At 37.7% G+C, this 72,089-nt stretch overlaps 1 protein-coding gene across 4 annotated transcripts; it reads left to right on the top strand.

Moving 5' to 3' along the window:
• The first annotated feature begins 19,287 nt into the window (after nucleotides 1–19,287).
• SH3GLB1 (SH3 domain containing GRB2 like, endophilin B1) lies at nucleotides 19,288–58,843 on the top strand. Of its 4 annotated transcripts, XM_068963960.1 has the most exons (11): nucleotides 19,288–19,661; nucleotides 29,187–29,328; nucleotides 32,313–32,441; nucleotides 34,814–34,947; nucleotides 36,428–36,520; nucleotides 40,525–40,563; nucleotides 42,402–42,425; nucleotides 46,267–46,356; nucleotides 46,734–46,834; nucleotides 57,651–57,879; nucleotides 58,291–58,843. In XM_068963960.1, exons 1-11 carry the CDS (start codon nucleotides 19,590–19,592, stop codon nucleotides 58,396–58,398), a joined length of 1,161 nt encoding a protein of 386 aa, XP_068820061.1. In that variant the 5' UTR covers nucleotides 19,288–19,589; the 3' UTR covers nucleotides 58,399–58,843. The 4 variants fall into 4 exon arrangements, with proteins under 4 accessions (XP_068820061.1, XP_068820060.1, XP_068820062.1 ...); XM_068963959.1 differs by lacking the exon at nucleotides 42,402–42,425 and having other exon boundaries at nucleotides 40,525–40,611; XM_068963961.1 differs by lacking the exon at nucleotides 42,402–42,425 and having other exon boundaries at nucleotides 58,291–58,842.
• Nucleotides 58,844–72,089: the final 13,246 nt, after the last annotated feature.

The raw sequence follows: 72,089 nt of genomic DNA, 5'->3' as shown, positions 1-72,089 counted from the left end.
ACCTGTTATTTCACTCTTTCTTTTAGTCTTTATCCCAAGTCATGAAATATTATCATTAACTAAAGTATAAAATAAAACTATAATCAATCTTTTATTTTACAGTGGAATGAGTAGTTTTTCCAGTGAAAACATAGGCTTAAAGACCAATATATTTCTAGAAACTCTTTGAAAGAGTAACATTGCTATTAGCCTAGGACTTTCACTCAGGAACAACAACTGTGGTGAATTAAATTATTCCAAGATCCTAAGCATGATAAGAAAGAAATGTTATTTTGAACTGAGGGAGTTTTGACTTTTTGGCTAACATCCATGGCAAGTTACATGGATTGTGTCAGAAGCTAGTTTGTTTTTTTTTTTTCACTTGAAATATAATGCAGATTTACTCATCATATTAATCCTTAAATAGGAAATACTAGACAAAATTAATTAGGTAGCTTACTCTCACATATTAAATATTTGAGAAGAAATGAGTTATTTTCTTTTTTTCCTCCCTCTCTTTTAGACAATGTATACATTTCTCTTGTAAAACACTAAAGCAGTTTAAGTAAATACAATATAGTTTAATGTTAAAGTTCCTCTTTATCTTCCCAGTCCCTTCCTCTGTCTCTGTCTCTGTGTACCAGTCTGTACCAATATAGGTGTATAAATTTCTATGTATATGTATATTATCTTATAATAAATAAGTGGAATCATATGGTAAGTATAATATATGACTTGCTTTTTTCTCTTAATATAATTGAGACTTTTTTCCATTTTAGTACATATTTATCATCATTCTTTCAACAAGCACATAATATTCCAAATTATGAATGTATTATAAGTCATAAAACTATTTTTCCTTCAGTTCCGTCACTCAGTCGTGTCTGACTCTTTGCAGTCCCATGAGCCACAGCCTGCCAGGCCTCCCTGTCCATCAGCAACTCCCAGAGTTCACCCGAACCCATATCCATTGAGTTGGTGATGCCATCCAACTATCTCATCTTCTGTCGTCCCCTTCTCCTCCTGCCCTCAATCTTTCCCAGCATCAGGGTCTTTCCAAATGAGTCAGCTCTTTGCATCAGGTGGCCAAAGTACTGGAGTTTCAGCTGTAGCATCAGTCGTTCCAATGAACACCCAGGACCGATCTCCTTTAGGATGGACTGGTTGGACCTCCTTGAAGTCCAAGGGACTCTCAAGAGTCTTCTCCAACACCACAGTTCAAAAAGCATCAATTCTTCTGTGCTCAGCTTTCTTTATAGTCCAACTCACATCCATACATGACTACTGGAAAAACCACAGCCTTGACTAGATGGATCTTTGTTGGCAAAGTAATGTCTCTGCTTAGGTTGGTCATAACTTTCAAGGAGTAAGCGTCTTTTAATTTCATGGCTGCAATCACCATCTGCAGTGATTTTGGAGCCCCCCAAAATAAAGTCAGCTACTCTTTCCACTGTTTTCCCATCTATTTGCCATGAAGTGATGGGACCGGATGCCATGATCTTCGTTTTCTGAATGTTGAGCTTTAAGCCAACTTTTTCACTCTCTTTCACTTTCATCAAGAGGCTCTTTAGTTCTTCTTCACTTTCTGCTGTAAGGGTGGTGTTATCTGCATATTTTTCCTTACTGATTAATATTTAAATTGTTTCCAGCTTTTTAGTATTAAAAATAGTATTACAAAAAAAAAACTTTGTATATCTATCTCTGTACAAACATGTCTTTGGATAGATCCCTACAGGTAGAATTGCTGAGCCCAAGGGTTTACATATTTTAAATTTTGATAAATATGCAAATGATCATTCCAATGTCTTCATCAATGTATACTTCCTTCAACAGTATGTAAGAGGGCTTGTTTTTCTACATACTACAGTGACACTGAACTGTCCATTAGTGCTGACTTTCCATTTAACCCTCTACTGAAAAGTAGAAATAATAAAAGCAGTATAAATTTGAGGGAGACAAAGAAAAAGTAAAAAAAAAAATGAGTTCTCATTGTCTCATCATTTACATAATTAAGGTAATAGACAATGTCTAAGATTGAAACAGGTGGTCAAAGGAGGGGGAAAAAAACTCATACAAAATGACCCCAGTGACTCCAAGAGGAGTCTTTTAGGATCTAATACCTGTTGTGGAAAAAGAAATGAAGTTTAGCTATTCATTTTTCACTACAGTTTTTTGTTTCCATTAAATTCAAGTAAATTTAATTTATTACCTTTTATAATTCTCTTTTTTTAATTTTTCCTTCAGGGTCTCTCTCAACTGACTCTTCATCTATATTTATATAGAAAGAGATTTTCTCCAAATGTTGACATTGGCTATTTCTGGGTGGTTATTTTGGGTTGGTGGTTGCTTTCTTCTGTCCATTTGAATACTTTAATGAGTATCCATCACATTTTATTAAATCAATAAAATACTACTCTAAAATCAAAAAATTAAAATATAAACAAAATGTTATATATGTGTCTGCATACATACATACACACATGCTGAAAATCCAAGCAGTAAAGAAAGACACAAAATGAAAAGTGAAAACTGTCAATCCTTCCCACTCCTTACTATACTGTACCTTTTCCCCAAAGATAACCACTGTGAAAAGTTTCTTAAAATTGTTATTATTTAAAAACTGTGCACATACAATGTACTTATATATACATAACATTCTTTTTTTATATACAAAGACTCACACACTGCTCCACACCTTGTTCTTTTTAGTATTATATCTTAGAAATCTTTCTTTATCAGCAGTTTGAGATATATGTGTTCACTGCTGGTCCTTGCAGCCACATTCACATAGTATTGACAACACTCCATGGATAAAGAATTCTGGCAGACCAATGGAAGCTTCCAACCGCTGACACTGAAAATGATGAGAGAAGGAAAGGGCAACCTACAGTTCCTCTTACTTTCAGTCCTTCCTTATTCATCATTAACCCATTGGTAGAATGTATACAAATCAAGAAATAAATTTTAAAAATTGAGTTAGATTTGTGCAGCATCTCCATGATTTCAGTAAGAATGAAACAGAAATGAACACACTTAGAAGTACAAATTGTGTAATTTCAACAATTATATGCATGTTAAATGTTCTTATATTTGCATTTTAAAACTGCCATTGTACAATATGAAGATACAAGGTAAAATTCATGCTAACAATCTAAAATTTTATTTATTCCTTGCTTAGAATGACATTAAGTAGCAAATTAAAAATACTATGAAAGTTGAGAAATCACAGAAAGAAAAGCTTAATTTTACTTTAGTACCTTGGGCACTTTTCTCCTATTTCTTGAACACGGGTTATGTTGCTGGCCCTGTTTAATAGTCTAAAAACAGAGAAAGTTGCAGTGTAGCAGAAAGAAAACAGGAGACTTTTAGTTCTTGCCCCACAGAAGCATGGCAGATATTGACAGTTGCTTGTCCTACAAATATTCTCCTCTTTTTTCTTGGTAACAGTACCCCCATCTTGTTCAGCATGACAATGTACCTTGTATTTTTAAAAATGGGTATCTTTCAACAGCACACACTGATTTACCAAATTCTATTGCTTTTACAAGGAATCGAATGATCCATGTCTAGTCAAAGAGATATAAATAAAGTTTACTAGATGGGGCTTATGAAAAAGAAATTTTCTTGATTTAAAAAGAGAGGGACAGAGAGAGAAAGTAGACTCCACTGGCAAGTACCTTTTGACTTCACCTTTCTTCTTTTTTCAGCCATTAGTATGATGCCTAGATATATAGGAACCATCCTGAGACATGGGGCTAAAAGCCACATGCTAAGAATAGCAAAATAGAAACACAAAAAGCTGCCAATCTCTGAATTTCTTATTAGGTGAAAAAATATATCCCTATTTTTTGTATCCAGGTTTCTGTAACTTGAGCTGAACACTCAACCCTTAACTAATACAGGCAGACTAGATAACATGAAAATCCTTCCATTACAAACACCCAGAAATGTTAGGTAAAGTGAAAAAAATATTTTAATATGTATTTGAGTTTACAAAAAAAGACAGAAATATTTAAGTGTCAGATAAAGAAAGAAGTGAGCACTGTAGCTGTGAGCACACAATATGACCCTGTCTTGAGTGGGAAGGGGGTTGAGAAAGGTCCTTGAATCTTTAATTTCATATGGTATCTGGAGAAAAGAATTTGGTACAAGCAGAAACCAGAAACTATGAGCCCCTCCTCATGCTCTCTCCCCATAAAAAGATCTGGGAAGTTCTGTACCCTCAGTGAAAAAGTCAATCCTCAGCACAGCAAGATGACAAGGAAGATTTTCTATCATGGAACGAGCTCTGAAAAGGGGGTTGGGGGAAGGTCTCCCAAGATAATTTATAATCATGATTTGTGTTCCCACTGATAGAGTTTCAAACTTAGGATATCTGAATGATCTTGGAACTTCTAAGTCCAGAAAGAAATTCATATAAAAATTGGTCACTGCAAAATTTTTTGTAAGTTCAAAATGGTTTCATTTTTTTTAATGTTTTCAAAAAGAGGATGGGTTCAAGATGGCAATATAGACTACAGCTGCATACAGAATAATTCCCTTTTAAAAAAAAAAAAAAGAGGAGGCTAGCTGACGATGACTACATATCAGGCAAATGAGAAAAAAAAAACACTGAAATGGATAGGAGAGGCTGGGACACAATCTCACCATAAACCTCACCCCAAGCACACAACCCAGAATCAGGGGGAATTCAAACCCAGAGCTTCTTACTGAGGAGCAAAGGATTTAAATCCCACATCCAGCACCCCAGTTTTTAAGACCTGTACCTGACAGATGAGCTCTCAAACATCTAGATTTGAAAACAAACTGGGCTTGCATCCACTGACACCAAAAGACTCAGAAATGACTTTTTAAAGGCTCGAGTGCTAGGACTCATCCTGCCCAGGGCCCAGATCAGAGATAGTTGGCAACAAAGTGAAAGAGCCTCACCCTACTTATGTTAAAACAACAGTCTGATGGATAGGAATCTAATTTAACTCTCACATATAGAAGGCTGCTGAAATGTTCCCTGGGGACACAGACTGGGGCATGATCTTTGTACTCTCCCCCTTGCTCCAGCCAATGGACACAATCTCTCTTTTTCTTTTTCCAGTGGGTACCATATCTATACTCCCCAACTCTGCCTCACTACAATCAGTGGGCACCACATTCGTGTTTCTATAAAGAAAGCTGAGAGCCAAAGAATTGATGCTTTTGAACTGTGGTATTGGAGAAGACTCTTGAGAGCCCCTTGGACTGCAAGGAGATCAAACCAGTCAATCCTAAAGGAGATCAGTCCTGTATATTATTGGAAGGACTGATGCTGAAGCTGAAACTCTAATATTCTGACCAACTGATGCGAAGAACTGACTCATTAGAAAAGACCCTGATGCTGGAAAGATTGAAGGCAGGAGGAGAAGGGGACGAGGATGAGCTGGTTGGATGGCATCACCGACTTGACAGACATGAAACGAGCAAGCTCCGAGAATTGGTGATGGACAGGGAAGCCTGGCATGCTGCAGTCCATGGGGTTGCAAAGAGTCGGACATAACTGAGTGACTGAATTGAACTGACGTTCATGTTGACCCTCTAGAGTGCTCCAGAGTATCAGTATCTCCAATGAAAGTGAAAGAAAGTGAAGTCGCTTAGTTGTGACCAGCTCTTTGCGACCCCATGGACTATAGTCTACCAGGCTTCTCCATCCATGGGCTTTTCCAGGCAAGAGTACTGGAGTGGGTTGCCATTTCCTTCTCCAGGGGATCTTCCTAACCCAGGGATCGAACCCAGGTTTCCCACATTGAAGGCAGATGCTTTACCCTCTAAGTCACCAGGGAACCCCAGAGGGGAGTGTTTATACAGTCTGTGACCCTAATACTGCCCAGGAGATGCCCCTTGATTGCTGGCTCTGGAGGACAGGGGAGTCTGTGTTCCTGGGCCTGACGGGACTATAACAATTAGAGACAGTTGTAGGAAGGCTACCACCCCAGTGTACTGTTCAGACAGCAGATACTCCCAGTCTGTGAAAGACTATTTGCTAGTCCAGAATCTTTATCCTGAGGGGCAGGCTTCTGGCTTGACACGTATCTAGTGACCTAAGAAAGTGTTCTCAGGGATTACAAACTGCTGGATAGAATCTTTGCATAATCTCTCTTGCCTTACTCCAAATAACCACTATCTCCCAGAATGGAATATCTACTTCTGTCAGGCACCCCAATTTTTGCAGCTTCTACACAGGACATCTCTGCGTGGCCCGGCTCTGGTGGCCAGTGAGGCATATGCTTGCAGGTCCCACAAGTACTGTTATCAACAGAAAACGAGTTCTGAAACAGATACCGCCGCCCAGAGCACAGGAAGAGACAACAGACACAGACGCTTAATCTCTCTGTGAAAGAGGCCTACTAGTGAATCATCACAAACGATGCCTTAGAAGCAGGCTTCCTCTGGTTAAACACACATGACTGCAATCCCTTCCACAGACCTCAGAGGGCAAGTGCTATCTTTGCACTCTCCCTCCGCCGAATGCCAGACTGCTAGTATCTCCTGAAGGGGAACTCTCACACATATCTGCTCCCCTGGTTTTTATGTCTAGTACCCTCGTTTTTAAGGTTGCTGTCCAGGTGACATCCCTTGACTCCTTGCCTCTTACAGTCAGCAGGCTTGTATTCCTAGGTCCCATAGGACTGTGACAATCAGAGACACCGTTCCTGATAGGCTACCACCCTCAAGGCACTACACAGACAACAGGCTGAAAGACATCCCCAGTCTTTGTGAAAGAGTTCTATTTTCTTATCATGGATCTGTGGCCAGATGGGCAAGCTTCAGGTCTGGCACACACCTCAGGGCCTATGGAGCTACTCTCAGAGAACACAGGCCAGAGGATGCCATCTTTATGTCCTGCCTCCGACTCACTGTGTCTCATCAGTATCTCTTAAACAAGAGCGTATCTAGAGCCCTGATTTTTATGACTGCCATCCAGGGGAATGCCTAGTTCTAGTGACCTAGTTCTAGTGACCAGTGGGGCTTATGCTTGTGGTCCCACAGGACTGGATATATTTGCACACTTTAAAAGCTGCTGTCTATGACAGTCTGGCTTCCAATCAGCCTGAATCTACATGCTGACCACAATCCTCCCCTTTGGGACATTGATAAGTGCTGGCATACCCTCTTCTACTGAGAACTATTAAAAATAGGCTCCTTGGATAATTACAAAAGTTTGAGAGAAAACCAAGACTTACAGAGGGAAGCACCCTCGAGCAGAGTTGAATGATCAAGTTCATCTCCTACACAAAGCCACTATTTCTAGAATGGGAGAGGTAGTTGTTTCAGCTGATGCATAGAAGCCAATAAAGAGATTTAATAAAGAAACAAAGAAATGTGTTCCATACCACACAACAAAATAAAACGTCAGAAGAAAATTAAATGAAACTTACCTGATAAGTACCTTTAAGTAAACTTTAAGTAAGTTACCTTTAAGTAAGTTACCTGATAAAGCATTCAAACGATGGTCATAAAGATGCTCACCAAATTTTAGACAAGAATGGATGAACACAGTGAGAACTTCAAAAAAGATTACAAAGTTGACAGCAGAATTGACAGCACTGAAGAATACAATAACTGAACTGAAAAATAAACTGGCATAGTTAAGCAGCAGACTAGATGAAGCAGAAGGAAAGATAAACTTGTGTCAACGTGAACACAAGTCACTCAATCAGAAGAATTCACCCCATCAGAGCACGAAAAAGAAAAAAGAACGAACTAAAAAGGTGAAGAAAACGTAAGAGACTTATGGGACAACATCAAGCAGATTAACACTCACACTATAAGGGTCCTAAAGGAAGGAGAGAGAAAAAAGGGCAGAAAAATTATATGAAGAAATAATGACTAAAAACTTCCCTAACCTGGAGAAAGAACCAGATATCCAGACCTAGGAAACTCAGAGAGTTCCAAATATGATGAACCCAAAGAGACCCACACCAAGGGACATTATTATTGAAACATCAAAAGTTAAAAGACAAGGAGAGAATCTTAAAAGCAGAAAGAAAAAAATAAGTTGTTATACACAAGAGAACCCCCATAAGACTTTGAGCTGATTTTTCAGTACTAAATTTGCAGGCCAAAGGAAGTGGCACAGGATATTCAAAGCATGGAAAGAAAAAAACTAACAACCAAGAATACTCTATTCAGAAAATGTATTATTCAGAATTAAAGGAGAGATAAAGAATTTTTCAGACAAGTAAAAGCTAAAGAAGTTCTTCATCAATAAATCAAATTCACAGAAATGTTAAAGGGACATTCTTAAGCTGGGGAAAAAAGGGTACTAACTAGTAACATGAAAACATGAAAGAATAAATCTCAGTAGAAGAGTAAATACATAGTAAAGGTACTGTATTAACAACATATAAAGCCATTATAAAGGTTTAAAGACAGAAGCAGTAAAAATAACTATAACTAAAATAATTAGTTATGGGAGACACAAGATAAAAAGATGGCAATTTCACATTAAAAACATAAAATGGGGAGAGAGAAGAGTAAAAATGCAGAACATTAGAATGCAATCAAGTTTAAATTACTTACTTAAGAAAGATGGCTATTGATATAAGTTGTTATATGTAAGCCTCCTGATAACTACAAAACAAAATCATATAATAGATACACAAAAGAGATAGAGAAATAAATATCACTAAAGAAACTCATCAAACCACAAAAGAAGAGACCAAGAGAAGAATAAAGGCACAGAGAGGAACTACAAAATAGCTAGAAAACAATTAACTAAATGCAATAAGGACATCCCTATCAATAATTTCTTTAAATGTAAATTACTTAATTCTCCAGTCAAAAGACATAGAGTGGATAAATGGGTTAAAAAAAAATAAAGATCCATATTATGCTGCTTGCAAGAGACTCACTTCAGATGTTAGGACACACAGACTGAAAGTGAAAACATGAAAAAAGATATTCCATGAAAATGAAAACCAAATGAAACCTTCAGTAGTATACTCATAACAAACAAAACAGACTTTAAAACAAAGACTATAATAAGAGGCAAGGTAGGATATCACATAATGATAAAGAAGTCAATCCAAAAAGAAGATATAATATTTGTAAATATTTATGTATTCAACATAGGAGCACCTAAATGTAAATTAAGAGCCCTAAAGGGCTTCCCTGATAGTTCAGTTGGTAAAGAATCCACCTGCAATGCAGGAGACCTGGTTCGATTCCTGGGTGGGGAAGATCCACTAGAGAAGGGATAGGGCTACCCACCCCGGTATTCTTAGGCTTCCCTTCTGGCTCAGCTGGTAGAGAATCTGCCTGCAATGCGGGAGACCTGGGCTGGATCCCTGGGTTCGGAAGATCCTCTGGAAAAGGGAAAGGTTACCCACTCTGGTATTCTGGCCTGAAGAATTCCATGGACTATATAGTCCATGGGGTCACAAAGAGCTGGACACGACTGAGTGACTTTCACTTGTAAAGGAGAAAGAGTCAGCAATACAATGGTGGAGAACTTTAATATAATACTCCATTTACATCATTGGACAGATCATCCACACAGAAAAAATAAAATAAAAAATCAGCCCTTCAGTTCAGTTCAGTCCTCATTTGTGCCCGACTCTTCACGACCCCATGAATTGCAGCATGCCAGGCCTCCCTGTCCATCACCATCTCCCGGGTTTCACCCAAACTCATGTCCATCGAGTTGGTGATGCCATCCAGCCATCTCATCCTCTATCATCCCCTTCTCCTCCTGTCCCCAATCCCTCCCGACATCGGGGTCTTTTCCAATGAGTCAACTCTTAACATCAAGTGGCCAAAGTACTGGAGTTTTAGCTTTAGCATCAGTCTTTCCAAAGAACACCCAGGGCTGATCTCCTTTAGAATGGACAGGTTGGATCTCCTTGCAGTCCAAGGGACTCTCAAGAGTCTTCTCCAACACCACAGTTCAAAAGCATCAATTCTTCGGTGCTCAGCCTTCTTCACAGTCCAACTCTCACATCCATACATGATCACTGGAAAAACCATAGCCTTGACTAGACGGACCTTTGTTGGCAAAGTAATGTCTCTGCTTTTGAATATGCTATCTAGGTTGGTCATAAGTTTTCTTCTAAGGAGTAAGCGACTTTTAATTTCATGGCTGCAATCACCATCTGCAGTGATTTTGGAGCCAAAAAATACCGTCTGACACTGTTTCCACTATTTCCCGATCTATTTCCCATGAAGTGATGGGACTACATGCCATGATCTTCGTTTTCTGAATGTTGAGCTTTAAGCCAACTTTTTCACTCTCCTCTTTCACTTTCATCAAGAGGCTTTTTAGTTCCTCTTCACTTTCTGCCATAAGGGTGGTGTCATCTGCATATCTGAGGTTATTGATATTTCTCCTGGCAATCTTGATTCCAGCTTGTGCTTCTTCCAGCCCAGCATTTCTCATGATGTACTCTGCATAGAAGTTAAATAAGCAGGGTGACAATATACAGCCTTGACGTACTCCTTTTCCTATTTGGAACCAGTCTGTTGTTCCATGTCCAGTTCTAACTGTTGCTTCCTATATCTGCATATAGGTTTCTGAAGAGCCAGGTCACATTGTCTGGTATTCCCATCTCTTTCAGAATTTTCCACAGTTTACTGTGATCCATACAGTCAAAGGCTTTGGCATAGTCAAGAAAGCAGAAATGGATGTTTTTCTGGAACTTTCTTGCTTTTTCCATGATCCAGCGGATGTTGGCAATTTGATATCTGGTTCCTCTGCCTTTTCTAAAACCAGCTTGAACATCTGGAAGTTCACGGTTCACGTATTGCTGAACCCTGGCTTGGAGAATTTTGAGCATTACTTCACTAGCATGTGAGATGAGTGCAATTGTGCAGTAGTTGGAGCATTCTTTGGCATTGCCTTTCTTTGGGATTGGAATGAAAACTGACCTTTTCCAGTCCTGTGGCCACTGCTGAGTTTTCAAATTTGCTGGCATATTGAGTGCAGCACTTTCACAGCATCATCTTCCATGATTTGAAATAGTTCAACTGGAATTCCATCACCTCCACTAGCTTTGTTCGTAGTGATGCTTTCTAAGGCCCACTTGACTTCACATTCCAGGATGTCTGGCTCTAGATGAGTGATCACACCATCATGATTATCTGGGTCGTGAAGATCTTTTTTGTACAGTTCTTCTGTGTATCCTTGCCACCTCTTCTTAATATCTTCTGCTTCTGTTAGGTCTATACCATTTCTGTCCTTTATCAAGCCCATCTTTGCATGAAATGTTCCCTTGGTATCTCCAATTTTCTTGGAAAGATCTCTAGTCTTTCCCATTCTGTTGTTTTCCTCTATTTCTTTGCATTGATCGCTGAAGAAGGCTTTCTTATCTCTTCATGCTATTCTTTGGAACTCTGCATTCAGATGCTTACATCTTTCCTTTTCTCCTTGGCTTTTCACTTCTCTTCTTTTCACAGCTATTTGTAAGGCCTCCCCAGAAAGCCATTTCACTTTTTTGCATTTCTTTTCCATGGGGATGGTCTTGATCCCTGTCTCCTGTACAATGTCACGAACCTCCATCCATAGTTCATCAGGCACTCTATCTATCAGATCTAGTCCCTTAAATCTATTTCTCACTTCCACTGTATAATCATAAGGGATTTGATTTAGGTCATACCTGAATGGTCTAGTGGTGAAGGACACTACCTAATGCAATTTATCCAAGGATGCAAGTATAGTTCAACATCCACAAATCAATCAATGTGATATACCACATTAACAAAATAAAAAATAAAATATGATCATCTCATTAGATGCACAGAAAGCATCTGACAATATCCAATACCCATTTATGATTTAAAAAACAAAGTGGGTTAAAGAAAATATACCTTAACACAACAAAGGTCATATATAAGAAGCCCATAGCTAACTTCATACTCAATAATGAACAGCTGGAAGCATCTCCTCTAAGATCAGGAAAAAAAATAAGAATGCCCACTCTTTCCACTTTATTCAACATAGTATTAGAGGTTCTGGCCAGAGAAATTTGGCAACAAATAGAAATAAAAGGTATGCAAGTTAGAAAGGAGAAAGGAAATTATCACTATTTGCACATCACATGATATAATATGATGTGATATGATACATAAAAAAGCCTAAAGACTCCACCAAAAAACCTGTTAGAACTAAAAAAAAGTAAAATCAGAAAAGTTGCGGAGTACAAAATCACTATACAATAACCTGTTAAGTTTTTATGCAGTAATAAACTAGCAGAAAGAGAAATGAAGAAAGCACTGAAAATAATAAAATTCCTAGGAACAAATTTAATCAAGGAGGTGAAAGACATGTATGTTTAAAACTACAAGACATCAGTGAAATAAATTGAAGGTACCAATAAGTAAAAAGATATATCATGCTCAAGAATTGGATGAATCAATATTATTAAAATGTCCATACTACCCAAAACAAGCTACAGATTTAACATAATCCCTATCAAAATTCCAATCACTAGAGAAGTTCCTTCAGCATTTGTTAAATAGCTGCTTTGGTGGTGCTGAATTCTCTTAATTTTTGCATATCTGTAACACTTTTGATTTCCCGAACAAATCTGAATGTGATCCTTGCTAGGTCGAGTAATCTTGGTTTTTGGTTTTTCACTTTCTTCACTTTAAGTCTATCCTGCCATCCCCTTCTAGCCTGCAGAGTTTCTGCCAAAAGATCAGCTGTTAACCTTATGGGGGTTCCCTTGTACGTTATTTATTGTTTTCCCCTTGCTGCTTTTAGTAATTTTTCTTTGTGTTTTTGTTAGTTTGACTACTATGTCTCTTGGTGTATTTTTTAATGTATGGTATTGGCAGACACATAAATCAGTAAAACAGAACACAGCACCCAGAAATAAATAGATATATATGGTCAAATAATTCATGACAAAGGAAGCAAAAATATACAGTGAAGAAAAGACAGTCTCTTTTAATAAATGGTGTTTGGAAAACTGGACCGTAACATGCAAAAGAATGAAATTGGACCATTATCTTAAACTATATACAAAACTTTACTCAGATGGATTAAAGACTTGAACCTAAGACCTGAAATCATAAAACTCCTGCAAGAAAACATACATGGTAAGTTCCTTGACATAGGTCTTAGAGATTTTTTTGAATCTGTAGCCAAAAGCAAAAGCAACTAAAGCAAAAATAAACAAATGGGACTACACAAAATAATCTTTTGCACAGCAAAGGAAATCACCTCAGCCTACTGGACAAATATTTGCAAATGATATATCTGATAAGTAGTTAATATCTAAAATATATAAAGAATTCAAACTATGAATAGCAAAAAAACAAATAATCCAATTTTTTAAATGAGCTGAAGATATGAATAGACATTTTTTCCCTGAAAAGATGCTCAACATCACTAAACATCAAGGAAATTCAAATCAAAATCACCGTGAAATATTACCTCATACCTTCAAAACGACTATTATTAAAAAAGACAACAAATAGCAGGTATTGGTGAGAATGTGGAGAAAAGGAAACCCTCATGCACAGTTAGTGGGAATGTAAATTGATACAGCACTATGGAAAACAGTAAGGAGATTCTTCAAAACAAATTAAAAATAGAATTACCATATGACCTAACAATTTCACCTCTCAGTATTTATCCAAAGACAACAAAAACTCTAACTCAAAAAGATATCTGCACCCCATGGTCATTAGAGCACTATTTACCATAGCCAAGATACAGAAACAACCTGTGTCCATCAACGGATGAATGGAATAAAGAAAACATGGGGGGCGTGTCTCTGTGTGTGTGTGTGTGTGTGTGTGTGTGTGTGTGTGTGAGATGGAATATTATATAGTCACAAAAGAATGAAATCTTACCATTTGTGACGACATGGATACAATTGAGGATATTATGCTAAACGAAGTGAGACAGAGAAAGACAAATGTTAGTATATGATCTCACTTATGTGTGGAATCTAAACAGAAAAAACAAACAAACAAACAAACTACCTCACAGATACTGAGCACTTATTGGTGGTTGTCAGAGAGGGAAGGAAGCAAGAAGAAATAGGTGATGGGAGTCAGAATATATAAGCTTTCTGTTATAAAATAAACACAACCTGGGAATGTAATTACAGCCTGCTGACTATAGTTACTTAATAATACTGTATTCAATATTTGAAAGTTGCTAAGACAGTAGATCTTTAAAGCTCTCATCCCAAGGAAAAAAAAAATATTTTTCACTACATAAGGTGATGATATTAAGTAGGATAATTATGGTGACCATTTCACAATGTACACAAATAGTAACTCTTTACATTGTACACTTGAAATTAATATTTGCTGCTGTTGTTTAGTGCGCTTGTGCTTGTGCTCAGGCATGACCAACTCTTTCCGGCCCCATGGACTATAGCCCTCTATCCTCTGCCCATGGAATTTTCTAGTCAAGAAGACTAGAGTGGGGTGCACTTCCTACTCCAGAGGGTCTCCCCGACCCAGAGATCTAACACTAGTCTCCTGCATTGGCAGATGGATTCTTTACCACTAGCACCACCTGGGAAGTCCAAAATAATGTTAAATGTCAATTATACCTCAATTTTAAAAGAGAGGATAAAGACCAGAAATAGTTCAGAGGGAAAATACTGCCAGCACTCAATCAATCAGATGTGGGAAATAAGAGGTAATAAATGGGTTCAGATTTCTACCTTAGGTGATTCAGTGCATATAATTCAACTAAAGTTACAGGAAACTCAAGAAGAAAAGTAACTTTAAAAAAAGTAAACTGCAACAGGCTCAGTACTGGAAATACTGAATCTGTAGTTGGAAATTAAGATTGGGGAGAGGAGTCACAAAAGAACTGTATAAATCTTGATTTGATTACTTTATTCATTTCAGAAAGTATTTGGGAATCCACTATGCTTCCAGAAATGTAGACCATAAAAATATAAAACTGATCAAAAAATGGTTGCTGCTCAGAAGAAGAGAAATGAAATCTATCTGTAGGCAGAAGGTACAAACTGCTGGACCAAGTTCTCAAAGGATGATATGTACATTCTCAACTTTGGCCACACATTTAGAATCACCTGGGGAACTTCTGATCATCCCAATGCCCAGTCCACACTCTGGGGTTGTGATGTGGGCATCAGTAGCTGCTTAAATTCTCCAGGTGATACCAATATGCAATCAAAAGTAAGAGAGCTCCACTCAGAAGAGAACACCTAGGATACTTCCTTTGAAATATTTGGCAGTATTTGCCGGAGGAGTGTGAAGAAGGATAAGAGGTAGAAGTAAGAGAATTTTGTTGAAGGAGCTCCCTCCATATAGCTTCATGATATACAAAGTATCAAAGGCTAAAAATAAAGAGTATATGAGAATAAGGCAGGCATGTTAGGAGACTGGCAAAGTTTTGCAGTAGGCTCTGCAGAGTATGTGAAAAGTTACTTAGAAAGAAGTAGAAGCTTTTAAGCAGCTATAAAAGTTCAATGGAAGTAAGCCATGCATTGATATTAGCATCCATCTACAAGGTTGTATAATTCTTCTCCCTAATGATGCTTGGCAGTCTGTGAGCATGTACAGAGAAAACATTCATCCAGGACTGTTGATTGATAGGTTGGAAGAATAAAGGGAACTGAGAAGGCTGGCGAAAGTTAAAAATAGGACAATTAAGAATTAAGCATGTGATTGTAGGATTTGATGATGACGATTACATACTTAAATGAGTAAAGAAGTCAGAGATCAAAGGAGGAAAGGAGGGGGAGTTTTGGTCAAAACAAGATTTCCAAATGCAGGACTTCAAAATAACAGAGTACAGAGCGAGTATGGCAATAGATACCTAATCAGTCTTGCTACTTGTCTTAGCCTCCTCTCCAACCCACTATCTACACTGCCTGAAACCTGGTATTTCTAAGTTGAAAGTCTGATCATCTCTCCCCACCCTCATGCCTCAATCCACCAGATGAACTCAATCAAAAGCCAGTTCAAGAACTCTTATCACCTCTCCTATCCTGATAAGTTAATACCCACTTCCTCTACACTTTCTCCCTTTGCTCAATCTTAAACAAGTTTTTATAGTTTTCCTTCACACACTTTTTTTATTTATAAGTCTGGTTCCCCCACTAGATTCTGAGTTCCATGAAAGCTCCAATCAAGTGTTATCATCTTTTAAGCCAAATTTCAACAATCTTACTGATAAATTCAACAAGTAGAGGTATGCTGCTGCTGCTGCTAGGTCGCTTCAGTCGGGTCCGACTCTGTGCGACCCCACAGACGGAAGCCCACCAGGCTCCCCCAACCCTGGGATTCTCCAGGCAAGAACACTGGAGTGGGTTGCCATTTCCTTCTCCAGTGCATGAAAGTGAAAAGTGAAAGTGAAGTTGCTCAGTCGTGTCCAACCCTTAGCGACCCCATGGACTGCAGCCTACCAAGGCTCCTCCGTCCATGGGATTTTCCAGGCAAGAGTACTGGAGTGGGGTGCCATTGCCTTCTCCAGTAGAGGTATAGATTCTGGCATTTCTTTTTTGCTTATGCTTGTATCAACACTTTTAATGATGATGTATTTGAGGAAACTCTTTAGGCTCCTTGTCCACTACTGTGAAGTTTTATTTAAATAGATAATCTGCAAAGACATGGAACCAGTCACATGTATTATGTGACCATATTAGTAAATAAACTACTAATTACAACTCCTTCAAGTTGTGGAATTCCCACTCTTCCCATAAGATATTTCATTTACAGTTTGTGACATGTGTCTATCTGATAAATGCAAGGTGGGAACACCAGTGTCAACCCATATTTTTAAAAAAGTAATGAAAATTTTCTGTTTATTAGATTAAAATATATACAAACCAAACTTCTAATGTATATTTTTGCACACCAGTGGATCATCTTGCGTACCCCATGAAGTTTGGATATCATTGGTCTAAACATAAGGTAATGAACTATCTGCCAGCCACTACAAAAAAAAAATTAAAATACATATCATACTACCTAAAATGTCATTTTTATAAAGATTTTTTTCATTTTCAAGCTGAAAATTTTGAGGAGAATTTCAGGTATTCAGCACTTTGTATTAACTTTCAAAGATTGCTTTCCTAATACCTTGAATTATTGGAGTAAGAAGTTACTATGGGGGATAGAAAAAGAAAGCATTAAAAGGTGATCTAAAACCCTTACAGAAAAACTAAGCCTCCAAATTAAAATTCAGGTTACTAGATACAGCTGGAAGTGAACATTTAAAAGCACTCTGGACTCCCCTTGGCATTTCAATATACTTATAACTACTTGTTCAATTTCTGTCTCATGGGATTAGTTATAAGCTCCCATGAGAGCAAGGGCTATCCTGCCTTGTTGCCCGTTATATTCCCAGTCATACGAACAATGCCACATGCACACAGTAGACGTTCAAAAAATATTTACTAAATCAGTGAATGAAATGGTACATCTGAAGTTTCAATTAAGAAACTAATCCATGAGAACAATAACAAAAAAATAAGTGCTAAACCTTGAGATTTCAGGTATTCATTCTTATAGCAAATCCATCAGAAGTGTCAGCAAAACAGAATGAGAAAGTCCAGGAGATAGCAGAGAAACCATGAAACAATAAGGTCCTGGAAAGGGGTGTGTTTGTTATTGGGAAGGGGCTGGGTACAGTCACTGTGGAAGTTTGAGAAAAGGCTGTTTGATTTATCAGGAAGATAACTGGCAACTTCAGGAATTCTGTTAAGGAATAGTTACAGAAGTGGAAACCAACTACATGGAATTAGGTAGGAAATTCTAAGATGGTAAGGAAATAGAAACACCACACTAGCCTTATAAATTCACCAGTGAAACTAGAGAAACAGTATTATAGACGGCTCAACAGGAACAAATGAAGATTGTTTTTTCAAGTCAGCATATCTACAAGTTTGAGGAAGAGACTTCAGAGTTTTTTCCTCTCATGGTGAAGGCGGGTGGTGTTGAGATCACTTTGTAGAAATAGAGAATATGACAAAACATATTTACTGGGAAGAAAGACATGTGCAAAAAGATATGGTGTTTTCCATGTAAAAGTCTAAATTGGACAATAAATAACAAAATTCCTGATTATATACTTCCTTTCCCATATTTCTGGCAAGGTAAGTTGAGAAGAAAGATGGAGTAGATTTATTCTTTTGTAGTTATCTTAGTAAGAAGTGTCTGTTTCTGTTATCACCACAAAGAATACAACTATTTGCTTGTTATCTACTCTTCCTTGTAATACTTTGGAACGAATCTTTGTGCCTTTAACACAGCCACTACTGCTCTGACTGCTGTTTCAGTAAAATACTAAGCATGAGTGCGAACTCATTTCATTGCCTGCTGGGCCTGCATTTTTCCAGCTCTAATGTAACACAAGGACACTGCGACACACACAAGAACAGCCTTTTCTTCGAAATACTAACGTCTCTGCCTCCATTCTTGCACCTGTTTCAATCAGTTCAAGCATAGGCTGTATCCTTAAAGCTGCTTTAGAAGATACTTGGAATTGCAGGGTTTTGAACAGATTCCACATCATATTCCCATTAGTTATTAAAATTCACATCATATTCTCATTAGTTATTAACATTCTCCTCGCTAAATCGTTAAGCAGTATTCTATCTCACTCACCATCTTCTTTGCGTCCTCTATCCCGCAGTTGGTGTCTTGGGCGCCGTATTATGCACAGAGTAGGCACCTAGTGTTGATTTTGTAGTCCAGCGTGTCCACGGTCACTCAGTCACAAAGCTCTTGTGGAAGCATATAGAAACAGAACTGGCCCCGGGGATGCGAGGTGTCCCTGAAAGTTGTCGAGTAACCGAACTGAGAGCTTTCTGAGGACAGGGACAATCTTGTTCAGCACGGTGTCTGCAGCACAGGATTCAGTTCTGGTACAAGATGGATAGTCGATAATGCTGAATAAATGAAAAACGGGTTCGGTGGCAACATTTAACTTCAACTCTATGCTGCAAACATTAGCCGCGTGCCATCCAGGCGTCAGGGAACCAGTAGGGCGCGGGTGCTTCAAGATGACAGGGAACTGTTGGTTCTAATTTCACATACTGTAATTCTATGCTACAATTTCCATATTTTCACTTAAAACAAAACGGGGAGTTTGGGTTCTCTCTGCTCGCGGTTCCCAGGGGCTTAAGCACAAACACCGAGCGCCACAGCGCCCGGAGGCGCGCCCCTAGCAACGAACGCGACCCTGCCCCCAGCGGAACTGGCGGAGCTCCGGGCGCGGTCAGCCGCGGCGCTCCTGGAGGGGTCGCTGTTCCCGCGATAACCTCTATAAAGGCCCCGCCCCGAGGCCCGCTCTCGCTTCCTCTGTTGGGGACCCGGCCCAGAAAGGCCCGGACGCTGCTCTGTCTTGCAAGCCCACCGCGAAGCCCGCCGACGTTAGCGGCATCTGTCCAGGCGGCACAGGCCCTGGGTCTCGGCCGCTGCCGCCTGGACTCGCGGCCGGCTTCGAGGCGGTTGTTCTCTCCCCTCGCCCCACCCTCTCTCTCCCCCTTCACGGAAACGACAGCTGCGGCGGCGGGGCTGGCGCCGCCTCCCTCCACCTACCACGTCTGCCCCCGCCACTCTCGCCCGGCGCCCCAGCCCGGCCGCGGCGCCTCCATCTCCCCGCTAGGTCAGCCGGCTGCTCCGCCCGGCTGACGCCCAGGATGAACATCATGGACTTCAACGTGAAGAAGCTGGCGGCCGACGCGGGCACCTTCCTCAGTCGTGCAGTGCAGGTACCGCGGCGGGAAGAAGGGGTGGCGACGCCCGGGAGGGACAGGGAGGGGTCGCCCGAGACAGCCGCGCCCTCTGCACCCGGCTTCGCCGACCGCCCGACTGGCCTGCCGCGGCCGGAGGCCCGGGTGATGGGCGCGGCCTTGTGCCCCTCTGGGCCTGGCGGCCGTTTTCCTCCCCCTTCTTGCCCAACCGCCGGTGCCGGGGAAGCGAGGTGGAGTGGGGACAGGGCCCGGAGCGTCCTTCCTTCTCTGGAGGCCACCTTGAGTTCGGCCTCGGGCCGGGGCACAGCACCGCCGGCCTTTCTGACCTCACGGCGCCGCTGCTCGTGTGCCCTCCCTCCCCGGGCGGGCGGAGGCTTTGCGAGTCCGCGGGGTGGTGGAGACCATTCTTGCACCACCCCCACCTTTTCATTTCGTCTCCCTCTCTCCTCGCCAAGTCCAAGAAGGAAGTTTCCTTTTCCTGCCCATCAACCCAGGGAGCTGCCAACGCAGTTCCCTGCCGTCCTCTCACCCTGAGAGGAAGGTTCCCGGTCTTGGCTGTCCGTGGCAGAAATGGAGATCGCCAGTTGGCGTCCAGACTTTGCCAGAGCCACAGAGCTTGGGGGCTTTCCCACTCACTTTCGAAATGGGAAGCGCTGACCGTAGGGCAGTGAGCGAGAAGATTCATGTTGTGCTTATAGTCACAGGGACATTTTTCAAGTAACACTTTAAAGGGGAAAGTTGACTGTCTCATCGTATTCCAAAATAAAGGAAGTGTCGGTACTAGGGAACTTGGACAGTTTTCTAGTCATCACCCACATTATGCCAACTAAGTTAAATCTACGAACAGATGTAAATTTCACCACAACACGGGATATAAACAGTCTGGTGTTTTAAGTTAATGACAGTCACAGTAGCAACAAGATTCTCTTTTGTAAAGAAAAAACAAAAATAGTTTTCTTATGTAACGTGCCAAGTTGAAATGTAAATCATGTGTATTGCATTATTACTTTCTTTGTCCCCTTTACTCCAGTTTTATTGACATAGTTGATCTTACATTGCACCGTTTTTGGCAAAAAATGGTAGAACTAGAGCAGGGTAATGGCTGCCTATATTGTGAGCTTTTGGTGGTGTTTTAATGCTGATTCCCTGTGATTCTAGGTGCTGAATGCAGATTTGGCACTACCTAATGCCACTCTTTTCAGTACAGCTAGAGGGACTTCCCTTGCTGTCCGGGAGCTGAGACTACATGCTTCCATTGCAGGGGGCACAGGTTAGATTCCTGGTCAGGGAACTAAGATCCCACACGCTCCAGCAGCCATACATACATATTTCTAGATATGTTTTCAGGTACATAATCCGAACTTCTTAAATAGGACATATATATTACAAATTGATTTAAATAATTGATAGACTTGATTTTAAAAATCTGGCAAAGCTCTCAAGATGTACTTTCCAAATAACGAGTTTCAGTTACTTGTTTCAAATTTTCTAGGAAGAAGTTTTAAAATTCTAATCTGTTAGTTATCAAATAATTTTCAGTCTTAAATGCTTAAGTGCTTAGTGCATGCCTGTGTGTCACTACTATTTTGGACACTAGTGTTTCATAATCAACATAATGTCTGTGCTCCTGGAGCTTACTGTCTAACAGGAAAAAACAAACTAGTAAATACATCAGGCGGTGATGTAGAAACAGGCCAACAGGTTTAGTTAGGTTAAGGGCAGGGGTAGTGGTTGTTGCCGAGATGGTAAGGGCAAGCCTTTCTATTTCTAATAGGTTCAAATGCAAAAAGACCTCAAGAAAGTGACAGATCCAATTTTTTTTGGAATAAAAACATTTCAAGCAGAGGTCGCAAGTGTAGAATCTGAGGTTGCAGGGCTGTTAGGGAGACTAGTTAAGGAGCTGTGGCCATAGGACAGGCAAAAGGTGATAGAACTTAAATAAGAATGATAGCAGGGGAGGTTCAAAACCTAACCAGTATTGCATATTATATTGACTCTGAAGTATGAGAGAAAGATGAGTCAAAGATGACTCTGAGGTTTTGGCTTTAGCCATTTACTAAGGGAAAAATTTCAGGAGGAGCAGGCTCCTTTGATACGTCTTTTTATTTTAAGTCTGTGTCTGTTAGAGGTACATTTTTAAATGTTTATAAACTATCATGTCTGAGAATTGCTTTAAAATGTTTCAGAAGAAGGAAGGGTGGGTAGTTGAAACAACAATGGCAAACGGTTCATACTGGGTTATGGGTTCATGAGATGTTACTATACTATTATACTTCCATGTTTGACGTTTTCTGCAGTTTTTTAAAATATGTAGGAAATAAAGATGGTTCCAAAATGTAATGTGCAATTTGGAGTGCTGTGTGTAGTTTTCAACAAAACATGCTTTCTCATTTTGGTAGTTAGTCAATAACTGAGTTCCTACTCTAAATTGAGTTGACATCACTGTAGTGTCAAAGTGCCAGATTTAATGCTAAGAATAGCGTAAGAGCTAGGCCAGTTACTCAGTATAAGCAATAAGAACAGTCGGGATGGAATTTAGCTTTGATATTTCTAAATAATTCTGTTTAAATCAAATTACACCTTAAGGAATAGGCCATTGTCTGGTTAGACAACTGCCATATTCTTTCATTTTATGTACAAATTCTAACTTAACAATTAAACATGTTCCCTATTTTAAAACATAAAATCAGACTATTTAAATATATAAATGAGTCCCATCATTCAACTCTCACTCTTTTAAAATATGTTTATATACATCAGTTCAGTTCAGTCACTCAGTCGTGTCCGACTCTGTGACCCCATGAATCGCAGTACACCAGGCCTCCCTGTCCATCACCAACTCCCAGAGTTTACCCAAACTCGTGTCCATTGAGTTGGTGATGCCATCCAGCCATCTCATCCTGTCGTCCCCTTCTCCTCCTGCCCTGATCCCTCCCAGCATCAAGGTCTTTTCCAGTGAGTCAGCTCTTCACATGAGGTGGCCAAAGTATTGGAGTTTCAGCTTCAGCATCAGTCCTTCCAATGAACACCCAGGACTGATCTTCAGAATGGACTGGTTGGATAAGGTAAATGTATAAATGAATAGGGGTATATCATCCCTAGCAGTCCATTTGGGTGTTTTTGTTGTTCGTAATGCCTTCAGTAGAATATGAAAGGATCAGGTAATTTATCCTTGATAAATTGGTAAAGTGTCTTGAAAGCCATTAAAATCCTATCTTTTCAGTCCAGATTCCTTAATTGAGAATTAAATACTTCCTTCCAGCCTTGCCTTTTCTCTTCTCGTGTAAAACACTGTATTTCCATCAAATTGTTTTTTAATTTCAAAAATATCTTGTACTTTTCTAACTCTAGATTTTTGTTCATACAGTTAAATTCATCTTGAATGCCCTCCACTCCCTTTCTGTAACCTTTCCTTCCCTCAGAATACAACTTCAAGTCCATCTCAGACCGCAAGAACTTGATGTGAATACCTGTGGCAATTCCTATGTCATTCTTAAATTTTGTATGATCGTGTGGCATTTTTCTTCTAATGAATTATTATGTAGGGTCTCTAAGATGTCTAAAATTTTGTTACTCTGGCTTTCATGTCATTAATAAGATCCTATGACCTGAAGAATCAACTCTCCTTATTCCCCTCTCACAGTATTCAGCATGATTTGTTTTGTTTTGTTTTAATTTTTATGCCATTTTAGCCAAGCAAATAGTACCTATATGTGAAGTTTACTCTTTGAATCATTTAACATGTTAAATAATTGTTTTCATTTGTATTTTTCTAACATTATATATGCTGACCTTGGGGTTGATTTAATGCTAATCTAAAATATTAAACTCATTAATTGAGCCTATATTTATTGAGTACCTCCTTGCTAAGTCGCTTCAGTCGTGTCCGACTCTGTGCGGCCCCATAGACGGCAGTCCACCAAGCTCCCCCATCCCTGGGATTCTCCAGGCAAGAACACTGGAGTGGGTTGCCATTTCCTTCTCCAATGCATGAAAGTGAAAAATGAAAGTGAAGACGCTCAGTCGTGTCCGACTCTTAGCAACCCCATGGACTGCAGCCTACCAGGCTCCTCCGTCCATGGGATTTTCCAAGCAAGAGTACTGGAGTGGGGTGCCATTGCCTTCTCCAGAGTACCTCCTTAGTACTTGATACTGAAGAATACAAAGATAAATGACACCCCCTGTTACTGCCCTCAAGGACTTCATAATCTACTCTCAATTTGTCATAATTATTCTTTGTAGTAAATTTCCATTTTGTAAATTATTGTTCTTAATTTGATAAATCTTTCAAATGGGTACATTTTTAATTCAGAATTGATACTGAAGCAAAAAATTTTGCTCACCATCCTTAAATGATATATATTTATATCTGTATAATATTTTCATACTAAATTACTAAAGGAAGAGAGTTCATTTTCTAACTTTTTTTTTAACTGCTAAAGTTACACTATAAAATTCACAAACACCAGCTGTTTTCTGATGAGGAAAAAGTCTCTAAACTTTAGTTGTAACTCTAACCTTTATCTTCCATCTAATTTAGCAAGCACAATAGTGTATCTAAGCTGGAGATATGAAGATAAATTCTGATGCTAGTCTCCACCAACTCCTTTCAAATCCTATGTGGAAGGAATTCCACTCTCTCATTCCATCTCGTTTTTTTAATTAGTTCTGAAATTCCATTTCTTTTTTTTAAATTTATTTTAATTGGAGGCTAATTACAGTATTGTAGTGGTTTTTGCCATACATTTACATGAATCAGCCATGGGTGTACATGTGTTCCCCATCCTGAACTCCCCTCCCACCTCCCTCCCCTCCCCATCCCATCCCTCTAGGTCATCCCAGTACACTGGCCCTGAGCACCCTATCTCATGCATAGAACCTGGACTGGCGATCTGTTTCACATATGATAATATACATGTTTCAATGCTATTCTCTCAAATCATCCCACCTTCGCCTTCTCCCACAGAGTCCAAAAGTCTGTTCTTTACATCTGTGTCTCTTTTGCTCTCTCGCATATATGGTCATCATTACCATCTTTCTGAATTCCATATATATGCATTACATTTCATTTATAGAATTTAAATTACAGTAACTTTATCATGTCTCTGAAATTCTAATAAATACACTGCATTCAAAGGCCATACATTTTCTCATTCTGTAAAAACTGCGTGTTTAGTGTTACCCAAAACTGTGTTCACATGCTTTGGTGCAGTTGTCACTAATTTAGTAAACAACTAGATAGAAGATGGTTTGTTAACCTGATATTAAAATAATTATGTATGAGCTTATGTATCAGCTACACTTAAAATTACCTGAGGAATCTTTAAAGGCTGCTCCTCAGTCCAGTTAAATTAGAATCCTTGGGACTCGATTTGACATCAGTGTTTTTGAGAGCTCCCTTGATTCCAAAGAGCAGCCAAAATTAAGAACCAATTGAGAAGTATCTAGTTTAAAGTTCACCACTACATTCAGAGTTTGTGTTATACACTTGCCTCCAAGAACTTTAGATTTCTTTTAAACAATTACTTTACCCAGAGAATTGATGGTTAGTATTTATGTTAGTAGATGTCTTTGATCACACAGCATTTTTATTTGTCCTTCTTTCTCTCTAAATCGGAGCATAGAATCCAGGCTCCTTATTTCATACTGTAGGCTATTTGTCTGTGCTAGTAAAGGAAGGATTACAGTACCTGGCATAATGTGGCTGACTCAAAGACGATCCTTTTCTTAAAGCAGTGTTTAGAGAAAATATATAAAAAGAGAGGGTTGAACTTTCTCGAGTCATTTTACTGTGTTACTAATGAAATATTATGAAAGAATACTATATCATATTACATTTTAGAGAACATGATGTTTGAATTTCTATGATTCTTTTGCTTTCTGACTTTCACTGTAGCTTGTTTTTCACAGAAGTTTTTGATTATTAAATGGTACTGCTATATACATTGAAATATTAATATGTGCTTAAAATCAAATGTGGTTTGCAATGAACAGCTATCATCACTGACTACAAAGTCAGTAATGATTTTGGACTTAGGGATTTTGAAAACTGAAATTTTTAGGGTAAAATTTAAAATGTTTGATAATTAGGAAAGGGATCTTTCTAAAAAAAAAAAAAAAGTCCTGTCCTTCTGATAAAGATACCATCATAATTTGAATGCTGAAGCTCCAATAATTCAGCCACCTGATGAGAAGAGCTGACTCATTGGAAAAGACCCTGATGCTGGGAAAGATTGAAGGCAAAAGAGGCCAACAGGGGGTGAGATGGTTAAATAGCATCACTAATTCAATGGACATGAATCTGACCAAACTCTGGGAGACAGTGAAGGATAGGGAAGCCCAGCTTGCTATAGTCCATGGGGTTGCAAAGAGTCCAACACGACTTAGCGACTGAACAACAGCAACAACAAGATCATAAAATTCTTCAGGGCAAGAACCATGTTATATGCTAAATATATATTTCACATACAGTCGAAGAAAAAATATGTATCCTCCATAAATATCTTGGATTAATAATTCTTCTTAATTTAGTTGATGTAACTCATCATTTTCTATAGTTAATGTATTCTTTAAAATGTTTTAGAGGAAATTTTATGTACTAAATATTGTACTATTTTGTTATTGTAATGTCATACCTTGTGATTAACAATGGAAAAAAAAAATCCTTAAGTCCCCACAATGATAAAAATTAAGGGAAATATGTCTTTTAACAGTTGTATGTTTAAATAATAAAATTTAAATTTTTGTAATTTCAACTTAAATATGTGATGGCATTAGCAATGCTCTTATGTCCCTTTTCCTCCCCCTTATTTTATTTATTTTAGCTAGAGTTAAACTAATCCTTAATTTGATTATGATTGAATATTATGTAGGAAGGAGAGGTAAGCTATAGGCTACAGCTCACCAGAGCGCTATGAACAAAGAAACAAACAAGGAAGCACAGAATGTGTTTAGGTACTGTGATAGAAAATATCAATTGCTTGAAATCAAGTATTTTACTGAGAGGGTAGCTCATAGTATAATAAGACTATGATTCAAACAGATATGAGATGAAATCCCAGCTCTGACAGTTTAGAGCAAAATTATAAACCATTCTCAATTTCTTCACTTAATTTATGATTCTTCCCTATGTAACAAGAATTTTTTTTTGAGTACTTGATTCAAAATGCAGAGCAACTGTTTTTCACTCTCAGAAAAAAGCAAGAAAACATCAGAATTTATTACTGGTAGTTAAATTCAAGGTCCTTCTCATAGAACTACTGTTTTCTAAACAGGCTTCCTATAATCAAACTGTCTGACTCATACTTAAGGGTTCCATAAATTCACTGAGTCACTGGATCAAGAAACAATAGGACCACCTCTGTTGGTCCTCTGTCTACCATCTTTTTATCTTAGTATCCTTATTGTCAAATTATGTATGTACTTGTTAGTTGTCTTTCTTCTCTGTTAATATTTAAGTTTCTTTAAAGACAAAGCTTGTCTGTTTTCTAGCTGTTGAAACCCATGTGCTTAGAATAATGCCTAGCATATACCTGGGTGTTTAATAAATATTTGTTGAAAGAATGAAAGGAATGAACAAATACAACATTAGATATACCTGCTTACTAAGGAGCTAAGTGGAGAATTTTTTTCTACTGATAGATCATCCTTTATGAATTAATGTTCACTTGGGCGTATTCCTTTCCCTCCTATTGGTTGCTTCATCTGTGAAATAATCTATTTAACCATGGGAGGTAGATTTCTAATATGTAAAATTTTAATGTATACCTTTGGCAGATCTGTTGCTTGGAATCTTCCGGGATCTATAAAAAACACCAGCATCTCTCTTAGATTGCGTCATTACCTAGCTGACCCTGGGGTCAGGGTTTTGATTTTTTCCCAGTGCCTCTCCTATCCTCAGTTACAGTGCCCTGCAACTGTACGAGCCTAGGCAGTTGCTTTGGAATTACGGTCTGCCCTGCTGTTCTCAGTTCCACCCAGGGGCTGGCTACAGGCCAGTCTTTAAAAGACCTAAAGTTTTACAAAAGCTATTGCAGCTATTTCTAGGCCGTGAATAAGACCTTTAGTGAGGGTGTACCAGAAGTCTAAGAATAACATTCTAAAGGACCTTTGAGCTAAAAATGCTGACTGATAATCAGTTGAAATCAGTATTAGACCAAGAAGGATGCTGAAAGAAACAGATAATAAAATTCAGAAAAATGGAACTACAGAAGATATTTTGAGAAGTGAGAGGGGGGAAAAGTGAACATTAAATTTTATTGCACAGAAATGTGTGCAGTGTGCTTAGTCGCTCAGTCATGTCCAGCTCTGCAACACCATAGACTGCAGCCCACCAGGCTTCTCTGTCCATGGGGATTCTCCAGGCAAGAATATTGGAGTGGGTTGCCATGCCCTCCTCCAGGGGATCTTCCCAACCCAGGGATCCAACCCAGACCTCCCGCGTTGCAGGCACATTCTTTACTGTCTGAGCCACCAGAGAAGAGTCATGACTAACGAGTACAGAGTTAGTGATAGTGATATACTTGTGTTTTGATGGAAAACCACATATTCTAGAGAAAAACTATTCATGATAAACAGCCTGAGTCATTGCTTCTAGTATTTAATTAAACGTGTCCAGAAGTCTCCATAAAATCTACACAGAAATACTTTTTACCTCTTTGTTATTGTATGGGCAGTGCTGCCTTTCCTCAGAAACAAATATACTCAAGATAATAAAAATTGATATGTTGAGTCTATTTAACTACATTTTATGATCCTAAAAAAGATGCCTCTGTAGTATGAATTGGGCTTCCCTGATAGCTCAGTTGGTAAAGAATCCACCTGCAATGTAGGATGTTCCAAGCGTTAGTCCATAAGTCAATTGCTGGAACATATCTTAAGGAAACAAGTTAAATGATGGTTTTCCAGAACATCCCATAGAAGCCTGTCTAACTAGATGTGGTTAAAATGCCAGTGATACAAAGCCACATTAAACATAATAGCCCTTTTTAAATTCAAAATAATAATTACCAGGCACTGAACAACGTGATGTTACGTACATAGCCATACTTAAATTCTTAAAGCACTTTAAGATATGTATTGTGTCTCTTTTACAATGAAAGATACCTGAGGAAAAAAATTTTCAAAAGCTTGCTTAGGTCACATAGTTAGCAGTATAGTCAGGATTTGAATTCAGATCCAGCTGGCTCAAAAATGTTTACTCATTATGATTGGTTATTCTACCTTTATATGTAAGAAATATTTATATACTTTATTTATATACAAAATAGTATGGCAAATTTTCTATCATTCACACCATACATTTTAGCAGAACTGAGAATATGTATAAACTATGAGATATGATTATCCTAAGTGCCTTAGGGTATCCTAAGAGGTATGGATATATTACCAGAGGGGCAAAAAACAGCCTTCATATGCAACAGTTTAAGAACATTTGTATGTCCAGTATTGTTTGGATTTGAGTTTTCTTTTTAATTACTGATATAGATTCCTAAAATGTATTTGGGGTATATTTAATTTTTTTTATTATACAATCAATAACAGTTCACAGAAGAAAAGCTTGGCCAGGCAGAGAAGACAGAATTGGATGCTCACTTAGAGAACCTCCTTAGCAAAGCTGAATGTACCAAAATATGGACAGAAAAAATAATGAAACAAACTGAAGTGTTATTGCAGCCAAATCCAAGTAAGAAACTTTTTACCTTTTGCCTACATTATTCACTAATCCTATTAAAAGATACTGTTAATAGGTTTTTTAATGTGTTTTTTAAAAAAGTTTTAATGGCTGTTGGAAAACATTTTCCAGTTATGGCTTTGAGGTCTATGTTATTTTGTATGTGTGTTTTTGGTAAAGAGGGTGATAAACACTTCACTGGGTATCCTCTAAGAAAGTGACAGATGTTTTTAAGGCCTTTGGAGAATCCTCTTGAAATTTCAGGCAGCAGCTTTGAATTTTAAGAGTTATGAAAGCCTGTGAAGATAATCTTCCTTCCTCATTCAGGGGAGAACTGCCCCTATATAATTAAGAAGAAAATGCCCCTATATAATTAAGGGAAAATTACATAGAAACTTAAGCAGTTACCAACTATTTATGTTTAAGTTTTATGTTTTAACACAAATTACTCCATTTGATTTTCAGACAACTCTGTAAGATTTTTCAGATCACCTAACTCAATAACCTGGCAAATAAAATGCACAATGATTGTTTTAACTGAAATTCACAAGGTAGCATTTTGTTCAGTGTAGCATAACTAATTAAAAGTAGAACTTGAACTAGAACCATGTGTATTGACGGGGAGCTTTACAGATCAAAACTAAAGGACAAAATCAACAGCAACAGTTCCTGCTTCCCTTTTCCCTTTCCCCAGTGTTATTGTGACCATGTTGTGAAATTCTATAAACTTTCTTTCAGATACTACCTCCAGGCTTTAAACTTTGTTGCTGTTATATAAACCTCAAGCACTATATTGCTCAGACTCTTTGCGACCCCCATGGACTGCCCACTAGGCTCCTCTATCCATGGAATTTCCCTGCCATCTCCCTCTCTGGGGCGTCTTCCAGACCCAGGGAATGAACCCACATCTCCTGCATTGCAGGTGGATTCTATAATGCTGAGCCACTGGGGAAGCCCAAGCACTATACTAAATACTAATAATACTGTGCCATTTTAATTAAATTGGTGGTGACTTTAATCCTTTTATTCTTTGAGGCCTATTGTCTTTAGACACTGTGTGTTATATCTTCCTCACTTAAGGCTACTTAAATAATATACCATGGCACCTAAAGCAGTAGACATTTTTCCTCTTGTTTTTTGCTCTAGCCATAGTTTCTCCAGTATATAGTCTATCCTACAGCATGTTTTTGTGGTTGGCAAATAATGTCACCAACAATGCTGGAAAGGATGTCAGTAGAAAGAATTACCGTAGCTCACATAATTTATTTCAGTGTTTAGTAACAGTTGTTTTTGTGTTTTATTTTGTGCTCTCATTATAAAGTTACACAGATTTTAAGTGGTTAGACTGAATCTTTTTTCTGTAAGCCCTGTTATTTTTAGTGTATGATTTTCCAGAACCTAGGATTTTTCAGAAGTGTACATTGCATTATAGTGGAATTGCCTACATTTCTTGTTAAGATTTTATTAGGACTTTTTGATACCCAAATGAAATGTTTATTTAAAATACACCAGTTTTTTTTTGAACTGAATGAAATCAACATGGGATTCAGCTTTAAATTTTTGACCAAGTGGGTAAACAGGTGGCAAAGATATGAATCACTCTCACAGTCAGAAAATGAAATTCTGAGATTTAGTTAACATTTTCTAAGGGGTTTTGTTTTCAACTGACTCATTTTGGTTTTAACTAATTTAAAGGTTTTTAAATTCTTACTTAAAAACTCTTCTGATGCTGCACCAGAGTCTACCACAAATCCAAGTATTATTCCAACAGCATATTTTGTATATTAAAATGAACACTTTTGCCAACTTCTGAAGTGTTTCTGTTACTGGTTCAACTCATTTTTGAAATTTTCAGTACACTGTGTGAAACTTGTGGAGGAATTATGTGAGGTGCTTAGAAGGAACCTATTTAACTTCTTTGGGGATCATAATTTTAATTTATATTTAAACATTTTTTTCTGGAAACTTTCACTTTTTTCTGATTTTTCTCTGAAATATCTCACTGTTGGTAGCAATGTAAATGTGAATTTCTTAAATATGATAACCAAGTGTTTACTCAGATTTTAATGATTTTTTTTCCTTTTCCTTTATGCTAACTCCTATTACTGCTCTTAACCTTTTGTGTTTTAAACTTATTTTTAATGATAAAATCTTTTGAATGAATACATGCTCAGATATTTATATACTTTAAACATAATTAAATAAAGTTAAGCCAAAAAATCGTATTGCTGATCTCTGTAGACTAGTCCAAGTGTGGACTATTCTACTCCTTAAACTCCCAATATTTAACCTCTCAGAGGGAGATTGAGCATATAAGCAAACTAAAGCACAGTAACAGTGGCAGAAGTATACAACTCTTCAATTTCTCTAGGTACCTTATATCCATATTTTTATAGCTGGAAATCCCTGATTTTAAAATTGTAAGCACATATTCAAAAATTAAAAGTTAGACACTATATGAATGGGTCTAAGGCAGCTTCACTAGATATTAAGTGAATACCAACCCTTTCTGAAACTTAAAATCCCATAAAATATTTATAATAGCCTTGAAAAATGAAAGCGTTAGTCACTCAGTCATGTTTGACTCTTTGCAACCCTGTGGATTATAGCCCACCAGGCTCCTTGGTCCATGGGATTGTCCAGGCTAGAATACTGGAGTGAGTTGCCGTTTCCTTCTCCTGGGGATCTTCCTGACCTAGGAAGTGAACCCAGGTTTACTGCATTATAAGCAGATTCTGTACTGTCTGAGCTACCAGGGAAACGCACTTCATTTTAAAATGTTTTTGTGCCAAAATATTTTATCATATTTTTAAAATGTAAGTTTCTTAGAGTTATATAATACTCTAACATGCAAATGAAAAATTATATATTAAGATAGGTACTTGAAAGCATACTAATTTCTTACTTATTTTACAAAGTGATAAATGGCTAGTAGGGGAACAACAGTGTTTTAGATAGCTTTTTGAAATCGTTGGTAATTTAAACTTTTTTTCTAGATGCCAGGATAGAAGAATTTGTTTATGAGAAACTGGATAGAAAAGCGCCAAGTCGTATAAACAACCCAGAACTTTTGGGACAATATATGATTGATGCAGGGACTGAGTTTGGTCCTGGAACAGCATATGGTAAGTGAAAGGCAAATGTCTTATGCTAAGAGATATCTTTTCTTTTAGATCTTTACTTACTTAGAGACATCATTAACATTTACCCAGTATTAGTGGAATCAGTTTTAACTTCAAATATTTTGTGTTAAAATTTTAGATGAAGTGATAAACATAACCACCAAATATATACAGTATGACTTAATATATTTAACCATATATTCTGAGAATTCACATTATCTTTTTAGGTCTGAATAGGTATTCCCATTGAATCTCACAACTCCTTTGTTATACTTCTTGTGATATATTGCAGTTTCTGTTTGTGTCTCCTCGAGTTGATCTTTCTTTTTAAAGCTTTCCTGAGGACTTCTTTCTATAATGTGCATAGCACAAACTAAGTGTTTGAACTAGTGCTTTTATTACACAAGTAATGTCAATACCACAAAAATGTTAACAGTGGGTATCTCTGAATGCTTGTCAAGACTTCTGTGAGAAATTGGTCTTTATTTGGATGGTGAACTGCTAGGTAAATTAAGTGATTTTCTACATATATAGTCCTGATTTAGGCATGCATGTGTGCCAGGTCACTTCAGTCATATCTGACTCTGTGTGACCCTGTAGACTGTAGCCCACTAGACTCCTCTGTCCATAGAATTTTCCAGATGAGAATACCCCAGTGGGCCGCCAAACTGCCCTCCAGGGCATCTTCCTGACTCAGGAATCGAACCTGTCTCTTACGTCTCCTGCATTGGCAGGCAGGTTCTTTACCGCTAGCACCTCCTGAGAAAGCCGCCTGATTTATAAGAGCACATAAATTCTGAGACTAAATGAACTTAATTTTAGTAGTCCTTATGTCAGAAGGACCTGAGTACTAAGTAATGAATGCTGGTAATCCATTAACTAGCTTGCAGATGTACAACTTTGAAATTTTTTTACACTATGTTCTTCAAAATACAGTTCTTTCAGAAGTCTGAAAATGCTTTAGATTCTATAGTTTTACTTCTAAATTTTAACTGTAAATTTCAGGAAAACTTTATATATATATATATATAGAGAGAGAGAGAGAGAGAGAGAGAGATCAGATTTGTTAATTGCCTTCTTATGCCAAACTCAGTTAGGTGCAGGGGTCATAAAGGTACATGAAGGACCCAGCTGTTACCTTCACCAAGCTGAAGGTCCAGTAGAGCAAAAACATTCAAAAGCCTTCTAAATTTTTTTTCCCTGCTTAACCTGTTTTTACCTCTAATAATTCCATTGAATGTACCCTGATTATTGGAATTGGGCTTTTTGAATCTATTTATTAGTAATTAATAATAGCTAGCAATTGAATAGGAATTGGGCTAAGCTCTGTATAAATATTATTTTAGTAAATCCTCACTTAAATCCTACTTGTAAATTCTGTTATCTCTGTGAGAGGTTACATAATTCATCTATGATCACACAGAGCTAGTAATTCAAATGTAGATCTGTATCCAGAAATTGAGCTCTTAACTACATGTTATATTATTACCTTCCTTACAAATTAGATCTAATGTCATCCAAACAAAGGAATTAAGATCCACAGAACTAAAGCTTATTAGAGGTAGATTAGTCCTACTTCCAGTTAGAACCTACTTCCAGTTCTAACCTTCCAGTTAGAATCTTGGGGTTCTCTTTTTCTCTATTTTCTACTGAATTTGTCCTATTTAAATACTAGGCGGTGTGTGCTGCTGAACAGATTTTTTTTTAACTTAAGATACAAATGTATACAATTATTTATAGACACTTGAAATAAGTGCATAAATATAGGAACAGAAGAATTTTTACCTGGTCTACTTATTAACATATTTTAAGAATTATACTTTTATAAGCATATCTGTACTATTTGAGCTGTGACCATAGATATTTTTATGTGTATCTGTCCTCTTTTGTCCCATTGGTACAGTTAGTACAATTAACTGTGATATGATAAAAAATTTATCTTTGTCATTTTCACTTACATATTTATAATCTTAAATTTACTTTCAAAATAAAACTACCTTTTATGTGTGTGTGTGTTCAGTCACTCAGTCATGTCTGACTCCCACCAGACTCCTTCTGTCCATGGAGTTTTCCAGGCAAGAATCGTGGAGCAGGTTGCCATTTCCTACTCCGGTGGATCTTCCTGACCCAGAGTTTGAACATGCGTCTCTTACATCTCCTGTACTGGCAGGTGGATGCTTTACCACTGCATCACCTAGGAAGTCCAAAACTATCTTACCTACAGTTAATTTTATTTGATTTTTGCTTAAGTAAACAAGTAACAACTAACTTTAAGGCAGATCAAATAGCTGATTTATCTTAACGTGATTTTCTGACATTACCACACAGTATTTTAAAAAAAAAAAAAAAGAAACAAAACTTTTTTTCCATTGCAGGTAACGCCCTTATTAAATGTGGAGAAACACAAAAACGAATTGGAACAGCAGACAGAGAGCTGATTCAAACTTCAGCCTTAAATTTTCTCACTCCGTTAAGAAACTTTATAGAAGGCGATTACAAAACAATTGCTGTGAGTTGGAAAATGTTCATTTTTTTAGTAAAACAATTTTGGTATATACTTACAGGTAAAAACTTATAGTTTTTAATGAGCAGTTGCACTCTTAATGACTTTGTAGATAATAGCAGATTAGAAGAATTAAATAATCAGAAGAACTAAATAATCTAGCAAGATGTATAGTCCAACAGAATACAAAACTAACCAAAATAGAGGATTATTAATGATACAGACTCCACTTCTTTGTCCCTGTAGTGTTATTGAGATGTCTTCACATCCATTCTTGTTCGTTACCAGCACTGAAATCTATATAGAAGTTCCTGGAATAATTATTAAAATGTGGCACAAATTATTGTCATAGTATAGCCATACATTTAAACTGGGAGCCAGAATCATAATGACTAGAAGCTATATTGCTGGCTATTAGACTTCCTGTCTTTTTGTATCCCTAGAAATCTATTATCTTCTTTTAACACAGGTGTGTTTTATTTCTGAAATATAAGAAAAAAATCACTTCCCAAACCTAATCTATTAGTCTAATTTTTTTTTAGTTTAAGTCGTGTTTTAAATGATGGAGAGTAGTGTTCTAGGTGGATATTTTTTTCCTAAGATTGTTATTGTAAATACTACTTCAAACTTAATTTTCATATTTCTTATTATAGAAACTCAGTATGTTTACAGTGAATCTGTGTATAAAAAGTGTTTGGCCTGAGACAAAGGAAAAATCACAAAGATGAAATATAATTGAAAAGATACTATATTGTCAACAGGATGAAATTTGATATGTGGAATCTAAGAATTAACAAAGCAAACAGCAAATTCTTATAAACTAGTATATTATGAAGAAGCTTGACATTCCCCTGAGGAATTCTAAGATACCAGACTAACACTTGTTCATGACTCATTCTAAATAAATGTGAAATTCTGTTTTCGGAGTAGCAGAGTTGTTTTTGGTGCTACAGCACAGAGTTGCAAGGAGCCTTGCCCTAGGGCTTCTACCTTCTTCATCTTAGGCACTTCCTAGATTATCTGTAACAGGCTGAAACAGTTTCTCAAGCTGAGCACTACTAACATTTTAGTTCAAATAATTCTTTGTTGTAAGAACTGTACTATGTTGTAAGATATGTAGCTGCGTCTCTTGGCTTCTACCCAGTGGATGCCAGTAACATCCGTCCCCAAATTATGACAACCAAGAAGACATTGCCAAACATTCCTCAACGAAGCGCAAAATCACAGAATATTAAAACTAATATTCCTTTGTTTCTACCATCACCTGCCATCTTTCCCAGATATCTAGAATGTCTCTGTCGTTTTTCAATTGCAGATAGTGAGAAAATGGATTCTGACACCTGAAAGGTCATTTAATGGCCCATTTTATAATCATAGATCTTTGTTCATCAGATGATTGTTTAATGGGAGAATAGTCCTTTAAATGTGTGTGCTCTTAGTGGATTTCTAACATCATTAGGCTTTATTTTCTTTCCTATATTTATAGAAAGAGAGGAAACTATTACAAAATAAGAGACTGGATTTGGATGCTGCAAAAACAAGACTAAAAAAAGCAAAAGCTGCCGAAACTAGAGCATCAGTAAGTACTGTTTTGTTTTGTTTTTAAATAAAAAAACATTTTAGGTTAATAACTTTTAAGTCTTGTAAAAGATTTCACTTATATATTATGCAAGCTATAGTCTATCATTAAGACTAGAATAGGACTTTAGGATATTATTTTTGTATTTTTTAAACTTTTCAAGACTTAATACATTAAATCAGTGACAATAACCATATCAAGAGATGTCAGTATTCTTACTTTAGCAATCCACTTGTTGCTAAAAAAAAAATAAAAATTACAAGAGCTCCTAAAAAGCTGTGTCATATTTTGCAAATAACCAGTGGTAATGGAAAATAAGTCTTTTGGAGATAGATTTATTATATTTGAAAGAGAAAAATAGATAGTAATTAAGATGAGAATGTGTCAAGTTTGAGAATGCTTATGTGTACCTTAAAAATTAGATATGACTGCCTTTCCACATGTGATTCAAACTGACTGAAGGAATTGTCACCAAGAATATTCCAAAAACATTCAGACAATGGCAGCATGGACTCCCAGGTGGCTGTTTTGAAGGAGAGGACTCCCATTTAGATAAATAAGTTCTGGTATATTTTTCATAAAACCAACTTCAGAGTGGTCTTTTGGGACTGAATGGATATATGTTAAATAAAGTAGTTCAGTGATTTTATATATATATATGTGAAGATATATAGGTAGCTATATATGTAAAACTTTCTTTAAAGATTTTATTTATAAAGCCTCTAATTTAATATTGTTTATGTCTCTTCCAGAGTTTGGAGAGATTAATCAGACTTGAATTAGAGCACCTTTAGGATAGTACAATATAAACAAGTTTGAATTTATTAGATGAAGCTAACAGGCTCATTCTTAACGAGCAAAGGGATATGTTTTGTTAAGAGACGTGACATTCCCAGCACCTTCTGTTCCCAACTCCTACCACTACTGTCATCAAGAGTCACTGCCTTAGGAGCATATTACCAAGGTGCTGGTGGAAGTCTGTTGTGGCTCTCTCGTTTTGGAAGAGACTTGGTTTAGAGTGAAATTTAAAACTAGTGACTTGGTGTTGGAGAGTGATGTCTTAGAAGATTTACCCCAGCAGTTTGTATGAGCAGAATAAATTATTCTCTTCTAGACAGTTGCCCTTTAAAGATTCTTAATTAGCTACTGCTGAAGAACTATCTTTGACAAGACGTTAATTTCAAAATCACTGGCTAGTTCACCTCAGAATTTACATGACCTCATCATAAAGAATAGCCTAACTTCCCTGAACAAGCATTTTGCAGAATCAGAACTTTAAATACCAGAGATGGCAAGAGACTCTAAAATAGGATATTAATCTCTAAAGTTGCTGATAATAAACTTAGATAGTAAAATATGAATTGGTTTTTAAGATACTAATTTCATAATCAGAAAAAATGTTAAATAAGGATTATTTGGAATTAAATGTTTGAACAGAATATCTTTATTTGAAATGCCTTTATGTGCCTAGTGATAATGGAATAACTATTGTCAAATGTCAGCACAAAACTTTCTTTAACAAGCACCACTACAAGATAACAGTAGTCTACTTTTTACTTGCAAAAGTTCCAGAAAGTTGATTGTTTCAACAGTACACAAGGTCCTATGATTATTCTAAATTATTTTATCACTGTTATTAAACTGTATATTTCCTTTTGATATATCCAGAAAAGATGTTGATAATATCTCTCTGCATTGTATTGTTGAGAACAAAATTTTTTCAGAGAATTTAGATTTAAAAATAAGATTATACAAATGACTTTTTCAACAATTTCATTTGTACACAGCTTTTCTAGAATTTATATAATGCATGAAACAAAATTTAACTGTAGCTAAATATTTAAAATATTAGTCTAGACAAAAATTCCCATTTCCTGATTTTAGTTGTATTCTTTCCCTCTAGATAACTAACTTGCTTTTCTTCAAACTTTATTAGCAGTAAGTCTGAAATACTTTGGAAAGGAAAAGCCCTCTTAGTTTGTTATCACATAAAGCTTTAAGGCATGCCTGTATTTTGTGATCTTTTTTTTTTCCTTTCCCTGTATTTCTCTTCCCTTTACTTGAAGAATAGAGAAAAAATGAAACCACAGGAGTTTGTTTTGCTTTTTTTATTCTTTTCCTTTGACACATTTCATGCTTCCTAGTTGATGGCTGGGAAGGTTACTCTAACCTCAGACTTTCTTTGATTTTACTTCCTTGTATAAATTTGCTCAGATTGTTTTGTGACCAGTTTCTCTATAAGTAAGGTTTGAGACCTGTGCATATCAGCACTTTTTAAAAAATTTGTTTCCTAGTTTCTTGTGACCTGTTTTTAAATTCTAGATTTACTTAATGCTAATTTTGTGCAAGTTGCTTTGCTGAGAAGGAGTTAGTATATAAATAGTGCAGAATCTCTACTACCCTCAGTTTACAATCTAGCATAGTAGATTGAATTTTTTGGTCATTTAGCCTTATCAGTAAATATTTATGCCTGTATTCAATATTGTGACCTTACTAACCTGTTTTATTAGTTAATATGTTGAAGAATGGTAAAGCAATATCAAAGACATTTCTCAAAAATACACCAACAAGCAGAAAAGAGAAAACCTCCCTGAATATTTTACAGTGAACAAAAGTACAGCTTTGAAAATAGTATAAAGAGGAGCAAAAATAAATAACTTCTGCATCTAAGTGATAAGGCACTGACATTATTAATCTAATTTTAGTCTGTATAAGCTTTTAAAAAAATCATTTTAGAGTGTTGTTAATGGAAAGAAAAAAATCATCTGGTTTCAAAGCTCTCTGATACTGAGAGGTTTAGACATCTGTCTGCTACTTTTGGGTATCCAAACATGATGGAAAATACATTATCACTAACATAATATAGCAAATATGTCCCTCTATCCATCTAACCATTTCCACAGCAGTCCAGTTCACTTCATTCGCTTAGTCGTGTCCAACTCTTTGTGACCCCATGGACTGCAGCACACCAGGCTTCCCTGTCCATCACCAACTCCCGGAGCTTGCTCAAACTCATGACCATCAAGTCAGTGATGCCATCCAACCACCTCATCCTTTGTCGTCACCTTCTCCTCCCTCCTTCAGTCTTTCCCAGCATCAGGGTCTTTTCAAATGAGTCAGTTCTTCACATCAGGTGACCAAAGTAGTGGAGCTTCAGCTTCAGCATCAGTCCTTCCCATGAACATTCAGGGCTAATTTCCTTTAGGATTGACTAGTTTGATCTCCTTGAAGTCTAAGAACTCTCTTCTCCAACACCACAGTTGAAAAGCATCAATTCCACAATTTCTACAGCAGTCTGTGCCTTTACTCTAAAAACCAAGTGAATTTATAGAACCATCATATAATCTTAACTTTAATGTACACATATTAGAATTTAAAGTTTATTACAAATACAAGGATTGACTTGCCTTTCATATTTCTTCAGGGTATGCCAAGACCTGGCTGAGGCTGATTGAAAGAGAATGTGATTGAAGGCATCATACACTAATAAAATAGGAATGATCTTTGAATAGGGAAATTGTGGGTAGGCAGAAGGACTTTAATAGGTGAAAATTTGATAAAACTTTAGGTGATTGTGGCAGCTTTTAAAATAATTCATCTTTGCCAAATAATTCCAATTTAAACTCAAGCATCAACCATGTTTTTTTATCTTTGGAAACTTGAATCTTTTGAAAAAAAATTGAATAGGTATCATAATATGAAAGTATGTGTTCTAATTGCCAAATCCAGCTATACCAAATTCAGATTTTTAGAGTCTGAATTTATACATAAATATATAGTACCTTTTATTACACAATAAAAGATGTTAATTTTATGTTAATTGACATAGATATTAAAAGATATTAATTGACAAAGAAAACAAAATTTACTTAGTTGGATATTTGTTTTAAGTAGAAGACCATTTTATCAGCTCTTAATACTTGTTTGTGTGTTGTGCAGAAGTAACTTGTTTCACTTTGTTCATTGGTATAATGTGTTCTTTGTCTCTTACCTATGCACTTAAGCAACTAAACTCAGCACGCCTTGAAGGAGATAACGTTATGGTAAATTTCTCTTACATGCTCAACCTCCTGCATGTAAAATGGCTGAAGGTTTGTTGGCCTACTGTGTTTTCTACATCTTGAATAAAGTGCCTTCTCTTGCTATTGTCTACATGTAAAAGTCTAAAGTAGTTGAAGCAATACATTCATGAGTCTAACAGAAATTACAGAGAATGCTAGCTGAAGTAATACTGGAACTTGAAGAACAGAAGTTATGTGTTCTAGTTGACAAATTCAGCTAGACAAAATTCATGTTCTAGAGTCTGAATTTATACATAAATATATATTGCCTTTTATACACAATAAAAGATGCTAAATTTTTATGTTGACTGACTTAGATATTCAAAGATATTAATTGACAAAATTAACAAAATTTACTTAACTTAGAGAAAAGTATAAGGTATACAAATTTACTTTGCTTCACAGTACCTTCAGTGTTTACTTTAATTTTCCCTCAAACTCAACATAGAATTAATTTCTTCTTTGTAATTCCAGGCCAAAACAAACCCTGGTAGTTCAGGTATTTCTGTAGTGTTGAGGACTGTGCAAGCAGGCTCAGTCACTTCCGTCGTGTCTAGCTCTCTGTGACACCATGGACTGTAGCCTGCTGTCCTTGGGATTCTCTAGGCAAGAGCACTGGAGTGGTGGGTTGCCATTTCCTCCTCCAGGGGATCTTTCTGACCCAGGGGTCAAACACATGTCTCCTGCAGCTCCTGCGTTGCAGGAAGATTCGAAACCGCTGAGCCATGTGTCAATTCACTTAGGAGAGCTGAATAGTGATAGCTTTGAATTAGTATGAGAATTATTCTATAGTATCCTGTATATTTTATTGAGCTTGATTTGAGGAAATTTTTGAGATGTTAAGCATATTTAATTTTTTAGCGAGAGAGAAATTAGTAAAATCTAAACATTGTCCCAAAACTCATAAATGTTAGCCAGTAAAGATTTACAGGTGCAGTGTTTGTCATAATACTCCTGGGTATATTACTGCCATAGAAGTAGATGGAATCCACAGTTAAGTAGTAAGTAATTGGCAGTGTTTATTTGTTAAATCAGTTGACTACTTTTATTTCATTAGCACTGTACTACAAGGAGGGAGGAAAATATGTAATAGAAAAGATTATTATACAGATTTTGTTTTTTAAACTACTGCAATTATTGAAGCCCCAGCTAAATTAGGGCTTTCCTTAGATAGCAAGAGAATGCATTCATTTATTTCCATTGTCCTATTTATATGTAGGTAAATGAGAAGTATGAGACTGTTTCACTCAAAGTCATTTTAAACATTTAAAATCATGCTAAACAGTTATCAAGACTGTTTCATTTATTAGGCATTTGTTTTACTACTTGTGTCATCTACTTATAAGATATGTTTAACTCTGGTAACTTTAAGTTCAGCATACCCCAAGTTTATTTTGTCTCCCCTCATGGCTCTGTCAACATTTTGTGTCCATTTATCCTTGCTTCATTTTAACTTCCTAAAATTGCAGAATTTTGAACCTAAATGAGAAATTAGAAATCATATACTCTAAATGTCTCATTTTACTGATGAGAATACTAGAACTGAGAGGTGTTAAATATTCCCAGTTTTGTAAACCTGTTATTAATTTAGAATTAGTATAAGACTCAAACATCAATACTATTAATACATACGAAGGCATACTTTCACAGTATATTAAGCTTTATTGATTTAACTATTACTGTTTAATCTGTTAATGTGACTCTGGAACAAGTATGCCACGTGAATTAAAATATTTACATTTTTCTATACTAAGCTGTAGAAAATGTTAAATTCCAACTTTCATGCTCTATATTTTTCTCTAATTTTTAATGCTGGCTAGATTTGGGCAGAGGAAGTGACAAAAGTAAGTAAATTATTAAACTACGAAATTATGAAACAGTTTAAATGTCATTCTTTCAGTAAATCTATATTGGGCAACAACTATGGGGATAATCAGTCTTAGTATGTCTTATAAAGTCTGAAAATTATTGTGGAGAGCTCAGATCTGTTTGGCTAGTAGTAGTTCCACAGAGTAGTATAACAGTGCTTCAGAGATGTTGTTTGTACACACTCTGATAAATATCAGGTATCTGTTATATTAAGTGTAATCCTTACAGTGCCTTGCCAGAAGATAGTTCTTAAATACATGGTTTATTCATATGATAATTTTGTGAATTATAGTTTACACTATGTCTGTATCTTCAGAGAAGTGAATATATCATGTCACACAAATGAATTTTCAAGGTAACTGAAGCTTGTTTTCTTCAGCTCCAAAGATAATTTCTCTGTCATTCTAGTTGAAAATATTCATAAAAAATTAAATACAGGATAACATATATTTAACTTTGCTCACAGTTAGGCTTATTATGGACATGCTGTGTGTACTGTGCAACAGTTGGATTCTTTGTTTTTGAAGTCTGTTGTCTCCTCCCTCATTGTCCGACTGTCACTTTGAGACACTGTCCATATTAGCATTATTGCCCGTCTCTCTACTTCTGCTACCATTTCTAGTCTTCTCTTGGTTAGGAAAGCAAATAAGCTAGTTTAAGGAATAAAATTATGACTCATGCAGATTTATTTCAAGTGCTATTTGAGGTCTTCAGAAGCATTTTTCATTTCTCATGTTTAGAATGAGGACAGTCCTGGAGATAGAGCCCAGGTGTTAATTGGGCCCCTGGCTATTAAATAGTTTTATAAACTTAAACTTATTTTCTGACTTTATAGGATTGCTGACTATGCAGTCTTGTTTCAGGCATAGGTTATGGAGCATAACTTGGAAATCCAATGTGAAATTCTTGACTAACACCCATGCCCTCACTCCCTTTCATGGAATCCATTCATCAGCTTAGTTATGGTCACACCCTGGCCTCTCATCTCTTTCTGAACCTCTAGCATGAAAAGAGGACAGAACAACATGGAAGAAAAAGTAGTTTGGTCAAGAAAGGGTCTCTTCCACTTTGGTTAGCATACAGGTACATCAAAAAATTTTTGCGGATTTGATCTTGCAGTCTCTACAAATTTGGGAGATGGTTGATATAGTATCAAGAAACTCATGAAAAAAATATTTACATTATTATGCTTGTATATGTTTAAAAAGTTTAAAATAACATCAAAATGAATTTCCAAAAATATTATTCTTCTCAATTCTGTCATTTTTATAATTTAAAAATGTGTACTTTTAAAACTTCATATTCCTGGAATATATTAAGGTTTAAGCCCCTAGAAAAAGTAGATAACACTGACCAAGATTTCATAGCAAATGCCTTAGAAGCTTGACCAGAATTTCTGGCTTAAAATAATTAACCCAGTCCTGATATAACTAACCAACACATTCTTGCCCTATTTCCAATTTATATCCTCAAAGAACTCTCCCTGCTTCTCTCACCCAAGCTATGCTTTAGATCAGTTAGTCCAGTAACAGTAATTCTAAGCAGTAGAAGATCTTTTCCCTAGAACTCTATCCTACTTATAAAATTAAGTTGGAGAATGAGATCCTCTGGAGGATAGAATAAAAACTCTCAACTCATTGTCTCTCTCTAAACCCTTTTTCGGTCTCTTTATAATATGGATTATTTTCTTCCTAAGTAAATTATTTGTGCTGAACCTAATTTCAGTTACCTCAACCTCTCTGATTAATTATTATAATCAATTACATTTGTCAGAAGTAGAGATGGTTTGGGACGTTGGACTGTGTGCAGCTACCCCAAACATACGCTGCAACTTGTTCAAGAAACACGATTTGTTTCCTTGCTGTCATTTACCTTTTCTGAAATATAAAGTGTAGATTGTACAGAAGAATGACTTCCTAGCCTTAATAATATGGTGCTTTATTCACAAATAATTAAATTTTGTTAAAACATAGGAGACTGATTGTTTGTCCTTACTAAGATCATTTTTTTTTATTCAGTGTTTTTAGCTTTAAAACATTATTTCCATTTCAGACTCAAGCTTCCTAGTCACTTTTAATCTGCTACCTAGCTTACTTACACCTTGTATAGAAACATTACCATTTATTTAGTAGACTTTCCTGCCATTTCCACTAAAGGCTGTCAGATTGTACTTTCACAGTCAAACCTATGTGGAATAAGCCTCATTTATTTCTGAAGTGCATTTATTTTTTGTTTGCTTTGGTTCTATCTGTCAAAACCTCTCGACCAAATAGAAAAGTAAATGGTGCAAATGTAACACTGAAGTAATTGGTTTTCCTTAACACTTCTTTTAGGACATTTTTCTGTTACATACTAGAAGCTTATTACTTCAGCCCTGTTATCAAAGTACCATGTAGTCTGGTTTTGGTCAAGTAAATTTAATTTTATCTCAACTCACTGAATAATTCAAGCTTATCTCCATAAGTCTCCTCTAGTGGTCAAGTCTTAGTCCTCTCCGCCATGTCTTTTAGCAATGGGGTAAGAATGATGGCAGCAACTGATACCTCTTTTGCATACTTCCTTGTTGACTGCTTCACTGGGTTAACTGTTGTCACCAAAGAGGGTAAAGGAGAGGGTATGAAAGGGAAAGAGTTTGCACCTTGTCTTTATCCTTACTACAGTCTTGGAAAATACTGTAATTATTTGGTTGGGGGAGTAAGCAATTTATTCTGGAGAGGTAGTAGAAAATATTATAATGATATTGTCACCAGTGCTAATTCCCTATGGGGAATAAGCTAACTATTTTGAATGATCTATAAGATTTTTTTTTTCCTCTTCACTCTCACTACCGACCAACTCTGACTAAAGATTTGTGAGGATTTTTTTTACCAGTACATACTATTTTTAGATTTTATTTTTTTAAGCAACTTGTTTTGTCCCAGCACTAAACCTATATTGGATAGTTAAAGCTGGTAATGGTGTGCTGTTGTACACATCTCTTTCTAGCTCTGAGGTCACTGACTTCATCTTGGTAGCTTGATATCAGCTGTGGTGGAAGTATTGATACCATTGAAACTCAGCACATTAGAGAATCTTCCCTCCCTTCCCCTCGCTTCCCTCACCCCACCCCACCCCCCCCCCCCAGTAAAGAGCCAGTTACTAGTACACCATTGATTAAAGGTCACTCATAACTTGCAAAAAAATCCTAGCATATCTTATAGATAGTATTTCTGCTTAAAACATATTTTATGCAAAGTTTGGAAAGAAAGCCGTAAAAGACATTTATGTAGGACAAAGAATCCTTTGAAGGAACCTTAGAACTATGTCCCTAGAATCAAGTATATGCTTGATAACTAAACAAAAGAAGTTAAAATCCTCGTTTCATTGTGAAGTTTTTTTCATTTGAGAATGAAACCTATATTTAACTTCAAAGTAAAGTAACTATAGTAGTAACTGAGAATTTTTTGAAATATTTTATACATGTAAACTGGTAATCTTAAGGTTTCATGAAACATTAAAATTTACCAGAGTTTATACTGGAAAATGTATGAAAATATATTGACTGTCCCATAGTTTTCCTAGGCTTATATGTTTATGTCATTAACCTTTGACATTGATTCTTTTGAGTTAAGTACCAGTAAGGAATCAGTTCTTTCTAGATTAAGTAATATAGAAGAAATAAGGTCTAGAAACCAAGGGACTAGTTTAGGTACGAAGTACAATCAGGGAATTGCTAGACTTTGGGGTTTGTTTGGGGAATTTTTAACTGTCTAAATGAATGTGCATAGCATGGACTAAGCCCTCTAATGAGATTCTAAAACTGTGTTACAATTTAAGTCTGAACAGGAATTAAGAATAACTCAAAGTGAATTTGATCGTCAGGCAGAGATTACCAGACTTCTGCTGGAGGGAATCAGCAGTACACACGTGAGTGTTCATTCCTTGGAAATTCATTTAGAACAGAAAGCTTTGATAGTCTTAGGGAAATTCTTGGAGTAGAAACTGAACTTCCTTTTTAGTCACTTATCAAGATACTTAAATTGTAGCATTTTTAAAGATATATGAAGAAATATTTTAAGTTTTTTTTACACCTCATCACCTAGTTTTCTCACCATCATCAAATCCGTTTGTTTTTTGGTTGTTTGTTTTATTTTTTTTTTTGGCTAAATAGTTTACTATATACTGCAGCAAAATGCTAGATACTGATGATTCACCCTGAGTACGGTGGTGTACTCTGTCTCCCCTTAGCATTTGCCACTTGTAGATTATAGAGCTAAGAAGTGACTGTAAACTTTCCTTTACAGGCCCATCACCTTCGCTGTCTGAATGACTTTGTAGAAGCCCAGATGACTTACTACGCACAGTGTTACCAATACATGTTAGACCTTCAGAAACAACTGGGAAGGTGGTAATTTCTTTTTCATATGTGAAATTCCTGATAAGAGAGGAAATTTGGATTTTTTTTCATTTGAACTAATAATATAGGTGAAAATAGTATTAAAGGCTTTTATTAGCTTACTTAAAAATCAGATTTTTTTTTTTTTAAGGAAAGTGATTATCACACTTCTGAAATAAAAACATTTTGAACTCTTGGCACAAAAGAATGTTAACAGGGATGAGAAGATAATTTAAGAGAAATACCTTTTTATTGCTATGAAAAGAGAGCTTAAAAGCATTTGAAGTTCACTTTTCTCCTGTATACCTTTGGAGGTAGTTGAGGAAAATGAAATTATTGACTTTTAGTTGCCCTTAGAGATAAACTAATTTATATTTCATTACTTGTTCACCGTTTAAAAAGAAAAGGTTTTAGAGTGTTCTATAAGACTTCACACCCATTGATATTATTGAGTGTGGTATTATTCTTTATAGCACACATGTAAAGCACATAGCCCAATCATTTATTAAACATTTATGGAACACCTGTCATATCCAAGCACTGTTCTGTACTCTAGGATTATATCAGCAAACAAAACAGGCAAAATTGCTTATGTTCGTAGAACTCACATTATAAGGTGACACTGCAAATAAAATGGCATTCAGGACAGACATCATCTCTGCTCTCACAACAAAGTCTAGGTAGAAGTACAGGCCATAGGTGGACAGGCCGTGTGATAAGTAGAAAGATAGAGAAGTTCAGATTACTGTAAGGGACATCTAACTGTGACTCAAGTGAGTCTAGCAAAGATTCACAGATAAAAGTATTTTAGTAGGAATAATCTAGATGAAGAAAAGGGCAGGGAAGAAGGTTCTAGGCAAAGGGGGAATATGTATATGGAAGAGCCAGAGGGGAGAGTGTGGCAAGCTCAGGGAACTGACAGTAGTTCATTGTGGGTTGGATCACAGTGTTCAAGTTAAAAATGGGATAGGAGCTCTTCCAGGGACAGTATCAAGAGGCACTAAGAATGGTCTAGCATTTGACATACCGCATTGTAGACTGTCCTACAGTACCCCTCTGAGGAAACCAGGCTGTCCCAAATCCCTGGTAATAGAGTTATCTTTATAGTAAGAAGGTTGGGAAAGCAGCAGAATCTACATGTGGAATATGCCCAGGCCACTTTTGAGGAATTTGCTGTGACCTAAAGTTCTTATCAGGTTGTCTAAAATGAAGAAATATATCAGCTGGGCTTATGGTGGTTCCCTGTATGCTATATGTATCCATGACAGGACCAAGCACACTGTCCTTATTGAGCAGAAAATCATTGTGAAAGTGTTGAAAGCACAGAGTCAGAAAGTTAAATTTTAAAATGAAGCTTTTTTGAGTAATAAAAAAATCAAGAAGCCTTAAAAAAAAATGGGGTAGTAGATGAGGCTGACAAAACATGGTCCACTGGAGAAGGAGATGGCAGACCAGTTCAGTATTCTTGCCTTGAGAACCCCATGAACAGTGTGAAAAGGCAGAAAGATAGGACACTGAAAGATGAACTCCCCAGGTCATTGAAAGTGAAGTTGCTCATTCGTGTCTGACTCTTTGTGACCCCATGGACTATAGCCTACCGGGCTCCTCTGTCCATGGGGTTTCCAGGCAAGAATACTGGAGTGATTTGGAGAACAGTGGAGAAATAACTCCAAAAAGAATGAAGAGAAGGAGCCAAACCAAAAACACCACCCAGCTGTAGATGTGACTGGTAATGGAAGTAACATCCGGTGCTGTAAAGAATAGTATTGCACAGGAACCTGGAATGTTAGGTCCATGAATCAAGGTAAATTAGACGTGGTCAGACAGGAGCTGGCAAGAGTGAACACTGACACTGACGCATTTTAGGAATCTGTGAACTAAAATGGACTGGAATTAGTGAATTTAACTGAGATGACCATATATCCACTATTCTGGGTAAGAAATCCTTAGAAGAAATGGAGTAGCCCTCATAGACAACAAGAGTCTGAAATGCGGTACTTGGATGCAATCTGAAAAACGACAGAATGATCTCTGTTCGTTTCCAAGGCAAACCATTCAGTATCACAGTAATCCAAGTCTATGCCCCAACCAGTAATGCTGAAGAAGCTGAAGTTGAATGGTTCTATGAAGCCCTGCAAGGCATTCTAGAACTAACACCCCAAAAAGATGTCCTTTTCATAATAGGGGACTGAAATAAATGCAAAAGTAGGAAGACAGATTCCAAGAGTAACAGACAAATTTGGCCTTGGGGTACAAAATGAAGCAGGGCAAAGGCTAACAAGAGTTTTGCCAAGAGAATGCACTGGTCAAAGCAAATACCCTCTTCCAACAACACAAGAGATGACTCTACACATTGACATCACCAGATGGTCAATATCAAAATCAGATTGATTATATTCTTTGCCGTCGAAGATGGAGAAGCTTTATACAGTCAGCAAAAACAAGACCGGGAGCTGACCGTGGCTCAGATCATGAATTCCTTCTTGCCAAATTCAGACTTAAATTGAAGAAAGTAGGAAAACCACTAGACCATTCAGGTATGACCTAAATCAAATCCCTTAGGATTATACAGTGGAGGTGAGAATTAGATTCAAGGGACTAGCTCTCATAGAGTGTCTGAAGAACTATGGATGGAGGTTCGTGACATTGTACAGGAGACAGGGATCAAGACCATCCCCAAGAAAAAGAAATATAAATAAGCCATGTGGCTGCCTGAAGAGGCCTTACAAATAGCTATGAAAAGAAGAAAAGTAAAAGCAAAGGAGAAAAGGAAAGATATACCCATTTGAATGCAGAGTTCCAGAGAAAAGCAAGGAGAGATCAGAAAGCCTTCATCCGTGATCAGTGCAAAGAAATAGAGGAAAACAATAGAATTGGAAAGACTAGAGGTCTCTTGAAGGAAATTAGCAGTACCAAGGGAACATCTCATGCAAAGATGGGCACAATAAAGGACAGAAATGGTATGGACCTAACAGAAGCAGAAGATATTAAGAAGAGGTGGCAAGAATGCAAAGAACTATATAAAAAAGATCTTCATGACCCAGATAACCACAATGGTGTGTGTGATCACTCACCTAGAGCCAGGCATCCTGAAATGTGAGGTCAAGTGAGCCTTAGGAAGCATCACTACAAGCAAAGCTAGTGGAGGTGATGAAATTCCTGTTGAGCTATTTCAAATCCTAAAAGATGATACTGGTGACTGCAGCCATGAAATTAAAAGACACTTTCTCCTTTGAAGAAAAGCTATGACCAACCTAGACAGCATATTAAAAAGCAGAGACTACTTTGGAAACAAAAATCTGTCTAGTCAAAGCTATGGTTTTTCCAGTGGTCATGTATGGATGTGAGAGTTGGACTATAAAGAAAGCTGAGCACCTAAGAATTGATGCTTTTGAACTGTGGTATTGAAGAAGTCTCTTGAGACTCCTCTGGACTGCAAGGAGATCCAACCAGTCAATCCTAAAGGAAATCAGTCCTGAATAGTCATTGAAGGACTGATCTTGAAGCTGAAACTCCAATACTTTGGCCACCTGATGAGAACAACTGACTCATTTGAAAAGACCCTGATGCTGGGAAAGATTGAAGGCAGGAGGAGAAAGGGACGACAGAGGATTAGATGGATGGACGGCATCACCAACTTGATGGACATGAGCTTGAGTAAACTCCTGGAGTTGGTAATGGACAGGGAAGCTTGGCACACTGCAGTCCATGGCGTCACAGAGTCAGACACAGCTGAGCGACTGAACTGAGATGAGATTAGAATAATGAAGCAGTGTCACTTCATGAACACCCTTTAAGTAATGAGGAGTTTGAGATTTATATAATGAGGAACCATGAAAGCAGGGGAGGGATATGTAACATTTGAAAGAGGAATATCAAGAGAAGGAATAAGGAGAAAAAATTAAAAAGCCTCATCACTTTGATTTTCCTTTCTGCATATTAATCCTTCAAAACTAGGCATAGAACAAAATTAGTCACTTCCACAGAACCAATTTTAAGCCCAAGGAGATTAGTACTTCCTGTTCATATTGTCCTGATGTTCTAGCAGTGCAGCATAGGGGTTGCTGTTAAAATCATTCATCCTTGCATTCTCCTTCAGTTCAGTTCAGTCCAGTCGCTCAGTCATGTCTGACTCTTTGTGACCCCATGAATCACAGCACGCCAGGCCTCCCTGTCCATCACCAACTCCCAGAGTTCACTCAGACTCGCGTCCATCGAGTCAGTGATGCCATCCAGCCATCTCATCCTCTGTTGTCCCCTTCTTCTCCTGCCCCTAATCCCTCCCAGCATCAAAGTCTTTTCCAATGAGTCAACTCTTTGCATGAGATGGCCAAAGTAGTCATGTACGGATGTGAGAGTTGGACTGTGAAGAAGGCTGAGCGCCGAGGAATTGATGCTTTTGAACTGTGGTGTTGGAGAAGACTCTTGAGAGTCCCTTGGAATGCAGGGAGATCCAACCAGTCCATTCTGAAGGAGATGAGCTGTGGGATTTCTTTGGAAGGAATGATGCTAAAGCTGAAACTCCAGTACTTTGGCCACCTCATGCATTCTCCTTAAAGCCATTCAAATGCTTGAAACTCAGCCATTCAGACAAAATTTAGTCATTGATGCTCTGAGATAGGTACTATTATTATCCACATACAGATAAGGAATCAGAAGAACTGGTTATAAGATTAGTAAATACATTTTATTTTTAATAGTGGGAAAGTTTACGTATTGAGCTACAGTGGCAGGAGGTCTAGAGTTTTTTTTCTTTTTTTTTAATTTAGCAGTAATAGTTCTTAGAAGGTGAAGATGGTCTTTCTGGGTTTTTCTGTTTGGTGTTTTGTTGTTTTTCTTTTTACGTTAATTCCCCAAAATTAACATCAGTAGAACTCAGTGGCTAAACAAAGGTTAGTTATACTGGTAAGTTTGAAAGTAAAATTCCATGGTAGAACATTTTAAAAATCCTGTCTAGATATACAAACACGTCTGTGTGGAGAGAGCATATCTTTTTCTTTTTCCTCCGGAAATGTATATATAGGCTGCATTCACTGAGGAACGAATGCTCGGAAATGTATTCTTAACTTCAGAGTGAAACTGAATTAGAAATGAGTTCTTTTTATCATTAGAACCCTTTTACCCATCAGAGAAACATTTGCTTGTAATTTTTAAAAGCACTATTCTAGACATCAAGGATAGAGTATAAACAAAATAGATCATATTCCTGCCTTCATGGAACCTACATTCTGTTTAGGGGTAGAGGGGCATAGAAAATCAATATGTTTTATCAGTTACATAGTATATTAGGAAGCGATAAGTGCACTGGAGAAAAATACAGCAGGGAAGTAGAGATTTACATAGTCAGGGAAGATAGATTTGAAAGATGTGAGAAAATAAAGCACACGGGCATCTTAGAGATGCTCCAGGAGAGGAAGTACAAAACTCAAGCAGGAACATAGCTGTATGTCCAGGTAGCAAAATAGAGTTTAGCTAAAGATTAATCAAGGAAACAGGGAGCTAGGCTTTGGAAACCACTCTTTGTGGACTTTGACCGTTACTTGGAGATAAAGTCTGGAGGATTTTGAGCTGAAGAGGGACATAGTTTGATTTAGCTTTTAACAAGATCATTCTTGCTGCTCTGTTGAGTATAGATGTTAGAGGGCAAGAGTGTGAGCTGACAGACCTATTGGGAGCCTATTGCAATAACTTGGTAATAATCCAATCAGAAGATGATGGAAGCTTGGATCGGGGGGTTGTGATAGATATGGTAGAAGTGCTCAAACCCTGGGTGTGTTTTTAAAGGTAAAGACAGCAAGGGTTTGCTGATATATGTTCTATACATGAGACCTAGAGGTGTCAAGAATTACTGCAGGTGTTGGCCTGAGAAACTGAAAGAATTGGCATTTTGGTTCATTAAAATGGGGAATACCCCAGGAGGAACAGGTTGGGTGTGGAGAAGGCATGTCAGGTATATCAGGAGCCCAGTTTTAGACATGTTAAGTTTGAGAAATGAAACATTCAAGTGGAGATAATCAGTTTTAGGATATGCAAGTCTGGATATTGGTGGGGGAGTGAAGTAGATAAATTAGACATTTGTCATTATATCAAGGATATTTAAATCTGTGAGACCAGATGAAATTACCAACAGAGTAAGTAGAGAGAGGGGCTTCCTTGGTAGCTCGCTGGTAAAGAATGCACCTGCAATGCAGGAGACCCCGGTTTGATTCCTGGGTCAGAAAGATCCCCTAGAGAAGGGATAGACTACCTACTTCATTACTCATGGGCTTCCCTGGTGGCTCAGATGGTAAAGAATCTGCCTGCAGTGTGGGAGATCTGGGTTCAATGCCTGGGTTGGGAAGATCCTCTGGAGGAGGGCATGGCAATCCACTCCAATATTCTTGCCTGGAGAATCCCCATGGACAGAAGTTCCTGGCTGGCTGCAGTCCATGGGGTCACAAAGAGTCGGACACGACTGAGGACTAAGCACAGCACAGCATGAGTAGAGAGAGAAAAAAGACCAGGGGCTGAGCCGTGAGGTACTCCAACAAAGAGCCGAGGAACAAGCTAAGGAGAATGGTAAGGAGTGAGCAGTGAGGTAAGATGTGAACCACGTGTGTGGCCTCGGGTTAAGCTGTAAAAGGTGAGAGGAGTGTTTGACTGTGATCTCTAGATAGATCAAGGGAAAAGAGGGCTGTTAGTAGACCTTTGGGTTTAGAACATTGAAGTCATTGCTGACCTGGATGAGTAGCTTTAATGGAACAGTGTGGGCAAAAGCTTGTTTGTCAGTGGAAGGAAAGAAACTGTTGACATTAAGTTTAGATGAGTCTTTCAAGGAGTCCTACTGTAAAGAGGAATAGAGAGGTGAAGCACTAGCCAGAGGAGGAAGTAGAGTCTAGCCCATTTTTGTCTTGGTTTTTTAAGATAGGAGAAATAAAAGCACAATTATAATCTGATAAGAATGATACAGTAAATGGAGAAAATACAGTATTGAAAAGAAAGGGGAGAATTGGTAGTGTGATAACCTTGAGAGGCAATTTTATACACAGGTGGAAAAATTAACCTTAAAATAATATAGCTCATCTGTAGTAGGAGGAAAGATGACCAAAGGTGTAGAAGTTTCCTGATTGTTTTTTCTCCTCTTAGATAAAAAGGAAGCAGTTCATCAGCTGATTATAAAGGTTAACGGAGAATTGCTGAAATTTTGCAGATGTATAAAGGGGCATGAAAAGTCATCAGGAGAATGTTAAGTGGATAGATTTTAAAGAAATGTAGTGTAGTTGCTAGGCAGTGTTGTGGACCCACTTGTTCCTACTTAACTCACTGAGTGTGAGACTAGACTATGATTTTCTATTTTTTCATGTCAGAGATACATGGATACTGAATAGATAATTAGGGAAATCTTTACCAAATGAGTAGTATGAAGTAAAGGACATGGGATTTGAAGGTACGTGCAAGGGTCGGTGATTCTGATAATTTACCTTGGACACAAATGGCATGCTGGTAGGGTAATAGATGGTAGATCTATGGTAGGACTATAGATCTGAGATCAGTTCAGTTCAGTCACTCAGTTGTGTCCGACTCTTTGCAACCCCATGGACTGCAGCACACCAGGCCTATCTGTCCATTACCAACTCCAGGAGTTTACCAAACTCATGTCCATCAAGTCGGTGATGCCATCCAACCATCTCCTCCTCTGTTGTCCCCTTCTCCTCCTGCCTTCAATCTTTCCCAGCATCAGGGTCTTTTCCAGTGAGTCAGCTCTTCACATCAGGTGGCCAAAGTATTGGAGTTTCAGTTTCAACATCAGTCCTTCCAGTGAATGCTCAAGACTGATCTCCTTCAGGATGGACTGGTTGGATCTCCTTGCAGTCCATGGGACTCTCAAGAGTCTTCTCCAACACCACAGTTCAAAAGCATCAATTCTTCGGTGCTCAGCTTTCTTTATAGTCCAACTCTCACATCCATACATGACTACTGGAAAAACCATAGCCTTGACTAGACGGACCCTTGTTGACAAAGTAATGTCTCTGCTTTTTAACATGCTATCTAGGTTGGTCATAACTTTCCTTCCAAGGAGTAAGTGTCTTTTAATTTCATGGCTGCAGTCACCATCTGCAGTGATTTTGGAGCCCCCAAAATAAAGTCAGCCACTGTTTCCACTGTTTCCCCATCTATTTGCCATGAATTGATGGGACTGGATGCCATGATCTTAGTTTTCTGAATGTTGAGCTCTAAGCCAACTTTTTCACTCTTCCCTTTCACTTTCATCAAGAGGCTCTTTAGTTCTTCTTTACTTTCTGCCATAAGGGTGGTGTCATTTGAATATCTGAGGTTATTGATATTTCTCCCAGCAATCTTGATTCCAGCTTGGAATCTGAGATAGGCTTGTTGAAATGAGAGTACTAGGGGAAAAGATGATGGTCAGAGAATGGAATGTTGGGAAATATGGTTATTATAAGGGTTATAGTTTTTGGAATTGATAAAAGTCTAGATGAGGCATTGGTAATGGATAGCTGAATTAGGGTCAGGCACAGAATCACTAGGAGAGAAGAGCCCATGGATCTGATAGGCCCATGGATCTGATTGTTAATTAGACTAACAATTATTTGAACAAATAATATTGTTAATATTGTTCAAATAATTCTTAGAATCACCAAGAATTAAGATATACTGGCAGTGAGCCAGAAACTAAAATTTAGAGATAAAGGGCAAAAAAAAAAGACACCTGTAGATGATTGCAACAAGAGATAGTTGATAGTTGAATAACGTGAAATTCAAAAATTTGGTAGGAGTAATCTTGGTGAGGGAGAGGATTATAGGAATGGAAATGAGCATGCAACTCCTGCAGCTTCCACCTCTAGGCTCAATGATACATGGAGTGTGGGAGATAAACACAAGCATCAGACGGTGAAAGGAAGGTTTAGAGAAGAGATTAAGGATAAAGAAAATTTTGCTGACTGATTTCCAGATGGCACAGGAGTCATAAAGAAGAAAACTGTATTTTATGAAGAGATTAATTTCACCTATCTTTACCGATGAAGCATTTTATATTTTAACTAGTGATACCACAAAGAGAAGCTAAAGAGCCTCTTGATTAAAGTGAAAGAGGAGTGTGGAAAAGCTGGCTTACAACTCAACTTCCAAAAAATGAAGATCATGGCACCTAGTCTTATCACTTCATGGCAAATAGATGAGGAAAAAGTGGAAACTGTGTCAGATTACATATTCTTGGGCTCCAAAATCAACGTGGATGGTGACTGCAGCCACGAAATTAAAAGATGCTTGCTCCTTGGAAGAAAAGCTATAACAAACCTAGACAGTGTATTAAAAAGCACAGACATCACTTTGCTGACAAAGGTCCTTATAGTCAAATCTATGCTGTTTCTAATTGTAATGTATGGATGTGAGAGTTGGACCATAAAGAAGGCTGAGCACTGAAGAATTGATACTTTTGAACTGTGGTGTTGGAAAAGACTCTTTAGAGTCCCTTGGACAGCAAGAAGATCAAACGAGACTAATCCTGAAGGAAATCAACCCTGATTATTCATTGGAAGAACTGATGCTGAAGCTGAAGCTCCAATACTTTGGCCACCTGATGTGAAGAGCCAACTCATTTGAAAAGACCCTGATGCTGGGAAAGATTGAGGACAAGAGGAGAAGAGGATGACAGAGGATGAGGTTGTTGGATGGCATCACTGACTCAATGGACATGAGTTTGAGCAAACTCAGGGAGATAGTGATGGAGAAGAAAATGGCAACCCACTCTATTCTTGCCTGGAAAATTTCATGGAACAAGGAGTCTGGTAGGCTACAGTCCATGGGGTCGCAAGGAGTTAGATACAACTGAGCGACTTCACTTTCACTTTCAGGGAGATAGTGAAGGACAAGGACACCTGGCATGCTGCAGTTCATGGGGATCCCAAAGAATCGGACACAACTTAGCAACTGAACAACAACAGTGAATTTTAATAGGATTATTTTCGACCTTACAGGTGGTTGGATTAGAATTATTATAGGCCAGCCATGTTATGTTTTTTTCTATTTAGTATTATGGAAGAACAGTAAGCTTAAAATAAACTGAAAATTCTAATTATCTTTAAAGTATTTGTAAGCACATTGATAAAAAGATTTCACTAATTTCTAATAAAACTTGCATTTTTCCCCTAAAAAACAAGAAGAATTTGTGATATCTGCCCTATTCTTCCGTTGAGTCTTCATTATGTTATCAGTCATAACATATTATTTGAATGTCTGTCCCTTCACCTGTCTACAATCCATAAAAGAATGGTATAGTTTCACGTTTATATCTCAGCTTGTTCTAGTGATGCTGGACAAGGAGATACTCAGTAAATATTCGAATGAACAGAAAAATGTGAAAATCTATTTTATGAAAAAGTTGTTAGTCAAATATTTCTCAAAGAATTAACTTGAAAACTTTAATCTGTGGTAGTATCTGACATTTAGGTAAGTTTTTCATTTGTTTTTTATTTAAAAATTCATAAAGGAAGGAAAAGGTTAATAAAACATACAGTAGAAAATTGAAGTATTACGAATCATTTTTCTGGAGAAAAATAGATATGTTTCTTTAAACTTTTTAAAGTTTATACTCGTAAAGATGACTTTGAAACAGACTTTCAAGGATTTTATATTTAAAAATAACCTGCATTTTCTCTAATGTAATTGACCCAAAAGGGGTAATGAGAGAGCACACTTTATCATTAAAATATTAGCATCTTTTAAATCTTCAGCCAGTGGAGGTTGGTAGAAGGTAAATACTGCCACCAGGTGGTGATATACAGAAACTTTGGTCCTGTATACATAATTGGCAATTTCTTTTCAACAGTTTTCCATCCAGTTATCATTCTAACAACAACCAGACTTCTGTGGCACCTGTACCATCTGCTTCATCGAATGTGGTTGGTTCCTCTGCCTTGACTTCAACAAGTAGCCTAGTAATCACCTCTCCTTCCAACCTCACTGACCTGAAGGAGTGCAGTGGCAGCCGGAGGGCCAGGGTTCTGTATGATTATGATGCTGCAAACAGCGCTGAATTATCCCTTCTGGCAGATGAGGTGAGTAATGTGGATGTAAAAAGAAAACTGTATCATAGATTGACTTAACCTTCCAGTATAACAAAATGCAAATTCATCATTGCTTATTTAGAAATAGTTTATTATGAATGTTTTCATAGATTGCAGATTGTGTTAATATTCTGTGAATTTTTAACTACTATTTTTTAACAAAATAGAACATCACAGAACTATTTAAAGCTTTTAACTGCTAAATAATTAGATTTCTAAAACTGCCTCTGATAAAACCCTTTATCTTTCACATTGATGATAATGTCTATGATGTGACAATGGTGTTTATGGTAATATTTAAATTTTCATAGTGAATAATTTACAATTGAAACAAATTAAATCTGATTAGTTTTTTGTATATTTATTAATATAGTTAATAACTGGAAATGTTTTATTTTGTAGGTAATCACTGTTTTCAGTGTCGTTGGAATGGATTCAGACTGGCTGATGGGTGAAAGGGGAAACCAGAAGGGCAGGGTGCCAATTACCTACTTAGAACTCCTCAATTAAATAGGTGGACTGTGGAAAGATACCATATTTATATACAGTTAACTCTTAATAAAACAGGTTTAAGTATCTTTCATGTTAATGTCTTAAGAAACTGAAAAGAAAATACCAACCATCAGAAACTGGCCTTTCTGCCAATAAAACTGCATGGTAAATATTTCATTACAAAAGTTATGTTAGAGCTTTCATGCCAAGAATGTTTTGTTACAAAATTCTCTTTCTACTGAGGTTTCACTAATACGTACCTTCTACTTTTGAACCCCAAGTTAAAGCAGAAGAACTGTTTTCTACTGGAATTTTCATTAATGGCAAGCTTTTTGTTGTATGTAAAATAAATTTATTGTGAATTGGTATCAGTGACTCATTTATTAGGTATAATTAATAGCCAAAGAATAAAGTTAAAATTTGTTTTTAACTTGGTTTAAAAAGAGCTCTAGGATATAAACCTCTTTTGTGAAAAATATAATGTTTCTGAATGTTTTCATAAACAAAAACTTAGTTATACTATGTTTACCTTATTTTCTAGCAGTTATTGAATGATGACAATATTCTATTTCAGTGAGTTATTTTGAGGGCTTTTTATTAAATACTACTGAATGATTTCTTCTAAGAATAACTAGTCCTCAAGAAGTATTACCATATTTCTCTAGTACATTTGCAGTTAAGGTTCTAAATCATCTGGGACAAACTCAATTCACTGAACAATGTTTCTAAGGTTGTTCAGTTGGCACCATTTAATCCATAATCAGAATTGGATGTGTTAAGATATTGTAGTACAGTAAAGAGAATTTGTTATTCAACAACAAATCCTTATAAAAATATGGATTTGCACAGCTGTGTTTGTTATAGAGTAAATTGTATCCAAACAATATACTTTTGGTTACTTTAAGCCTACAAATAAAACTTTAAAAATTTACTAATGACCTTAGGTTATCCTAATCAGGCTCTCTAGTTCACACACTAATGAAACAATTAGTAATATACTTGGAATCAGAAAATTGCTGTGTGGGCTATTGCTATGAATCAGCAGATTGTTTCCATGTCAGGACTTCGGCTCTCATTTTCATTCATTCATCAAACATTTGTTGGGTGCTAGGCACTATGCTGATCAGCTTGGAATATGACCCTGACCAAGATGCACCAAATTCTTCCCCTTACAGATCTTAAAGACTGGTAGGGGATACAGAAAAATAAGTAAGCAATGGTCATATAACAGAGTCAGTGTCATGATAGAAGGAAAATGTGATACCGTGTTTTGGAGCTTTGGGAGTCACCTAATTCAAATTTGGATAGTGGGAGATGATTTGGAGAGGAAGTGTTCCAGGCAGAGGAAAAAGTTACGCCAGGCCTGGAGTTGAGAGAATGTAGCATGTTCTGTCAGCTCAGAGTGGTTCAGTCTGGCTTACATGTTAAGTATAAAGGTGTAGTTAATTTCTTTAGGAAATATTAATGTGTCAAAATGATATGTTTTGGTACTTTGAAAAATGAATATTCAGCACAAAAGATGTTTTAAAATGGTATTTAAGAGTTCTTAATGAGAACTTGGTGAACTTGTTGATAATTCAGTTTACAATCCAAATTTTAACAGTAGTTGTTACATTTCTATTCTGTGAGACAAATTTCTCTGCAGTTTTATAGTTGTAAAAGATGATTTGATTCACCCTGTGAATTTCCATACTGTTAATCCCCAGAGCTGCTCACGCTGGTTAGTTAGCCATAAAACCACTTGAGTGAAGCTTTCTCCCCCAGAAAGGAAGCTCGAAGGCCAGCCCAGGGCACCATCTATTATGTAAATCCAGATTTAGGCATTAGAAGATCATATGAAAAGATCAAGTCAGCTTTAATAGCAACTGTAAATTAGGCTTATGGGAAGTAGAGTAGTAAAAGGGAAAGAATATGAGCAGTGAAGGACAATTGTCCTGGGTTCAAATCCAGTCTTCTTCACATACTGTGCTCTTTGAGCTTCAGCTCAGATGTCATGTAAACTGCCATTTCCTTGGTAGTAACGTGGGGATAATAATTATGCCACCTTAAGGTTATCGTGAGGATTTTATAGCCAAAAAAAAGTTTTAAAAATAGTAATATCTATAAAATCTATACCTGTAGATTTTATAACTATCTTGTATGTTAGATAATTTGGGGGGAAAAGCTTGGCACACTGTAGAAATGTGCTGTAAAGATTTTTCCCCTTGTTAGCTTCTGTAGCTTCCTGACTGTTGGCCTTGTTTACAACTGTGAATCAGAGATTCATCTTCTATGTCCATGCTCTGTTCTGTTCCTTACTGATTGTATCTGGCACCCTGTTTAAATCAGATCAAGATCTAGGTTTAACCTTGCCACGGTCAGTGTACATTTTTATCAGAACCTTCTGCTTTGCATCAAATGAATGTTGCTTATCGTAACCCAATAATGTACAGTAGCCTTCAGTAATGTTAGAGTTCAAAGGTTTATTTGTGCCTTTGTCCACCACAAATCCAGCACAATATGTAAATTTGTTTTTATGTTTATTGTTTTTTATTTTAATGGAGTTTTGTTTGGTTCTTTGGAGTCTTTTGGATTTGTTTTATTTTGGTTTGGGCTTTTTTTATAAGGTCATAGGTTTAATTTTTACTCAGGTAAAGGTCTGTAGGTTCTTAGGCGTGGAAGAAAACCTTGGGAAGCCTGTTAATTCATGGTGCAATTGAGAATTACTTAATCTCTGTGGCCCTGAGCTTAATCTAAAGATACAGAAATGTGAAGGATGCATGTATAAATGAAACAGTAAACTTGGAAATAATCATAGGCTCTTTTTACAAACAGAAGTAACTGATTATATCTTTTATTTGTCCTGAAGGTAATTAACCTAAAAGGTCATTGCATTAAATTGTTTTTGTGGTGCTGATCAGAAGAATTCATATTGTAGGAGACTAGGTCCTAGAAATGGGAATGTGCCTCAGTCTGAATAATGTGAGAAGTAAGAAACCTGAGGCCAGAGTCACTAGTGGGTTAGAGTTCATCCTCGTAGTCTGCTGTTCTCCACCAGAACAAAGGAACAGGACGTAAATAGAGGGGCTGGTCTTAGGAGGACCCGCAGAAGATGAAGGAGCACAGGGCAAGAAGGAACAGCTTTATTTACCCAGGAAGGTCCAGCTTGCCTCCATGCTTTTTTGAAATGATTCCTTAAAATATCTTCCCTAGCCCCGGGACACCTGAAAGTTTGAAATATGTTGCCATAGTATGTAGCACTCTTTGCAGTATGACCTGCAGCCAGCTTTACCTCAGGGGCTTCCCAGGTGGCACTAGTGGTAAAGAACCTGCCTGCCCATGCGGGAGACATCAGAGGCAAGGGTTCAATCCCGGGGTTGGGACGATCCCTTAGAGGAGTGCACGGTAACCCACTCCGGTACTTTTGCCTCACAAGCTACATTCCATATGGTTGCAAAGAGTCGCACACAACTGTAGCGACTTAGCACAGCACAACTTTGCCTCAACCCCTTCTCCAGATGGTTAAGTGGCTCTTCCCTCATGGTGAGACTCAAATGGGGGTGTGGTGTTTGTCCACAGCACACCTGCCCTTTCTCCCACATTATCCTAATGGGAAACTGTTCAGTAGGGAAGTGGTTCTCAGTGTGAGACCCCCCAGGACAGGCAATATCAGCATCACCAAGGAATTTGCCAAAAATGTTAATTTGTATGTCCAAGTACCTTTTTTGGTACTTGTTGTCTTCAAGGGGCTATACAACTAGTCTTAGTTCTCCATATAACATTTTTAAATACATTTCAAGACAAAAACTGAATTCTGATCTTTCCGGTGTTCTAGTACTAATTGTAATTAGTTACTTTCAATTATTTGTTTAGTATGTATGTATCTGTCAGTCTGGAATGTAGGCTTCTGAGATTGAGACTATTAATTCTTTTGATCACAGTTAAATTCCCAACTCTCAGCATGAGACCTGGCACGTAGTATATACTCAATATTTTACAAGTCATTTAGGTAATTGTTACCCTCCTAAGTTTGAGACCCACTTGAGTAGAATAAAAATAATGTGCCTTTTACCTTCAGGCCTGCTAACTGACATCACTTGAAAATTCTCCCTGCTTTTTGTATACCAACATTTATCTCAAGTGTAGAGGAGCCTTGCTGTGGGCTGTATTACAAGTGGGTGTGAAGGTATAAGGTATGCTTCATATAAGAAAGAACAATACCACTTAGAATGCCTGTACTTGATTGATGTGAAGGGTTTCTAGGGATGGATGGGTTTGTCTGAAGAAGGGTAAGCATTACCACCACCCACATTACTCTGCACAGTCACAGTTTGACATCAAAGCATTAAAGTCATATCAGACTAACATGTACATCCTGGTGCTCGGGCTGCTAAGCTCTGCTCTCCCTATTTTAAAGGAGACCTAAGAATCGTAAGTGCTTTTTTAAAAAATACAAGTCATAAATGCATTGGTAAAAAAGGAGGGAAAAGGTATATAAAGATAAAAATCACTTACAATTCCATCATCCAGGGAGAGCTACTGTTATCTAGGTGTATAGACTTAGAGATTCTTCTGTGCTTTTGTAGATTTTTTTACTTGGGATCAAGTTGTACATACTGTTTTGTAACTTTTTTTTGACTTGACAGTGCCATGACTATCTTGCCATGTCAAAATATGTTTCTATATCTTTTTTAATGGCTACATGGTATTCCATCTCCTGTGCCACATTTTATTAAACTACTGTTTTTAGGTTGTTTCCAATTTTTCAACTAATAAACTGCTTTAAAGGACATTGTGTTGTTAAATCTTTTATCTTAATATTTCCTTAAGGAGAATACTTGAAGGTGGAAATGCTATTGTAGAGTATGCCAGTTTATAAAAGCTTTTGTCACTGCCACTTTGGCCCCTAGAAATCTGTATGCAGGTCAGGAAGCAACAGTTAGAACTAGACATGGAACAACAGACTGGTTTCAAATAGGAAAAGGGATACGTCAAGGCTGTATATTGTCACCCTGCTTATTTAACTTATATGCAGAATCGTGAGAAACACTGGACTGGAAGAAGCACGAGCTGGAATCAAGATTGCCAGGAGAAATATCAATAACCTCACATATGCAGATGACACCACCCTTATGGCAGAAAGTGAAGAGGAACTAAAAAGCCTCTTGATGAAAGTGAAAGTGGAGAGTGAAAAAGTTGGATTAAAGCTCAACATTCAGAAAACGAAGATCATGGCATCTGGTCCCATCACTTCATGGGAAATAGATGGGGAAACAGTGGAAACAGTGTCAGACTTTATTTTGGGGGGCTCCAAAATCATTGCAGATGGTGATTGCAGCCATGAAATTAAAAGACGCTTACTCCTTGGAAGAAAAGTTATGACCAACCTAGATAGCATATTGAAAAGCAGAGACATTACTTTGCTGACTAAGGTCCGTCTAGTCAAGGCTATGGTTTTTCCAGTAGTCATGTATGGATATGAGAGTTGGACTGTGAAGAAGGCTGAGCACCAAAGAATTGATGCTTTTGAACTGTGGTGTTGGAGAAGACTCTTGAGAGTCCCTTGGACTGCAAGGAGATCCAACCAGTCCATTCTGAAGGAGATCAGCCCTGGGATTTCTTTGGAAGGAATGATGCTAAAACTGAAACTCCAGTACTTTGGCCACCTCATGCAAAGAGTTGACTCATTGGAAAAGACTTTGATGCTGGGAGGGATTGGGGGCAGGAGGAGAAGGGGACGACAGAGGATGAGATGGCTGGATGGCATCACTGACTCAATGGACATGAGTCTGAGTGAATTCTGGGATGGACAGGGAGGCCTGGCGTGCTGCAATTCGTGGGGTCGCAAAGAGTCGGACACGACCGAGCGACTGAACTGAACTTAAGAGAACTTAAGAGGGGGTATAAGGGAGGAAGCCTCCATGGGAAGCTTCAGGTTCGTGAGAGAACAAATTAAGTGACTATGAGGTGAAAGAAGAAAGGCTACTACTATCAGCAACTTTTCTGAAAGCCTGATGCACTAGGATTCTCGGTACATGTTCCTGCCTAATTCCATGTTCTAGTGAAGTGGTATGAAACGCTGTAAGGTTGTCCCAACAACCATATGCTTTGATACCTCTTTGCCTTTTGTATATAGCTTCCTTTATTCAGCTCTACCTGAAGACCTTCACATTAAGAGTAATTTAAAGGCTCCCTCTGCTATGAAGATATACTGGATTCCCTCAGGCAGAATTATTCACATTTATGAATGTAACTCAACCATAACCTAGCTGTGCTCAAGGGCAGGGACTTTGTGTCCCCTAACTCAGCACACCTAAAGCTGACTTTCAGCAACCTGAAGGTAGCTGCTAACAGCATTCTAATTTCAACAAATGATCTGGTAATGACTCATACTTGGTGCTGTTACATGTTTTGCCCTAAGAAACATTGCCCTCTTTGGACAGCAGTATCATAGAAAATGCACATCTACTTTTCTCTGAAAGCAAATTGATCAATCATTATTTCCCATTGATTCAGTTTGGTTCATTTTATACATTGCTCATCACTGCTGTATATTTAGCAAAACAACAGTTTATTAGCTATATCTATGTTAGTTGCTCAGTCATGTCCAACTCTGCAATCCCATGGACTGTAGCCTGCCAGGCTCCTCTGTCCATGGAATTCTCCAGGGATCTTCCCGACCCAGGGATTGAACCCAGGTCTGCATTCTCTGGTGGCTCAGATGGTAAAGCTATATCATCTATATTTCATGTTAAATTGGGAGAAGTCACCTCACATTAGGACTGGATTATTTGTTAATACATCATTAAGCTTTTCTGTGTAAACATTTACTGTAAAATAGGTTAATGTTCCTTTCTTTCTCCTCTCTACCTCTTTTCTACCCTCCCTTTTTTCCATTTCTGTACATGTTCCCTCTTCTTTCAAAATGGTTATATGGATAGGAAAATGTACACCAAATAACAGAAGAAAGGTATATAAATATACAAAGGAAAAATGGTAACATGCTCAATACAGTATAATAAAAAATCTTGCTCAATTGCTATTCACGAGTGGCAAATCTGACTCAGACTCCAGCAACCAAAGAAGGATGAATCAAACTTCAAATTGTCCATTCACATATGTTGGGTTGGCCAAAAAATTCATTTTGGTTTTTCTGTAAGCTGTTACATAAAAACCTGAACAAAGTTTCTGGTCAGCACTGTGGAATCACGCTGGCCGCTCAGAGCATGCCATTCATAAATGGGATACTGAAGACAACATTAAGCACCAAAGCAGAATTAACTTCAGAGGCCAGAACTCTTGCCTCGTTTCGGGGATTAAACATTACATGACTGCTGTATTGCAGTCTCCATCAATCTGAAAGTGAAATAAACAATAAATAATTCACTTTACACCCTGAAATAGAGTGATTCTAAGATTTCACTTTTCAAATTATCGGAAAGTGGAGGGTTCCCCTTCTTACATATTTCTAGCAATCTCTGGGGATATTTATGTCCATAAATCAATCCTCTTCTATCTGCTGGTGGAGAGGGAACTCAGGGGCCACCTCCCAGCCTCATTCCAGGACAGTTTGACCCTCCACCCCATCTCATACTCCTATCCCAGTTGTCTTGAAAGTTTTCTGTGCCCACTGCAGCAAAGCTGAGTTTTAGTGGGATGATTGTAAGGTGGTAGAATTGGAAGATCACTAATGGCCTCTGAGGTAGCTTTTCACAGAAGTGGGTTTGGAATGCTGTTTTAGTTAATTCCCTTTCATAGTTAGCTGGGCTTACCCCGTAACTCAACTGGGAAAGAGACCCTGGTTTGGTTCCTGGGTCAGGAAGAGTTTCTGGAGAAGGGACAGGCTACCCACTCCAGTATTCTTGGGCTTCCCTGGTGGCTCAGTTGGTAAAGAATCCACCTGCAATGCTGGAGACCTGGGACTGATCCCGGGGTTGGGAAGATCCCTTGGAGAAAGGAACGGCTACCCACTCTAGTATTCTGGCCTGGAGAACCCATGGACAGTATTGTCCATGGGGTGGGTCATAAAGAGTCTGACATGACTAAGCGACTTTCACTTTCATGGTAGGTAGTAAAGTTGATCTTCATGACTCAAAGACTTCACCAGTTACACAATAGAGCTCTTTTCCTCACCTGTACAATCACATGCTGACAAGAATCTTCCCCAGACACCTGTGCTTCTCACCAACCCTTAGCCATCCCTTTTGTCAATACTGTCTACAGTCCCTAGTGCCTGATCACTCCTTCCTCAGATGGAAATGGAAGTCGGAGTACGATGACATAATGAGATGCCATTTCTCTATGTTCAGTAGAGGGTATCTCAAAGCATAAGTCCCTAAGCACGAGATCACTCTCAAATTATACACAGAATCCAATTCTGTCAGAACAGCCCCAATAAGGAAGACTAATGAAGGCAAATTCCATGATTGGACACATTGTTCAGCTGGACCCAAGATTCCCCTTTGTCCCATAGCCTACGACATAAAGGATATGTTCACTAGTCTCGTTATTTCTGTCTTCTTGATAAATTTCCTCTAGGGGTCATGTGATTCTGCCCAACAGTCTGGTTTTAATGAGAACCATCTCACAGCTTCCACACTTTTTAATGTATTTGCACCTCAATATTGGGAGAAATCAAGTCCTAACCTACTATTCTGCCCAGAAAGAAAGTCTTACTGCAAAACCACCTGGCACAGAAATTAAGATTACAGACTTTGAAATCAAAAAGGCAAGTTTTCAAATCCCATCTCTGCCAATTATTAGCTATGTGTTAATCAAATTACATAACCTCAATTCCTGTTTCTTCATCTATCAAATACAGATTGAAACACCTACTTGCTATGTTTATGGCAAGCAGTAGATCTTGAACACCCAAACCAACAGAATCAGCATCACCTAGGAATTTATTAGAGATGTAAATTCCCAGATCCCTACCAAATTAGAAACAACTGGTATTTTAACAAGCCCTCAGGTGATGTGTTGCAAGCTGAACTTGGGGGACCACTGGTTGTGAGGATTAAATGAAACAGTGCATGAGTTAAACTGAGTAAGTAGCGCATGAAAGTGAAAGTCACTCAGTCGTGTCTGACTCTGCAATCCCGTGGACTATTCAGTCCATGGAATTCTCCAGGTCAGAATACCGGAGTGGAGAGCCACTCCCTTCTCCAGGGATCTTCCTAACCCAGGAATCGAAACGGGGTCTCCTGCATTGCAGGCGGATTCTTTGCCAGCTGAGCTACCAGGGAAGGTACACATAGTATATTCTTAATAATTTCTATCATCATCATCATCACTATCAGTATTTCTAAAGTCATAAGTGTACATAACCTTCAGGCAAAACTCCATATATATTTCTCATTATCAAGCTTTTCATAAGACATTGGCAGCTGAAGGTTAGAAGTTAAGTTCTCCTATGAGATTAAGAGTACAGATCCCTTTTTAGCCAATCACATAAAAAGTGAGTTGAAATTGCTTTTACGAAAAATTAACCAACTGAAAATCTGTAGAGAAAGTGACTTACGGTGCAAAAAGGAGCCCTTGGAGAAAGGGTGAAGCTTTTCCTCGGAAAACAGTCCAGTGTATACTTAGACCTGTAAAAAAACGAGACACTGAAGCTCCATGATCATTTTGACCTGGAAGTCTTCAAAGCATGTGTACCAATTGCATGTTATGGTTATGAAACAGTTTCAATAATGCACTTATAAAATGGCTATTTTATCCCATGAAACTTTCTGAGGAGTGTAATTTGTTTCATAGTGTAACCCTGAGAAACTAAATGAATTTACCTTCTTGTAGGGTGTGTTCAGTTCAGTTCAGTCGCTCAGTCATGTCCGACTCTGCGACACCATGAATCGCAGCATAGAGTGTGTTAGATATAAACAAATTGCCTGTTGCAGGAGACTAAAACAATTGCGGTTTTAGAATAGTTCATCATAAGCCATTCTTTCTGAGAGCATTTAGATAGCATCCAGTAGAAATTAAATTTGTGGTTTTGTCCTCAGCCAAATTATCCACTTGACCTCAAAGGCTCACAATTTTCTCATCTGTCAACTGAAAGGATTAAACCAGATGATCCCTAAAGTTCTCAAGCTCTGCATCCATCCTAAAAAGCTCTAAACAAGGCAAAGTTCCTCATGGATTAATAGTAACTAATGATAAATCCCAAATTAGTCATTAAGTTATATGCATACACAGTCTATTAGCAAATAGCCAATGCGTTTATTGTTTTTTGTTTCTTTTTTTTTTTTTTTTTGTAGAGAACAAAACTCTTCCATCTGACTTTTCTAGAAAAAAATGGAATGATAACTTGCGAGAGACTCCTTTGGAAATCCCTCTCTAGCCAGACTCACAGACCTAACTGACCTAGACCCCAGAGAGAATGCATTCACTCATGTTCAGGCTCTCCAAAGGGTGCTATGAACAAACACGAACAGTGACACTCACAGTCTTAAGCAGTATTGAGTTTTTCATCCCTTTGAAAAAACTGCTGACATTTATTTAAGCAGTTTATGTACATTTCCTTCTTTAAACCTGGGAGGAACATAGGTATTTTATTTTTTAATTCTTATTTTTTAATTGGTAGAAAATTGCTTTACAATGTTGTATTGTTGTTTACCATACAATACATATCAATCAATCAATATTATATTATTATTATATATTATATCCCCTTCCTCTTAAGCCTCCCCCACTTTCCAATGCCACCCAGATAGCAAGTGGGAAGTTGCTGTATAACACAGGAAGCCCCGCCTGGCACTCTGTGATAAACATAGGTATTTTTCACCCCATTTCACAGATGAGAAAACAGTGTGGAGAGCCACTGAGCCAGAAAGGGGCAGATCTTGGTCTCATTCCTTGTCTTCTCAACTCCGAAGCCCAAGCTCTTAATCAGTGTGTAACACAGACATCAATTTTTTTATATGTGCCACAAAATATGGTCAATGGTCCATTATTTCCTACACTCCTTCCGAGTAACTTTTCTTGAGGTAGAAAAAAAAAAGTTCCTAAAATAAAGTACCTATAAATTACTGCTTGAACAACTTAAGAAAAAAATCTACAAAGTTTATCGTAAGCCAAGTAGGGATTTTTCAGCCCCACTACTATCACAGCTGTAAGTGCAGAGAAATCAGCCTTGGCTTAAACCAGATGTTCTCAAAGTGTGGGCGCCAGCATCTCTGGGAGTGGGACCCAGCCATCTTGAGCTTCAACAAACTCTCTAGGGGATTGTGAGGCACCTGTTTCAATAAAGCAGAGAAATTAAAACTACTTTGTTGTCTTTCACTTTAAAGCTTACTTAACTGCAGAAACAATAAATGACGGTCCTCAAAATATTACTGCAAGCTACTAAGTTAAGCTGAAATGCAATACCATTTTACTGACTCTTTCCAGTTAAATAGGCCATTACTAATGAGTAATCTGATGAGGAAGTGAAACTTTTTAGAGCACCATGTTGCCAGGAATAGGAGGAAAGAGCCTACAGACTGGAAGAGCCTGTTCCAAAATTCAGCCATAAGGGAATATGCTCTACAAATTTGTCTCTTATCAAGGTAACAAATCTATAAAATGCTTTTTGTTCTTTCTAGTCAGAGTCTTCGTTTCCTCCAAAAAGATTATACACCCTGTTTGGCAGGACAAGAGCACGCCATTTAAAAAAAAAAAAAAAGTGTCATTCTTTGCTGTTTACAGTAAGCCAGTCACTGTATGGAGCATTTTATACACATTCTCTAATTTCACTCTTGCAATAACACTATACGGTGGAGCTGGTTATCTTCACTCTGCAGATGAGAAAACCAAAGTTTAGGTAAAGATATTAAGTTGTGAACGTGCTATGCTCTTTCCAAGGTCTCCTAGTCACTGCTGCGGCTGCTGCTAAGTCGCTTCAGTCGTGTCCGACTCTGAGCAACCCCATAGATGGCAGCCCACCAGGCTCCCCCATCCCTGGGATTCTCTAGGCAAGAATACTGGAGTGGGTTGCCATTTCCTTCTCCAATGCATGAAAGTGAAAGGTCAAAGTGAAGTCGCTCAGTCGTGTCCGACTCTTAGCAGCGACCCCATGGACTGCAGCCTACCAGGCTCCTCCGTCCATGGGATTTTCCAGGCAAGAGTACTGGAGTGGGGAGACAGTAAATTCCCTAAGCTGCATCTCCTTTTTCCTCTCTTTCTCTAGCATTAATCCTTTCTTAAGGGTTAAATAAAGGAAAAATATTAGTACTAACTCGGAAACTTGGTCAACTCTTAACAACCAGGTGTCTACCTTAGAAACCCACCTAGCGGGACTTCCCTGTGGGGCCAACGATTAAGATGTCTCCTTCCAGAGGGTGTGAAGAGAAGAGAACCATCTTGCACTGTTGTTGGGAATATAAATTGGTACAACCACTATGGAAAACAGTATGGCGGTTCCTTAAAAACCCCAAAATAGAGCTACCAAATGACCGTGCAATTCTACTCCTGGGCATATTCCCAGAGAAAAGCATGATCTGAAAGGATGTACGCACCCTGATATTCATTGCAGTGCCATTTACAATAGCCAAGATATATAAGCAACCTAAATGTCCATCAACAGAGGAATGGGTAAAGATGTGGTACATATAAATAATAGAATATTACTCAGCCATTAAAAGAATGAAATAATGCCATTTGCAGCAACATGGATGGGCCTAGAGAGTATCACACTGAGTGAACTAAATCAGACAGAGAAGGAGAAATATCATGACATACCTTATACGTGGAATTGACTTGCCTTGTAGCTCAGTCAGTAAAGAATCTGCCTGCAGTGCAGGAGACCCGAGTTCAATCCCTGGGTCGGGAAGATCCCTTGGAGAAGGAAATGGCAACCCACTCCAGTATCCTTGCCTGGAAAATCTCATGGACAGTAGAGCCTGGGGGGCTGCAGTCATGGGGTCGCAAAGAGTCAGGCACAACTGGGCTGCTAACACGTACTTACTTATACTGGAATCTAAAAAGAAACGATGCAAATGAATTTACAAAACAGAAAGAGACTCACAGACTTAGAAAATGATCTTATGGTTTTCGGGGGAGAAGGAGTAGTTAGGGACTTTGGGAAGGTCATGTACACACTGCTGTATTTGAAATGGATAACAAAGATCTAGGGTGTAGCACATGGAACTCTGCTCAATGTTATGTGCCAGCCTGGATGGGAGGGGTGGTTTGGTGGAGAACAGATGCATGTATATGTATGACTGAGTCCCTTCACCGTTCACCTGAAACTACCAAAACCTTGTTAATTAGCCATACCCCATTACAAAATAAAAAGTTAAAAAAAAAAAAAAGATTTATCCTTCCAACACAGGGGGTGCAGAGGGTATGGGTTTGATTCCTGGTCAGAGAGCTAAGATCAGGCATGCCTCCAGGTCAAAAACCAATAAAACAGCAGCAATATTGTAACAAACTCAATAAAGACTTTAAAAATGGTCCACGTCAAAAAAAAATCTTAAAAAAATTCAAGAAACCCACTTGGCTGCAGCGGAAAGACCCCTGTCCATCTGCACTCACTTGCTTCATTGCAGTAGCTTCATGTCACTGATCACACGGACCATAGTCATGGGCAGGTGGCCGGCAGCAATATCTTTCTTGGCCTTCATCATCCCTTTCCCAGCTTCCCCTCTCCCAGAAGTCCTATCAGCAGAGACCTTGCAACTTCACCAAAAAAATGATATAAGGAAGTTTGTAAATCTTCCTCCATGTTAGGCACTATGCTGAAAGCAACTTAC

The sequence above is a fragment of the Capricornis sumatraensis genome, chromosome 2 (genome assembly GCF_032405125.1).
Source record: "Capricornis sumatraensis isolate serow.1 chromosome 2, serow.2, whole genome shotgun sequence".
Lineage (NCBI taxonomy): Eukaryota > Metazoa > Chordata > Mammalia > Artiodactyla > Bovidae > Capricornis > Capricornis sumatraensis.
This window is presented reverse-complemented; position numbering and strand designations above follow the sequence as displayed.

What these genes read in the sequence shown, in the direction of transcription:
- SH3GLB1 (XM_068963959.1), top strand. Translation starts at nt 19,590, where the DNA reads ATGAACATCATGGACTTCAACGTGAAGAAGCTGGCGGCCGACGCGGGC. An exon ending in TGGTCCTGGAACAGCATATG is followed by an intron (nt 32,442 to 34,813) that starts GTAAGTGAAAGG and finishes TTTCCATTGCAG; the next exon opens with GTAACGCCCTTATTAAATGT. An exon ending in GCGATTACAAAACAATTGCT is followed by an intron (nt 34,948 to 36,427) that starts GTGAGTTGGAAA and finishes CTATATTTATAG; the next exon opens with AAAGAGAGGAAACTATTACA.